Source organism: Falco cherrug, chromosome 3 (genome assembly GCF_023634085.1).
Source record: "Falco cherrug isolate bFalChe1 chromosome 3, bFalChe1.pri, whole genome shotgun sequence".
NCBI lineage: Eukaryota > Metazoa > Chordata > Aves > Falconiformes > Falconidae > Falco > Falco cherrug.
Genome location: NC_073699.1, coordinates 82,598,046 through 82,670,134, shown reverse-complemented (window position 1 = coordinate 82,670,134; position 72,089 = coordinate 82,598,046).

Genomic DNA, 72,089 nt, shown 5'->3' with positions numbered 1-72,089 from the left:
ACAGTCAACTAATCTGGAATTCTGTTGTCTGCTCAGCAGCCTGTGCTTTGAGTACAGGTTGTCCATACAACAGTGGCCTCAAAGCATTTTTTATTCCCCTCCCCCCCTTTACATATCTGAAGGCACAGGAATCTCTAGGTTCTAGCTATTTTTATGAACAGGGCTTATTCATAACATCACCACAGCCAAGTTTGTTAAAAATCTGTGCTTATACTTTAGATTTGAATGAAATAGCAGTGAAAGATCACTGACAGTATCAAAATTTGGGCAAACATTCTTAGGCGCCATAAAATAAAGCTCTTCTTACCACACTAAAGATGAAAGACGACTTCATCTCCTTTGAAAAGTCTGCTTTCCATCATGGACTATTATTTCAGTTTTGACACACTACGCTGCCCACTTTGTTACACTGAATTGCCACATTGTTCCACCTGGGGAAGCATTAAATTAATACCTGTGAATCAGATAAAACTCAAGCAACCGTCCTTTTGATAGAGCTGACAAGAAACAGTCTAGTTTCCTTACCTCATATTCATCAATATTGGAAGCTAGATCCATCAAGACTGGAAGCTTCATGAGATGGGGGGGGGGGGGGGGGGGGGGGGGTGTCAGGGTTGGGACAGGGGGGGAACAGTGCTAGAAAAAAACCACATTTTTTTCTGGAGTGGCGATGGAGCTGACTGATATTGCAAGAAGGGGCTCTGCCATCATTAAACTTCATGGAAATTGGACAGGAGGGAAAGGGAAAGTGCTTCCTGATGAACGGAAAAAGGCAAGTGTCATGTCCATCTTCAAGAAGTGCAAAGGTTCTCATATGCCACGTGCTGCAGTCCTCTAAGCATTTTGATTATCCTCCATAGCTATGTATTTCTTCTACTGGGAATCCCAAGACAGGCACAGCAGTCCAGCTGTGAACTTCCTAGTGTTAAACAGAGCGGAGGGCTAAACCTCCCTTGAATTGCTGGCTACACTTGTGCTACCACAGCCGTTGGCTGCCTTTGCTGCAGAGGCATACAGTTCACCCATGTTTACTAAAAGTCCTCTTGTTGTATGTCAGAATTTCCCACTCCTTTTCTGCAAAGCTGCTTTCTAGCCAGTTTGTGCCCAGCTAGTACTGCTGTAAGTTATTCCATCCCAGCTGTGAGACTTCTGGACCAGTACAGTGCTAAGCACTGACCTTCTTACAGAAATTCTAGGAAAACAGTCAGAAGGCTTTGCCATCTGCTGAAACATTACCAGGGACAAGCAGCTGATAAATATTCACCACAGAAGAGATCTGAAGTAGCTCAACACCTTTCAAGGTGGCCACTGGGTAGAGGATGCAGCAAGGAGCATGATGTCAGTTTTCTGAAGTGTAACATATCCACTCTGAGCTGAAGCCAAATTTTGAAGCCACTGATATGGCTAAGTTATGGTCCTTGTTGTGCTGTCTTTATTGTTTCATTGTTGAAATGTCTGGCTAGTTTACATATAAGAGAAATCCACTGAACAATACCAATAGTTTTGCCATTGGTTGGTTTGAAAATTCCAGAAAAGTTTTAATTATTGTTGATAGCAGAATAGCATGAAGCCTTATGTTGAGTCAGAGACAAGTTTACAATAGCAGAAGAGATATGAAAGAAATGTTACCTGCATAAGGATTCTCCATCTTACCAAATCAATCCCCTTCTTCTTCCACTTTTTTTAAAGAAACCTGTACATAATTACTAATTTTATCAAGAAAGACTTGATAACCTAATCAAGCATGCAGGGATATAACTCCAGCTATAGACACTCCAACAGACAATATACCCAGTTACAGATGAATCTAATTCAAAACATATGGGCTGGGAGCTACAAGGGGATGAATGGCTAAAGCATACAATGTTATAAAATGTGAATTACAATCCCATAAGAAAGGCTAAAACTACAATTAGCCTAAGAGACAGTACAAACACAACAAAAGAGCATGGAGTAAGGTTCTAATTAATAGGAGAAAGAGCAGTATAATCACAGACTAAGATCTGTCTGTCTCTGTTTCAGCCTCTGGTTTGCACTGGAGTCTTGTTAATTAAATATTCATAATCTACCTTTTTTTGCCAATTAAATAATAATCGTGTCTGTCCTAAGCTGAAAGGTCATTTATCTAAGGAATCTTGCTCCGGATTCACTTCTTTCATCTCATGTCTTTTATTTGAAACAGCTCTTTTTCCCATGACAGCAAGTATCAAAAGCCAAAACTGACTGAAATTGCAACTTGTCAAGCTATTCAAGAGTATACCAGACATTATATTATTATGTGGAAGGTGTTTCATGACTAAAGAAGCTCGGGGAAATGGATTTTTGTAGTTAACATATCTCTACGCTATTTCTTTAAACAAAACAAATGAATGCCTTTCCCATAATTCATGTTCTTGCTGCCTAATATGACATCAGTGTGGAACACTTTAAATTATATGAAGTTTTTGGTGTTTGCGCTGAGTTTCCACATCTCGACACACATTTAAATTTACAGAAAAAATAATCCTGCTTCCCAAAGGAAACAAACTTGTTCCTTTTTCTTTTTCTTTCATCTTTAGAGATGTTCTATGATGTTTCTACAATCTTTGAATATTTGATGACAAGGTCTTAAATAATTACCTTGTAGAAATCTAATTTGAATATGTCTGCTCAGTTTAATGACAAAATGTAGAATTTTGATTTTATATTGACAAATTGGCCTGATGCAGAAGCCCAGTGGAAAAATACTTAGTTGGTATACATAAATACCACACATTGCATGTTCAAAACAGACATAATATAGAAATATTCTTGCTCATATTCCCTAATGGACTTTGTGCAGATGGTATTGCAAGAAACCTTGCTATGAGATGGCGAATGAACTTGTCAAAAAGGATTATATGAAAGGGAGATTGTCTTTGTGACATGATATGGGGCTCTTCAAATACAGGATGGTCAAGTACAATGAGGAGTTACATACTTTTCTAAAAACTATTTAGATCCTTGTCCTGCCTCATTAATTCTTGACATTGTTTTTCATTTGAATGTAACAGTATTAAAAACTGGTAGTAAATATCTGTAAACATCTGTAAATGTGCCTCCTTCAAATATGGACTTTATTTTTCCAGTATCAGTGATTGCCTTCCCTTCCCTTCCCTTCCCTCTCCCCCCCCTCCCCTCCCCTCCCTTCTCCTCTCCTCTCCTCTCCTCTCCTCTCCTCTCCTCTCCTCTCCTCTCCTCTCCTCTCCTCTCCTCTCCTCTCCTCTCCTCTCCTCTCCTCTCCTCTCCTCTCCTCTCCTCTCCTCTCCTCTCCTCTCCTCTCCTCTCCTCTCCTCTCCTCTCCTCTCCTCTCCTCTCCTCTCCTCTCCTCTCCTCTCCTCTCCTCTCCTCTCCTCTCCGCTTTCCCCCTCTGAATTTCAGAATAGCTTTTAGGTGCATTTTTCCAGCTCCCTTAAACAGATACTTGAGGATAGTCTTTATGAACAGGTCCTAACACGCCTACATCTTTTCTTGAAACAGTTCAGGTGTGAAACAGCTTGTGCCTGGATGCTATACAGCCCCAACAGGATTGCCTGCGCTTGATGTAGTACCCCAGCGCAGAGCAATACCAACACAGAGTGCTCTTTGACAGCACTCAGAGCAAGCTCAGGGCTGCTTGCAGCCAGTCGGAAAGACACTCCTAAGCGGGCCAGTGGGACATCAGCAAGATGCTGCTGATGGCGTTGTCAGGAAGATGTGGATTCTTGGTCTGTAGCAGCAGTCAGTGCTGGAAACAGAATTCGATGCCCATAGAAGTATTGGTTCTTCATTAATTATTTAAAACTACCTTAAAAACGAAATCAACCACTTCCAAACTCAGAAATATTCCTTTCTAAAGCAAGCAAATTGTGTTCCTGCAAAAGGCAACTTGCCAGAAATTTACTGGCCATTACCACCAATCCCACTGAGGGAAGTAAAGGTGCTGTGTTTAAAAGCCTCAGGCCTTTCCTCATTATCTGATTGTTTCCTGAGCAGGAATAATTTCTCTGTCATCTCTGGCAAATTAAATTAAAAAAAAAAAAAAAAAAGAAGAAATACAAGCAAGCTACTCCCTGAGATTTATTTCCTTTGTATCAACCAGCAGTCTGTTTTCTTGCATGTCACACCAGTGCCCATGAACAACCTGACCTCATACAGTATGGTTTAGATAGATTTTTAAGTAACTTGAGAAAAAGGGATGGGCAATGTATCATTTCCTTTGCAAATGTATGAGATGTGGAAGTGGAAATGCCAAGGCATTTTAACATTAACTCTTGATCCGAACTGGTTTTCATGACTCATTCTGTTAGTGAGTGAGCAACAAGATTGTGCCAGAAAAGGAAAATATGAACAGCTTATTTAAATTAACGTACGCTTACTCAGGAAACTGTTTTCTGTTCTGATTGCAGGTAAGGGTGGACCAATTTTGTATTGCCATAAATAAGCTTAAAGAAGAAGAAACTGGAAGTGTGGACGAAGCAGTATCTGCCTGCTAATACTTGCCCAGAGCTTCTGCCAGGTAGTGCCACATCTGTGTGCCATGTCACATGCTGTGTTATGCACCATGCTGAGGTTAAACAACCCTGCCTTCTGTCACTAAAGCAGCTTTCACTACCCCAGTGAATTTTTTAACAAACTTCTTAATGTTGTTCTACTAAGCACTTGCTGGTTTTCTCTACAGTGCTAGAAAGGCCCGTGGTGCAGGGTTTCTTCTAGTTAAGTAGCCAAAAGGTAGAAGTGCTGCTGTAGATCTCTGAGGTGACAGGGCAGCAATGAGAGTTCCCTTCAACACATTCTGACTTATGCTCAACTGAAGTAGATGTGATAAAACCAGCCATGCTAAACATGGGTTTAACTTATTATTACTGTGGTCTCTTGACCTTGGCTGGCTGCCAGACCCCCACCCAGCTTCTCTCTCACTCCCCTTCTTCAGCAGCACATAGGAGAAAATAAGACAGAAAAGCTCATGGGCTGAGATAAAGACCGGGTGATCACTGACCAATTACCATCACGGGCAAAACAGACTTGACTTGGGCCTAAAGTAAATATAGTTTACTTCCAATAGAGTAGGATGGTGAGAAACAAAGACAAAACTAAACTACCTTGCCCCTACCCCCTGCCTTCTTCCCTGGCTCAGCTTCACCCCTTCACTCCTGAGTCCCTGGCTTCTTCCCCCGAGCTACGCAGGAGATGGGAATGGGGAGCTGCGGTCAGTCCATAACAGCTCCTCTCTGCTTGCTTCTTCCTCCTCACACTTTTCCCCGCTCCAGCATGAGCTCTCCACAGGCTGCAGGGGAATACCGGCCTTTCCACAGCCTTTCACAGCACTGATGTCTACATTCAAGTTTGAACTTTAAATACTGTATCAGCCAATACTTATGATACAAACACTTGATAAACTGAGTAAGGCAGCTATGAAGGTAAAGCAAACGAAGATACCTAATGAGGCTCAGTTCCTTTACAGAAGATGGCTTCTCATACCCAGCACAGTTTGTGTGCGTCAGTGACGTGGCTGCTGGCAGCTGCACGCACCACACTTCCATTGATGCATACTGCTTGGTCTGGTGTCAAGACTGGTCTGTGCAAAACTGGGGACACTGTTCCCGCAATGGGATTCAGGGTCTAAACCAACACAGAAGACTGGACTTTCTGAACCCTGCTTTCCTCCCTTCATGCTAGTTTAACAGCTGCTAAAATGAACAACTTCCTAGTCTTTCTCTGAGGACTGTGGTGCATACTTGGATGAGGCAGCTGTACTGAACTGACTTATGCTCAGTTTATATTTAATTTTCAGGTATTAATCCGACACTCTTAAACATGGTAGAATTTCTATGCTGTGCCCTACTGGGTTTCAGATTGGTGCTCCAATGCACATTTTCTCAACATTAGTCTGTTTAAGACTTCTTTTCTTGATTCCCCACATATACCATCACAACTCTTTTTGCTTGCATCCTTTTTTTTACTCAGTTTTTCTTACTTCTCTTCTTTACTCACTGGAGATTCATGCAGTTCTTCTGAAACAGTTTCCTTGCCACAGTATTTAATAAGGTTTTTTATACTTCTCTGGTTGCAAAGGGCTTTTATTGTCAGTTTCTTTTTAACCAGAATGACTAACGTGACATCACTACATAACATAGAAATGGCAGAGACTCTGGCTGATGAAATTTCCATCTGCAAATGTACCCAGTGGAACTGCGCTGCTACAGAATTTATATCAGGGTGATTTGTTTTTTTAATGAAAGGTTGTGTATATATAATACCTGAGGAAATTTTTTTTCAGGACAAAAAGGATTACAAGGCTTTGATCTCCAACCCCATGTTCAGGTTACCTGTTGCTTACATGTTCGGGTAGGCAAGCTCCAATTATGGATGGAAACTATAGCCGATTGCGGTCTTATGCTGTGAATGCACATAAACTAATCTATTGAAACCATTTTGAGCTGGACACTCAAATGTTTTTCAGTCATCGGTCATCTCCTAAGAGTGTCCTAAAATCAAGATAAGGATCATTCTTCTGAGTTCTCCTTGGCTTTCTGGAGAACTAAGTGATATGACTTGACCTCAGCAAGGCTTTTGGCACTGCCTCCCACAACAGCCTCATAGGTAAGCTGAGGAAGTGTGGGTTAGGTGAGTGGACATTGAGGTGGATTGAGACCTGGTTCAATGGCAGAGCTCAGAGGTTTGCGATCAATGGCTCAGTCTAGCTGGCAGTGTTTCCCGGGGGTCAGTACTGGGTCCAGTCCTGTTCAACTTACTCATCAATGACGTGGGTGAAGAGACAGAGTGTACCCTCTGCAAGTGTGCTGACGATGCAAAACTGGGAGGAGTGGCTGACACACCAGATACAGTGGCTGATAATTGGCATTCAGCAAGACCTGAACAGGCTGGAGAGCTGGGCAGAGAGGAACCTAATGAAGTTCCACAAAGGCAAGTGTAAGGTCCTACATGTAAGGAGCAATAAGTCCATGTACCAGTACATGCTGGGGGTTGACCTGCTGGAAGACAGCTCTACAGAGAAGGACCTGGGAGTTCTGGGGGACAGCAAGTTGCCCACAAGCCAGCAGTGTGCCCTTGTGGCCAAGAAGGCCAATGGATTCCTGGGGGGCGTTAGGAGATGCATGGCCAGTGGATTGAAGGACTTGATTCTTCCCCTCTGCTCTGCCCTGGTGAGGCCGCATCTGGAGTGCTGTGTCCAGTTCTGGGCTCCCCAGTTCAAGAGAGACAGGGAACTGCTGGAGAGGGTCCAGCTGAGGGCTACAAAGATGGTGAGGGGGCTGGAGCATCTCTGCTGTTATAAGGAAAGGCTGAGGGAGCTGGGCCTGTTTAGCCTGGAGAAGAGAAGACAGAGGGGATCTTACCAATGCATACCAATGTCTTAAGGACGAGTGTCAAGAGGATGGGGCCAGGGTCTTTTCAGTGGTGCCCAGCAACAGGACAAGGGGCAATTGGCATGAACTGCAACATAAAACGTTCCATCTGAATTTGAGGAAAAACTTTGCTCTGAGTGTGACAGAGCAGTGGAACAGGCTGCTCAAAGAGGTTGTGGAGTGTCCTTCTCTGGAGACATTCAAAACCCCTCTGGATGTGATCCTGTGCAACCTGCTCTAGAAGAACCTACTTTAGCAGGGAGTTGGACTAAGTGATCTCCAGGAGACCTTTCCAACCCTGACCATTCTGTGATTCAGTGGTATATTTTTATGTTACTTGTCACTGAAACTTACAATTCTTTCTCCTAGTATCAATCTGTGTTCTTTATTAGTGGACTGGTGAGGGAAGACTGTGAACTATAATGGTGTAAAGCTAAAGGGCAGAAAACAGAAACTTCAGGATGGTTGTAAACCATTGTAATGAGAAAACATGTCCTTGCTGGGCTACACAGAGCGCTGAGTTACATAGAAAAGTTACAGAAAAGTTAAATATAAAAAAGTTATTCTGGATTTGAGTACCATTGTATTTATCTGGTTGATACCATGTTACAAGAACTAATTTAAACATATACATGCATTAGAGTTGAAAACACTGTGTTTTATTCATATTCAGAGAGAGCTGATTCTTCCCAATGTGCTAATGCAGATTGCACTGCTAATATTTTGCTTCAACATCCATGCAGTACACATGCTAGCAGTACTTTTTCTCTTGTACCAGCTATGTTGTAGATAACATATAAGTGATCACTTTCACTCAAAAAACATATAAAGTTTGTTGAAGAATGGCTTAGAATCACCTCCAGCTTCACTACTGCCGCAGATGAAAATCCTAAAGAAGAACTACTTACCGTATTTACAACATTTCCAAGCCAAATAAGAACATGCTATGTTACAATATATACAAAAGAAAGTCCCTGACCTCAGCAGTATAAATACAGAGAGATGCAACCTTATAAGTACATAAGAAAAGACTGGGCAATTGACCTTTCCTTTGGCAGAATTTTAAGATCCTGCTTCTAAATTGAAAAGCGCTGTCAAAAAATTTAAGCTATTAACTGTTTTCTGAAAAAATGGATTCTTGCACCCTATTTAAGATGCAAAATAAGAAGCTCTTCTCAAATTATCAATCTTAATAGAAATTTATATCAAAGATGAATTTATTAAATATATTATTCCTTCCAGCTCCGCATAGTAAAAACAGTATGCATGTGAGGAATAGTAAGAGAGCAAGACAGTAAAAATTCTTTGTTATACTTTCTATGATAAGTGAAATGTAGAGTGCGGTAACGTCTTGTTACACAAACAAGACAGGAAGACAAAATTGGTGATGTTACTACTGTAGCATGTGCAAGAAACAAGCAAGCAATGTTTTGAAAATATTTCAGTGAAGAAGATAACATCCTTTTTGAGATTGGGAAGAGTCTTCTGAAGGAGTCAGTAATTTCTAAATGAGGGAGAAATTTTCCACTGGCTGAAAACAAGTATTTGTGCTTGGAAGTGGTAAAATTCTGTCACAGTTTAGGATTAAGCTGAGGGTAAATTGCCTGTTAGTGATTGTGGGGTCATTCCCAGTTTGGAGCTCCAGAGTACAAGGAAGACATTGCTGCATTGACACAAGTCTAGTGAAGGGCCACCACTTAGTTGTAGAGCTGGAGCTCATGATGTACACGGAGAGGCTAAGATCTGGATTTATTTGTCCCTGAGAAGATTAGGAGAATATCTTACTGGTGTTTAAACTGTGTAATGGGAAGGTACAGAGACAATGTACCCAGGCTTTTCTCAGAAGTGCAGGCCAGAAACACAAGGAGCAATGGACATATATTGCAAACAGAAAATTCAGACTAGATTACACGAAAGCATTTTTACTTTGAAAGCTGTTAAGAAACAAAACAAGTTGCCAGGAGAGGCTGTGGAATATCAGTCTTGGTGATATTCATATTTTAACTGGATGAGGTTCTGAGTATTTAAAGTAGCCATGATCTGAGCAGGAGGGTTAGACCAAAAAAGATCTAGAGGTCACTTCCAATATGAAAAACTATGGGCAGTACTATGCAAAATGACAGGTATATCTCACAGCACCAGTTGGTATCTTCTCTACCCTATGGTGCAAGGAAAGAAATGGCCAAACTGCTATGACTGAACCTCCCTTTATGGTAACCCAGTTATTTATTGAGATGCAAAAGACAGTACACACTGCCAGAGCAACATCATGGTACTGGTGTCCTTACATCCCTTCAATGCAAGAACACTACAGTGACATCATACTGCTTTTGATGCAGACCTTAGTAGTTCCTTTCCCCATCCACTGTCCTCCCAACAGTCTTTCAAACCTACATGAAAAAGGCATTTACCTAACTCCTCCATGCCCACTCCATAATGTGGGCACGTTTTGAAGTCTACAGTGGTGTGTGAGACTACTTTACTGTATGGCTTGAAAGACTTTGAAAACTTTTTCCTTAATTTGTCTCATAAGAAACAATCTTTTTTTGTTTGTTTGTTTTCTTTTAGACTGGATAAAAAAATATAAAGCTGTGTCCTTGAGATAGTGAGAGAAAGGTGTCATATGCACTCTTAATCTTCCTCCGTTGATACTACATTTACCTTTACAGCACAGTGCAAGATAATTTGTGTAAATCTATGTGACTAGATTAAGTATTATTTAATTAAAGATAATTATTTTAAATTGACTAATTTTAAATGTATCAGTGCATTGGATCATTTGTTTCAGTTATCTAAAGAGCTCATTCTAAATAACCCAAATTTTACTTTTACCTTCTCCCTCTTCTCTGCCTCTTTCTGTACATTATATTCATCACCGCTGCCTGAACAGCTTGATCTATTTTTATACTAGCTCCCCTCCGCTCCACACACACCCCCCCCACCCCACCCCCCGCCATGTTTCATGTTTCTGGCATCTGGTCTCTAATAATCTCCTCAAATGAGCTTCCCCCCCCCCCCCCCCCCCCTTTTAAATGCTCATTTGATCTCCCGCAGGGCATGGATGACTCAGCTGAAAAAGGTGGAAGATGGGAGTCTGCATTCCGCTCAAAGAATGGAAAATGGAGTTGTGATGACAGGGCTGGTGGTTCTCATCCTCGCCTCTCTACAGATACTCTCTTCTGTGTCCTCTGTGAATGGAGACAGCGGAAGGGATTAAGTGACAAACCTACTGAATCAGTTCAGGCCTCATTCTGTGCACTTATTTAGTCTGCCCAGTGAAGTACAGGAAGCAAAGATGAGGGGCCAAAAGCAAGTACTATCTCTCTAGTACAAAATAAGTGCTGATATAATTTTCCAGATTGCAGATACTCCAAATAGCGTGCACCCTGGATAGATTTGAGGTTATTGATGTGAAACTTTTTAAATGTCTTTAGTCAAGTATAATTATCTCTACAGTGTTACTTACTTTTAAAAATTAAACTGTTGGAAATATCCATCTTAAATCTAATGTTAAAACCCCAAATTTGTAGGCAAGAATTAGAAAAAAGTCCTCTGCATTCATCCTCCAGGTATTGCAGGACTGAAAGAAGCTGGGCAGAATCCTTTATGGGAAATGACACTTCCTATTTTCTCTCCAGAGATTCAAAACAGAAAGTCCTTGTTCTATAGACAGATCCTGACAGCACAAACGACTCCTTAGTGTCGACCGGGGGTGCTAAGAACATTAGAACAATTGTATCGGGTCAGAGCAGACATCCGTCTAGCCCTGCATCCTGTCTGGCGGGGCCTTGGCGGATGCTTAGGAGAGTGTCTGAGAACAGAGCAAGCATATAATGATGCTTTGAACATCTGGTGATTTGTAGCTTGGAGACTTTTATCATTGAAGAAAGTGTCCTGGAAGTAAGTTTTAGAACCTCCCCCTGCCGCCCCCTGTTTTTTCCATACCTTGTTTTCTTTTGAATACCTATAAGCTTTCAGACTCTACAGCCTATTGGCAAGTATTTCCACAATCCAGTGACATTGTTGTGTCATGATCCATGTCCTTCTATTTCTTTTGAATCTGTCAGCCCTACACTTATTTGAGGGTCTCTAGGTCATTTACAACTCAAAGTCTTGTTTTGTATCAGTCATCTCCTTTCCAGGCTGAAGAGACCCAGCGGTTTTAGTTGTTGCTTGTGTAGAAGCTACTTCACACCTTTGATCACCTGTATAATCCTTTGCCAGTTCTACTTTACTTTTTTTGAGGTGAGGAACAGAACCGATTTCACTGACTTTCATCTTCCAACAAGGAGAATTGTAGACTAAATGCAGAAAGGTATCAGTCCTAACACAACCCCCAGGCCTGACTTTGCAGATAAAACCATGTCCTCTCATTGGTGAGATGCAGCAGGAGCAGGGCTGCTCTGAAGGGGAAGGTGAGCCAGCAGCTGAGGGTGACAGCAGGGCAGGTAGGTGTAGTCACCTCACTTACAAGAGGTGCAGTCCCACACCAACGAAAACTGAGGAGTGCGTACAGAGGTGGTGACAAGGCTGGGCTGACAGACCCGTGGCTGCCATACAAGCCTGTTGCAACGAGACAGGCCCAAGGTCCAGCAGAAGGTCGTGTCACCAGCTCAGGGACAGCAAGGCGCATGGCCAGGCACAGGCAGAGCTGTGACATAGCTCAGGGCATGAGCTTACCTGCAGCTCCCAAACAAAGGGATGGAGGCTCCCAAGAAAGCTCCTTATAGCTCCTGCTCACGTGCCCCCTGCACAGCACTGTGATCTGCGGTGCTGTGGAGGCACCGCACTGGTGCCAGCTGTCGGCTCGGGCACTCAGACCCTGGCTAGGGTAGACAGGGTGTCAGGGTGTCTGCATCTTGTGCAGGGCCTGGGCAGTTGCTATGTAGAAATGAGAAGCTGTAAGAGAAATTGATTGTTTCCAAGAAAGAAGTAGAAGAAACCTCATGCTGCTGTTACAGATCCATTACGCTTGTTTTGAATGCTAATGCAGTTTCATCTTTCTATTGAAAGATAAATGTAGTAATTTTCATTTGTCAGTTCTTTTTTTTTTAAAATGTTTGAAATGTTCTGTATGTTCTCCAAATGAAGTGGAAAGATTTGGCTACATTTCTTTCATGGTTTTCCTTGTTTGTCTATTTTGAATTTTCTTTCTTTGTTGATTCCCAAATCAAAATTCATTTCCACTCCAGGCTGTGATTCATGCTACTCTGGTCTAAACATATACAGGGAAAGGTAATATAATATCTGGAACAGCAGAATGTAACAGATCACCTAACAGCTTCAAAACTGGGAAAACCTGTTTGAAGTAGATTGTGAGGAAAGCACGTCATATTTCTTAAAAATAAACAAGTGAAGTGATATGAATATTCTTTCCAGATATTTAGATCATTATTCCCTTTAATTGAGTGGCAAAATCCTGCTAACTTAATTAATAGTTAGAATTAAACCCAGACGAATACCACAGCTATATAAATCAAGCACGACAGCAGTCCTGGAGCCCCCTGGTATTTTGTGTAGGTTGTTTTAGGTGACCAAGACAGTGGATGCCTCTACATATGTGTGGGTATGCAAACATTTGTGGACTTGATCTATCAGGACTTTTAAAAAGGAAATTAGCCTTGTCTCAAATTCATATTCATACCACAGTGCTGCTGCCAGTCAGATCTCACAATTGCCTATACTTCTTTGTGGCTCTTCAGCTGTGAGCCTGTGAGTCACAGCTCATGTCACTTAGCATTAGTTGCCAAACCAAGAACTTTGTGAAAAGTTGTCCTCAGGTCATGAAAGACACCTTGTCATAGAAAAAGCTACAGAAAGTAATTTTTCTGTTTGCAACACTTTTGAGGTAACAGCGGTTGCAATAAATGGAAAAGGATGCCAAGCAATCAAAACTGCTGGACTGAAGGAATGTACAACAATGCAACTTACCAGCTACAGCCACGGCTTCAGGAAATGACTCACCACTGGGAGCAACAAAAATTCCAGGGAATGGCTAAGGCCAGGGTGCAAAACTGGACGTGTTTTGTTCTTTGTTACGTAGCATCTTCCTTCAAAAAAATTGAATGCATCAAAAATAAAATAAACTGAAAGATTGCACCATCCCTGTGTTACACAAAAAAACCATTAAGTTGATTGAATCTGACTGGTGCTATCAATTTTCATAGAACATCTTTCACAGACTGATAAACCAAAAATTTTCTTAGCTGCTGCTGCAAATTCACCACTGCTATTTATAATACAGATGGAAGACAAAAATTTTACACAAACAATTTTTCCATTTTCTCTTAGTCACCTTTGAACAAATCCTGTGCTGGGAGTGACCTGGAGATAGCCTGGCCCAAAGATAATTTCAGGCTTGTTCTTTTCTCTCAGTCCTGAGCACCCATGCTCATGATATTTCCAGAACTGTAAAATTTTGAATTGCAATTCTTCTTCCCAAATATACTTAAAATTATACATTTTTAAAGAACAACAATAAAAAATATCTTCTTGTGCACTTGCTAATATTTTTTACCAAGGTTTTAGTTACAGTAACATCCTCCAAAACCTGGGGAATAGAAATTCCAATTTAAAAAGTCACCTCCCTGCAAAAGTTGATATTCTGAGGTAATCATGTAACTCAGACATTAAGAAAAATACCAGATGTTATAAAGTTGGCAATAAACATGAAACTATTTTAAAACCTTCACTTCAGTGATGAAGCAAGGCAGCATCAATATACAAATTTGTATGGTAAATTAATTACAATATTTGCATTTTTAAAGCTAATACCATATGGAGCATAATACCCAAGGGACAAAAATCCTTGTGTATTCTTTTTTGGGGGGTTACTCTTTTTTCCAGTAAGAGGAAAACTTTGTCTGAAAACTACCTTGGCTATTCTTATTTTAAGGTGTGACTATTTCTGTGTTGGCTACATCTAAAGTGTAAAACAGTATTTACACACCAGGTGCAGGGGAGGGGGGAAAGAAACGCACAACAAAGTAAACTATTAAAATACATTTTTTCTGGTGGCATAAATACTTACATGCTGTAATAAAGAAGCTTATGACTGCCAGTGTGTTTACTGCTCTTGCTAGTCCATGATGCATTCGTTGTGTCAACAGTATGTATTTGCTCAGGAAACATTAGTTCCTGTCAGCATCTGCGTATTTTACTGGCAACAAAAGTGATGTAGTAAACAGCCATGTCTTGGAAAGCTTGGGTCTGCTGAAATGTCAGTCTCTCCTCTTTTCTAGCCAGTATTCTAACATTGAAAACAAATGCAACCAAAGCACTCGTTCCTGCTCTGTAAATGCTCAGCTTATTCTCTCTTCTGCCATTGCAAAGCCCCATGTTAGAAGCTGAGATGCATTGTGATTTTTACAGTGCAGGAGATGAAAGGTGCTTCTGCACAGCTTTCCCTTCCCCGCATCGTATTCCTCCCAGATCGCTGCTCCTGTGGTTTTAGAAAAACTGCATATTACTTTTGCTAAATTAAACCCTCTATAGCCTTTAATTAAACTTTCAGTGCTTTTGTTAATAGCCTTTCTTATTTGGGTGTAACTTAATGATAATAGCCACCCTGTAAAAATGTGCTGCTTTCAAGGATAAAATGTCACCATCTAATCTTTCCTCCTTCATTTATTTTTGTCTTTCATTTACTGGAATGTTTCTTCTTATCAGCTTGCCTTGTCAGAAGAAATAAACTCTTTCTAAAAACTAATTCTCCTCTTCAGAATACTAACGACCTGGCACTGGAGAGAGGCTCTACAGAGAGCCACATCTGTGCTTTGCTTCTGTTAGAGCTGAATAAGAATATGTACAGTTCAAATCTGATGTATTTTTTACTTGAAAAAGAGCAGAAGTGGTAAATATAGCCTCAGTTAGACACAAAAGAAGGCCTTGTGAAAGTGCTAAATTCTACATGATATATTTAGTTATTATTTCTGAAACTGTTTTATCTCAGTCCACTTAAAGTAGATGGGATACAATTGCTTTTGCTATATTCAGAACCATTCTCTAAAAAAAAAAATCCTACAAAATAAAGGGACAAATTTACAAACTCTTTCATTTTCTCTAGTTTTCATGCATAGAGTTGTGGTTGTGCTAATTGTGAATCCGAACAGTCTACCATGAAACTTGAACTCTTTTGCTTCTGGACATTACAAATATTTTTGTATCTGAAATTCTGATTATTGTACAGTTTAGCATATCTATTGGTAACATCCAGTTAATTCTCACCAGCTGTATTAGATCACCAAGACTGAACAAACTTTGTACTAAAAAAAGTAATTTGCTCATTAAAGTAAGAAGGTACCTTTTAAAAAAACCCTGCAACTTCTTATTTCTACCTTATTTTCAAGAATAGTTACGACAATGAAGCACGTAATACATGTTTAATAATTTTTATATTGTGTGTTATGACTCATTCTATCAATTATGGATATGTAACTTCATCTGGAATGGATGGTGGTAAACAATTGCTCACAGTGATGAGAAAAACAAAGTGGTTTTTTTAAGTGGGGACTCTTTGTGACCTACAGAAAAGAAAAAAAAAAAGCTAAAACAACATTTTAATGAAACCCACACCTGGGGCCTTAGTAAAAGCTACTTAATGCTCATCTAGCATATACAGAAAATTGGATTCTGCACTGATGTACCTAAATATAGACCAAACATAAATCTAAACATAGACCAAAAGGCTCAATATTTAGTCACCATTTGTTGACAATTTTTGCCATTACCAATGGCAGAAATGTTGCCACTGGTCTTCCAGTAAAAAACTTATGCAGAGTGCACACTCCATCTCCTTATTAACAGTTGAGCTTCTGTTTCAGGAAAACAGAAAATGTGTGTAACAGATGTGATTAGAGCCAGTTTAGCTTTTCTGCTGAAATTATTTACTAGTGCAACAAACTGTTTGTACCAAGTGTGGTTCAGCCTGGTAAGTTTTTGAAAGTCCTGGTTTTCCATCAGAAAGCTCACAGCAAAATACTTCATATCTGCCTGATTTGATCCTAACCAGAAAGTTTTCTGTGTTGCCTTATGAGTCTTGTACTACCTTCTGGCCTCTCTGGGATCAGGCTACAACTCCCACACAGGACTTGAGGAGTTCCAGAACGTTGCAGGATTGGTGGGATTCTTGGTGCATAGTGAGCACTGTTGTCTGACCATGATGTCTGACACATTGGGAATATCTATTTTAATCCAGTAATCACCTTCCTCTTTAAGGGTAAATTTCCACCAGGGAAGATACAGATTACCATTGAAATTAAGCACTTCAGGTCATTTCACCAAGTCAAGAGAAAGTAGTTCAATTTGAAGATTTTTTTTAAAGCTTTGAAATTAAGTTGCTGACATTACTTGCCTTATCCTTTTTCAGAACTTCCCATATTAGAAGGGGTCTGTGTGTGTGCGTAAATAAATATCAAGATCTTTACACTTTCCCCCAGAAATCTGTCATATTTGTAGAAGGAGAATACAATCTGAAAGGTTGTCTTCTAAACTTTTTTGCTTCCTAGAGCACTTTAGTAGTACTACTGTACGGAGCAGCACACTATCCCTTCAAGAATGCAGACATACCTGAGTGGTGGAAGGGAAGGTAGAGCTGACTGTCTCCTGTGAATAATGCTGTCATTCAATCCACCTCTGTAGCATCAAGTCTGGGAGGAGAAAGAGTGAGCAGAATCTTGGCAAATGCTGAGAAGCAGATATAAACACCCTTGAGAGTAATTAACTCGCACAAGGTGAGGACAACAGAAAATTATTTGCACAGAATTTGGGGAACCAGGAAAATTCAATAGCTGCCTGCGTAAACAGAACTCTTTCAATAGGATCAAAGTCATTTCATGCTTGAGGAACTTGCTTAAACTTTCCAAAAGAAAAATATTTTCCGCACATGAAAAGGATTAAGAGTCCATAGCCTCTTTGATTTTTGTTATTTTTTTTTCCTAATTTCACGAAAATCTTACAATTTCTGGATGATTGGTTGAGGATTTTTTTTTTCTGTTTTTAACTTTTGCTTTTACATTTTACACCTGATCTGTAGGGCTGAGCCATCCCATCTGGAGATAACACCTACAGATAAATCATGTCTAAATTGGCACAACAAAAAATGTGATCGAAAATTACGTAATATAGTCCCCTATTCTGCCAGAAAAGCAAATTTAGATATGCATTTAATAAACTGAGTGGACTAATAGATTGATCTAAGATCAGAATACAGCAGGCCAGCTGAGACCCCAGAGACAGTAAGACACCTTCCCTCACGTACTGACTTTTATGCCTTGTGTCCCAAGGGCCTAGCCAAAAAACAGAAAGTTGTAATTACAGCACAATCATTTGTAATCTACAACAGTGGCTATATTTCAGTATTTGAAGTTCTAGGAAATATTTTTCTGTAAGAAAATTTCTACCCAATAAGAGATAAAACAGAAATCAAGACTGTATTATTATGTGTCCACTTGCAACAGTCCTGACTACAATCTCCCTTTGTTCAAACATCAATGACTGGTTTAAATTAAAAGTCTGAAAATCATTAAAAGTGTCTCCATATATTAAAACCAGTATCTCCCCCCCCCCCCCCCCCCCCTATAATAAAGGCATTACTATTTGGGGAAAAAAAGATAGAAGAGAGGTTTTGTTTAAATTATTTGCATTATCTTTACAAAATGCATATCAGCTCCAATATTAGTGTATCCAAAAGACAAATACATGAAAACAAAACACCATTGTTACTGTAAAGATTGCATCTCTGTAAATCTGCCAGCACCATTACAGGTCATATTCCAGGGCTCTCGAATAATTTTCTTAAAGTTCGTAGGGGTCTTGGAGGAGGAAATCTTCTGGCTGGATAGCCCCTGCAGCACTGAATGTATATGCACTGGTCAAAGCTGTTTCTATGCCACAGATCTAGTTTAAGGGCTAAAGGCATACATTGTCAGCAGTATTCATTACTACTTGCCAATTTATTCCAGTCAGATGTCAGTGTTCCAAATTCAAAGGCCGGACCTAACCTTGCAAACTACTCAAGTCAGGAAGGCTCTTGACGGAGCTAAGTGGGTACAGAGAACTGTCTGTCAAGCTTTTTGCTCTGGTTTGGAGCTGTCAAGGGTGGGAGAAAAAAAAAAACAAACAACAAGATAGTTATGTAATATATCAAACCACAATCTTAATTCATCCAGAAACAAAAACTGACACATAATAGGGAAATTTGTGTCCTGGCTTCAAAATGAAAGAACTCTCTTTTTTCCTGAAGCAAAATAAAAATTCACATACAAATATGGTTTCTAAAGATTCAGGAAAAGGGCCAAGAATTCTGATCTGGCACCTTGTGCATTTGCCTCTGTGCAGCAACAGAAGCAACCTCCTATGGCTGTAGCGAGGAACTAGTGCCAGCAAGACTCCCAATCTCTTTGCTTTTTGCAGGAAAGGAACTGGCATCAATGCTCTATTACTGCTATGATGCACAAGTGACAGACACAGGCTGCCATACATCTTAACTCATATGCTGGCCTGCAGAATTTCTTTCTAACTGCTGTTTTTTCAAAAGTGATGCTTCTCTTGTGAATCCCAGCTGTGAAGGGGCAGTATGAACCAACAGAAGTCTCTGTGAGGGTGGTAACATTACATGGGATGCAAAACTGATGCTCCTTCTCACCACCTCCAAGTTCTCCAGAAGCCAAACAGAACAAATGCAGCATCCAGTCTCTCCACCAGATTTTCCCAGTTCCCAGAGCTCTCAGTTACTCCAAGTTATCTTCATCCTACATCTCCCAAGCAAGCCTAGCAAAGATTCCCTCCCACACACATATACATCCCACACCTGTAGCAGTTCATGATACAACCACCTACCGATCTACTCCCCATATGTCTGCTCAGTTTTTCAAGGAAGGCAGCTACCAGCTTTCCTGTCCCACACATATGGGCATGCTCGGAATCCTACCCTAACACCGCACCTGCAGGTTGAGTTAATTAAAGGCTGACACTTGGCATATATCAATCTGCAACATGCCTCAGTGACTTGGAGAAAGTATCCCATGTGGAGCCACACAAAATTTGGTAGCTCTGTTAACAACAGAAACCAGATGGTAACACTGCATTCCAAAGGATCTTAAAGAAAAGCTCATAGCATGGGAACAGGATTTCAGTTGCTACAAATGCTGTGGGCTAGAATTTCAGATAAATTGTTGAAAAGCATCCTAAAGTCTTCAGCTATATATATAAAAAAAAGCCTTCCCAGCTCGGATATCTGAGGTTCTGCTCACAGCTTTTCCTGGAGCTATCAATGCTTCTCTCTGCTTTCCATGGTTAGGTTGCTCTGCTGAGGAGCCTTACGTCTTTCCTTCTCCTTGCCCTTTGGCTTTTCTTCAGCTTCTATGAACACCTTGGGTAGAGAAAAGCTGGGTGCTTTGCCTCTTTTTCTCTGCTTCTGGCTTTGATCTTTAAAGATGCTTTGGGGCTATACAGACTGGGGAGTGGACTTAGAAGATGCCCTTTCCAAGTGTTACCTGGGGATGACTAGACCTCAAATGTGCCACCTCTTGGTGCTGTTGCTGCTGCTGCTGAAGCTACCGTACTTGTTAAGCTGGGAGAATCGTCTGCATATGGGGTGATGCAAGAAGGGAGAAAGGGAACAAGCTATTAACTGAGCAAGAAGATGGATTATTCATGGCTTTGACAGATTTTGGAGCTGGCCCAAAGTGCTGTCAATTGCCAGTGGTAAATAGCCAAAAAATGAAAACCAAGCTTTTTTTAGGCTGTGTCAGCAGTATCAATCAAAGCAGTATCCAAAAATTTTGAAATGAATAGAGCACATTTCTGGCTGGTGATGCTCAAGCAGAATATATTTAAAACGGATATAAAAATAAGGTCATAACACCTAAGGTTGTTTGCCTAACCACATTTGTTTCAGTGACCATGCAAAAAGGGAGTGGTTTTTTGAGCATGTATCTGTTTTTTCTTAATTGTTTCTTTCCCTACTTACAGATGCTTAGGTTGATTTTACTGTGAAGCTTTTTGGCATGCTTATATTTAAATTTCAGGAAGAACAAAGATTTGTTATGATATGCAACATACATTTGTTATGCTGCAGGGCACCAAGGAGAGGCATGGTGGGGTATTAACTGATACTAGCTTTGCCACAGACCAATGTCAAATTCACACTTCTTGTCTTCATTATTTTAGTTTAAAAAAAAAAACGTGCTGGAAAATCTCTGTATCTCTGTGGCACTTTAACAATTGCTGTTAAATTGTCTTTCTGAAAAACAGATCAAGATCCTTTATAAAGTAATGTGGAGATCCACATAAAACACATGAAGTAGACAGAAAATGATGGAGAGCTGTGAATATTTGGGCCATGGTTTTTTTTGACTGTTATGAAACCTACCCTTTTAACTTCTAAGCAAAACCAGCACATCGGTGATAATCCAGATTCAATTTTCTTGGGGTTACTGTTGTAAAAGGAACTAATAATAGTCACAATCATGAACATTTAAGGAAATGTTATTCCTCAGTTCTTTGTCCAGGTCTTGGAGAAGCATGAAGAATATAGTATAGATAGAATGGGGACTATGTTAATATGTAGTACTTGCTAAAAATCTCCTGTAAAGAATACAACTTTGAATATTCCTTTAATACATTTTGTGATAAATTTTCACAAATTTCAAATTGAACTCATTGGATTTCTTTAAGGTTTTTTTTCTTTATCTGCTTGGTAACCCATAGTACCAACAATATCAGTGTGTCTATTTTCATGCCTTCCAGTTTTAGCACTTGCCTTTAAGGTGAAAACATAATTCAAATATGTCATTATTTTTTTAATTTAAGCCCTATAACGAATCTCTTAATTGAACTTTAAAATTGTTTAACTGCGTTTCTTCAGTACTTATCTTCTGTCTGCCCTTCCAATAATCTTGGATTACTTTTTGCTTTTATTCATTGTAAAATAGTTAGTAACTTCTTGCTTCTTGCTTTGAGGATTACTTAGGCAAAATCCTATGGTCAGTAACAGAAGGCCTGATCCTTAAAAATGATTTTTCATGTATATTACTTACACAGTGAGTAAACTTCTTGCATGGCCACCTTTTTAGGAAGTTTTAGAAGCTCAAATAGAAGAACTGAACAACATTCAGTGAGGTGACTTGCTCCTCACTGTACACCATGTAGCTTCTTATAGTAATTTCTGCAGCCCTTAGTACAAATATGTACCAACATACAGTACCTAAATCTATAATTAGAATTCTCTCTCTTTTTACTTGCAGCTATATTAATAAGCATAATATTAAATTATTATAATAAAAAATAAGTTTTTACAAGTCCTACACTAATAGGAATTTTGAAACCTGTATGGCATTCCATATCTAAATGAATACATGCAATTGACTTCATAGTCTTGCTTCAGTTTAGCATTGAAATCCAATGGGCTTCAGAGGGAACCTTAGACATAGGACTGAAGTTGATCACAGTGCTTGACAAATTAGTCAATCATTAATTGTGCATAGACTGTGCCTGTGAAACACTGTTTTCATCCTAGGCCAAAGTTTGGTCCTTTTTATGGTTTGTGAGCTTGGTTACTCACAAGGTAACCAAGTGTATTAGTGGACATGCTGAGAATAGCATTTTGTTTAAGTCAGCTTGAGAATGAATTTGCTGTCCATTGCTGTTTGTTTTCATTTGAAACACCCCTAGTGAACTGATAGGGATCCAGCTGATGCAGTACGGTTGCTGCACCCCTGCAGGCTTACGCAGAGGTGATGCACAGGGCATGGCAGGGAGCAACACACCAGAGAGCAGCCTGCTCCAGCACCACCAAACGTCCCCCAGCCCTGGGTCCACCTCAGCTCCCTCCTCCACCCAGCTGTGAGACAAGGGCATCTTGATTACGAGGTCACACAGGCCCAGCTGGGTCCTTGATTTTCCTCTTGTCCCATCAGCTTCCCTCGTTCGCTCCCTCGCTCCTTAGCTGCAGTGGCTTCTTGCTCTTCCCTCTGCCCTTGCCCTCTGTGCTGGGGAGATTTGGGGTGCTCCTGTTTCTCTCCTGTCCCATCCAGCATCTTCCCTTTCCCCTCCCCACCTCGGTGCCAAGGCTGAGTTTGATTCAGTAGGTGCTTTTTTCTCTGTTCCTTGCCTCCTTTTATTTTTTTACTTCATGCCTGGGGGCAGTCATACAGAGCAACAGGGCACAGAGCTGAGGCTGTGGCTGAGCTAGAAGATGTCACGGGGTCCCTGGAAACAGGAATTGATCTACAAACAGTTGTGAAGAGTACTGAAGTTCTGGCTGTGCAAAACTCACAAGACAATTTATCATGTGATGTCCAGACACAAATTTAAACAGTAGAACAAAGAGGCTTTTGCAATCAGTAATTATGGCTTAGAAATCTCTTGTGGGTGTCACCTTCAATTCATGGCTGAGAAAATTTAAAGCATTTAGAAGAAAATAATATTTTTTTTATTTTCCTAATTTTAAAATGGAGTGAAAACAAAGTTTTCCTTTAAATGAGTGGCACAAAGATGTGTACCATGAGTGGACAAACACTATGGAAACCAAGGCTAATACTGTTTATCTGAGATGATACATTTTAAACATAACCTAATATGGATGATAAGCATAAAGAAGTCTAATAAAATGCTAGATAGTTGAATGCATGTTATTAAATACATAAACAAATAATTAACTACATTATTTTTATTAGAATATATCATTGCAGTAAGCCACGTGACATATAACTAAATAATTCAAAAAAATTTGAACTGCATGTGCTACATTGTCCCAAGATAAAATCAAAGCTCTGTCTTTTCCAAAGCAAATTACTGCAGAAAAGCGTTACACGGACTATCTTGGTTAGAGCAGTAACGTATGGTGACACTCCTCACTGCTGCAGAAAATCAGTACAATTTCATTACCGTGCCTTCCTGCAGGGCAGCTTGATGCACTTACATTAAAGTCTCCATCACTTACCTGTTTCTTAAAATGCTTGCTGTTTATGTCTTCAGGGTTCTACTCTAATTTTAGCAACAAAGAAACCTCTAGCTTTACAAAACAACTCATTTTAGAATCGGCTTACTGTACTTTTATCCTGTATTTAAAAAACAAGCTAACCCTGAAACAAAAATGTGGTTTGGTTTAGCAACTTACATAACGTCATACAAAGCCTATAACATCTTTGTTTACCAATTAGTTTTTGCTTTCAGTTTGTTACAACCTTAAATAAAAATCCTGTTTTGTTCTACTCTTTGTTTTACTGTTTTATTAAGGCCATCATGTGATGAGCATTTCGTGAAGGACAATAATGAAAACACAGCATTAGCCCTGAGTTGCAGCAATATAAACTGAGATAGGAAGCAAAAAAGAGAAGCAATGCGGAAGGCTGGAGGAAGGACAAGGGTCCCTAAAATGGCTCTACAGATTAGAGAAACAGTCTCAAACTAATCTTCTAAATCATTAGCATTGTGGTAGTTCATACCACACAAGACTAATGATTAAGAATAATCTTAATCCACAGGCAGTGAAGATGTGATAAGAGAAAAAAATACTTTTTTTCTGTATATAAAACCATATAATTCAGTAACCCATTTCTACAAGATCATCATTTTAGCTAGATCTTTTTCTGTATAAAAATAATGGTATATCATAATTTTCTGACTTCTGTTTGTGTGTGTCAGATTTATTGCTCACATGAATGTTAACTTGAAAACAGTAGGGACTAAACTTCTCTGTAGAAAGAGTATTTTATAGGACACAGCGGTGCAAAATTCCACACGCTGTTCTGCATTATAATTCAGTACTTAACAGGAAAGGCCATTTCTCAAAGCAAAATGTCATTCGGTTTTCACACTGTTTTCCCTCTTTGCACTACTGACAACTTCACCAGTTAGCAGAACCAAGAGCACTTATTTTAGTAAGAGTTGCCTGACGGCTCAAATTCATTCACCTTGCACAAAATATAATAATAGCAGTGATATCCATTCAGATTGTGATCAGATGAGGTTTTTTGACTATATTTTAGACGTTACAGAACTTGTGGTGTTTTAAAGGAGAAAGATGGGGAGCATAGCTGTGATATTTTTTATGTGCACTCACATTTTGGGACTTAATTTAAGGCTGCTTTTCAACTAACAAACAGCTGTCAAAGTCAGTAAGTGCTTCTTCATGGAGGACAAACTAGTAACATGAAGCCTAATTTTTTTCTAAGCATAACTTGTTCTGTTTACACACATAAGCCCAGTCTTAGTAAAGGCTTTTTCCAGCTATTCCCTATATCCCTTAGGAAAGGTGTATCCCATGTACTGCAGAGAAGCAGCGTACATGGAGATCTAATTATCTGACATGATAAATAATCAACAACAGCTGCATAAAGGTTACCCAGTAGGCAGACTGATGCTTGTGACCAGCTTTTGCTGTGTGAAGATTTTGCTTGAGATGAAGAGGATCGTGAGTCTCTTTCTTTATAGTTGTTCCAATCCAACCAGAACAGTAACTGCAGTGGCCACAGCAGTCAGCAGGATACCTATTAAATCCTTACTGCATGCAAAAGTCCCATTCCTGCTTATGCCGTGGCTGACTGGAGGTGTTGTGAAGCAGCATAGCAAATTGCTGCTCCACAGATGGGCTAGCCTGGAAACATAAATCTGCCTCATCATTGTTAATGCTGCACGTAAATCAGTGTCAGTCCTCTACCTGCCCAGTACCATTGCACACAGCCATAACAATACCACTGAAGAACAAGTACACAGTGTGGTATGAACAGGCCAGAAAACCTTTAATATTACTGAATATCAAAGAGAATCTGCTGTGATATCTATATGTCTCTTCTTATAGGAATAACATTTTAAAAGCAGTGATGAAGACCAAGTTTGTTAACAGTCATGATTTCTCTCTCTGGTCTCCTGACAGCTCATGCTACTGGTCCACATGCTTAAATGCATTCAGAAACTGGAAGATACACATAAACACTTCTTCCGTTTTCCCCAAAGGTATTCATTTGGATGATACTTGGTTTTCTTCTTGCCTGTTTTGTCTCTTTTGGATCCAGTGTGTCCCAGGAACCTGTGAACATTATTCTGCTTCAGGCTATACTTCTGGTAAAAGTCACATACCCTTAACTCAAAGAATTAATTTTGTTGCTCTTGTATAATATGATTTGCTTTGCCCTTGAATAGGAGCTGGGATGGAAGCAGACACTACAATAGCTACAAGCATTTTGATAATGGGAATCCTCTAGTTGTAACCAGAGAAGGGATGCTTTCAGTTATGCCCTTGATGTGTAGCACCAGTCTTACTTCCTTACATAAGCAGAACAGGCAGAAATGAGCTAAAATGCTGGGAAATAATGAAACGTGTGACGTAGGAAAAAAGAAGAGCAGTGAAATAAAAAACATTCTGTGCACCACAGTTAAAAAAACCTGGAATGGCAGGACTTTTAAGCTAGCAAAACCCCAAGAGCTTAATTTCCATTTTACACCTTAAGTGTCAATTTTGCAATCTTTTTACATAAGGAGATTTACTCTGTCATTGTTATATGGATTATCCTGAAGCTTCTAGCCAAGTGAGTAATCTTTGCTTGTTCATGTAAACATCGGCTTCACAGGAATCCATATGAAGTCAGTGACCCTCATGCTGCTTATAAATCAGTATTTAGCTGAAAAGAAAGATAATGGGAGAGGGAATTGTCATACCATGTAGCTATATATAAAAATTAAGTGCTACATGCATTATGTACATTATTCACAATGGTGTTACTGAGCCTATACTGAAGGCGTTATCAATGGAGGCTTATCCAAAGAAGAATGAAATACAAATACCTACAGATGACCACCAGTTACATGGAGCAGCCTTTTTTGATTGAGTGCAACATCCTAATTTTTAATTATTATTTTTCATGAAAAAATGTGTAAGTAGCTAAAAGGGATAGTTCATCTTCTTTCAGGGTTGATAAATTTTCAGGAATAAATAATCTGATTAAGTGTAGTGTATAGTAGTTCTGGGCTGTGATTCATCTAAAATACATCAAGCAAGATGTGATTCTTGGTTCTCTGACTGGTTCAGGACTGTGTGCCAAGTTGATGGCTTCTTTTATTGATTACCTTCTTGGCTTGTGCTGGGGACAAAAGTGGTGTGTCAGGCATACTGTCCTTAGCAGACTCTTTTTCAGGACAGTAAGTTATGGCCCTATTGTCCCACGAGTAGTCTTGTTACAGGGGTGTTTTCTAATTCAGCATCTTTTCCTGAAAACAAGGGGGGGGTTCTACAGCATTACAAATGCCATTTACAGCACAAAAGGGGTGTAGTGAGTTTACTTTGGATATGGTGATTTCTGCATGACTTGTAGGAAGTCAGCGAACTTAATCACTCTCAGTAAGCCCAGAATCCTTTAAAACCTCCTATGGTGTAAATAGGTGTCCTGGTTTCAGCTGGAATAGAGTTAGTTTTCTTCTTAGTAGCTAGTATAGTGCTGTGTTTTGGACACTGATGTTTTTACTTGTTGCTGGGTGATGTTTATGCTAAGTCAAAGACTTTTCAGTTCCTTGGGCCCTGCCAGCAAGAGGGCTGGAGGGGCATGGGAAACTGGGAAGGGGCACAGCCAGGACAGGTGACCCGAACAAGCCAAAGGGATATTCCATACCACATGATGTCAGGCTGAATATATAAATGGGGGGAAGAAGAAGGAAGGGGGAGACATCTGGCATTATGGCATCTGTCTTCCTGAGTAACTGTTGTGCATGAAGAAGCCCTGCTTCCCTGGGGATGGCCGAACACCTGCCCACCCATGGGAAGTGGTGAATTAATTCCTTGTTTTGCTTTGCTTGCATGCACAGCTTTTGCTTTACCTATTAAATTGTTCTTATCTCAACCCATGAGTTTTACACTCCTTTCTGATTCTCCTCCCCATCCCTCTGGGTGAGGGGGAGTGAGCAAGTGGCTGTGTGGGGCTTGGTTGCCACCCGGGGTTAAACCACAGCAACAGGGGAAGAAGATAACTGTACCAGAGGAGATGAATTGCAGCTACATGGAGGCAACTTCTGTGGGAAGTGTGGCGGATGACACTTAGAAGAATTACAGCTCATATAATATGAGTGCATGGTGGGACATGGAACCTCTTCTTTTCTCTTTACATATTTGTTTTATGGTTTCCTTTTATTCCTCCTTCTTTCATGGATTCAGAGCTTGGGAGTGTTTCTTTTGTATATGAAATATTTTTAAAACATTTCTCTAGCTCCCTAAACCAGATTTAATTTAGGAAGAATGTCCATTTTGATTACAAAAAGCTGTAGCTTTTTTTTTTCTTTACAATCATAAAAAGAAATTCCAAATGTAAATGAAATTGTATCAATATAGAGTTGTCTAATTGCTACTGAAAAAGAAAAGCATTGGAGAGATGAACTGTTCCTTTTCATCCCTGTCAGAACTTGTTAGTAAACCTGAGAATTAACAGTTCAGGCCAGCTTTTTAAGTAAATAAACATGCAGCTCATACTTCCACAATAACTGACATTATTACTTAATCCAAATACTGCTCTCAAATGGAATATAGTAAAGGAATCCCACTGATTTCCTGAAAGAGTATATAATCATTTATTCCAGCCTCTCCAGTTATTGATTAAGTGGTCTGCCAAATAGGTTACCTTTCACTGAAGTTTTGCACAGCCCTCCAGTTCTTACTGATCTGGGCTGAGGATATTAGCCTGCTGTACCAGGGTTTTAGGCTTGGCCCACGAGCTGTGATGAAGATGCAAGCTTTGTGCTAAAATGTTTTGCCATCTCTGCTACTAGACCTCTCCATAAGAGTTAATTAGGTGAAATTCTCTGAACTCAGCAGTGTCAACTGACAGGAGGAGGGAGATTGAGCTCCCGGGTTGCTTTTAGCATTTGTATGACACCATGGTAGGTTGTTTAGGTGAGGGCTATATACCTGCCAGCGTGTGTGATGTGGAGGACTTGCACAACTGTGCTGCATGTAGTAGAGTACTACATGGCTTGTGTTACTAAGTTCCTTGGGCCAACCATGGTATCCAAAGGCAGGCATGCTTAGAATTGCCCTTGTTACATTTATCATGCTGGTCTTCAGGTGTAGTTGATTATGTTAACGCTTAAAATCAATTTATATAACAAGGCTTAGTAAAGTCTTTGACACTGCTTCCCACAGCATTCTCCTGGAGAAATGGCTGCTCATGGCTTGGACAGGTGTACTTTATGCTGGGTAAAAAGCTGGCTGGCTGGCCGAGCCCAAAGAGTGGTGGTGAATGTGACATACAGCTGGCAGCCGGTCACAAGTGGTGTTCCCCACAATACCAAGGCCACTCTTGTTTAATATCTTTATTGATGGTCTGGATAAGGGGATTGAGTGCACCCTCAGTAACTTTGTGGATGACACCAAGCTGGGAGGGGGTGTTGATCTGCTTGAGTGCAGGAAGGCTCTGCAGAGGGATCTGGACAATTGTATGAGGTTCATCAAGGAGAAGTGCTGGGTCCTGCACTTGGGTCACAACAACCCCACACAACGCTACAGGCCTGGGGAAGAGCGGCTGGAAAGCTGCCTGGAGGAAAAGGCCCTGGGGGTGCTGGCTGACAGCCGGCTGAACATGAGCCAGCAGTGTGCCCAGGTGGCCAAGAAGGCCAACAGCACCCTGGCTGGTATCTGAAACTGTGTGGCCAGCAGGACAGGGGAAGTGACTATCCCCCTTACTGGGCACTGGTGAGGCTGCACCTCGAATGCTGTGTTTGGTTTTGGGCCCCTCACTGCAAGAAGGACGTAGAGGTGCTGGAGTGTGTCCAGGGAAGGGCAGTGAAGTTGGTGAAGGCTTTAAAGCACAAACCTTATTAGGAGCAGCTGAGGGAACTGGGGTTGTGCTGTCTGGAGAAAGGAACACTCAGGGGGAACCTTATTGCTCTCTACAGCTCCCTGAAAAGGGGTTGTGGGCAGGAGGGGGTAGGTCTCTTCTCCCAGGTAACAAGTGACAGGACAAGAGGAAATGGCCTCAGGTTACACCAGGGAGATTTAGATTGGATGTTAGGAAAAATTTCTTTATCGAAGGGGTGGTCAAGCATTGGAACAGGCTGCCCAGGGAGGTGGTGGTGAAGTCACTGTCTGTGGAGATGTTTAAAAAACCTGTAGATGTGGTGCTCAGGGAGCTGGTTTAGTGATGGACTTGGTAGTCCTGGGTTAGCAGTTGGACTTAATGATCTCAAAGGTCTTTTCCAACTTAAATGATTCTATGATTGGTCAAACTTAAAAAGAAACCATATGGTTTTTTTATTCTCCATGTAATGTCTAGGGCAATTTTGTTGCTGAGGGGGAAATATGTTCTGGTTTGTAATAAACTGAATAAGAAAGCCAGCTGTGATTGCTCAGTACCTCAATCAAATCCACCTTTTATTTCTTCTGTGCCAAAACATATCTGTGTAGGTTGGAAGTTGAGTTTTCTGGCATGTTAAAAAATTTTATCAAGGACACATCCCGTAACATATGGGTATGCTTTCACTGCCAGTGTAAGGACTAGATATGTTTCAAGTTCTAAGAGGGAAAATATTCACTGTATCATGTTACACCTTCTTAATTCATGTCAGCTGGAACAACAAAGCAGAATGTCTACATCTGAACTTTGTGCAAGTTTTGTATTACTCCTGCATACTCTACATGTTTTGGCAGGCCTGCCAACATATTCCAGTTCTGTCAGAAAAGAGCTTCTCTTTGGGTTTTGGATTTGAGCTACATTAAGGGGACTCGGTCTAGAATGGGTTATTTATTAAGATTATTTCTCCTATCATTTTAATGGTGATGTAGTTCCTGGAGAAGCTTGAAATTGAATGAAAAATGTGAAAAGCTACAGAGAGGTGTGAAAAATGCAATTATCTCACAAAAATAAATAAAAAAAAAGAACTTAAATCTAGTTACTATAGAAATCTCCCCAAGGGCCTTCTAATCACCTTTTAACAGGAAAGATATCACCATAATTGCAGAAGATTCACTGTTCAGATTTCTATACAGATGTTGTAAGTTGAACTAACAAAAATACTAAATAACATTTGGAACAAAACTGATGTCTCATGTGATGAAATTTCCTCTGTATTTTTTCAGAAAAGTGATGTGGGCTATTCTAGCTCACTAAGACAACGTTTATGCAGGTCATTTGCTTTCATAGACAGCAAGGAGTTTTAAACAGAAAATGAGTGGAAATACAGCAGGAAAAGGATATTTTTCACTTACAGCAGCATTTCGAAATGTTTCAGCTGCTTTTTCACTCAATTCAACTGCTGCTTAGGGTTAAAATACCATTCATCTACCGTACCAAACAGTCTCAATGCCTGTTCTTTTAATGTATGTGGTTTGGCACTTTTGCTCTCTCTTCCCAGTTTTCGTCATAAACCACCAATCTCAAAATCTGCTCTGAGATTTTTAAGGTTTTCAGTGGAAGTGGTTTTGCACTTTGAGGTATCAGGATGTCAGGTTTGAAAAAATGAGAGATAAAGCCTTGCTTATGGCTCTTAACAGTACTTCTATGACACCTCTTGTACATGAAGTATATTTCTTTACTTACACTCCTTTGGACTGGGGCAGCATAATACAGTTGTGCAGTAATTTCACTAGGTGCTAATTCCAGTACTTTGTTGACTCAAAACATGATTAGCTTTGGACATTTTATTAATCAAATTAGTTATTATGGTGTGATGGTGCCACAAACATTATACTACAATATGCACAGTAGGTGGTTTTTACTTGTAACGATTCATATGATGTGCAGCTATCTTGCATTTCCAAGATGTTAGTAAGCAGTAAAGTTGTGGAGCCTCCCATTCACTGCAGCTTAAACCATAATGAAACTCAAATTTGTGAAAAAAACAAAACTAAACAAAGCAGGTAAAAGAACAAATAGATCAAAAGTAGACCTACAAAGCAGTAGCAATGAAAATATTAACATCACTCTTTAAACAAGTCTTCAGTTTTTTGCTTTTTTAGGCTCACATTCCACTCCAATAATGTATGATTTTAGCCTGAATGAGCCAGACTTACCCATTCTTTTTCACTCCTGTCCTCCAGGAGCTCAGGTCTCTGTGTATGGGCCTGGGTTTTTTTGCAGTCACTGCAGAATTCATTTGGAAACATCAAATAGTTTAGAAACAATGTAAATAAAGAGAGCACTTTAAGAAAAAGAGGGGGTTTCTTGAAGTTGTGACACTTATACAAGTTAAAAAAAGACAAGATGAGCTGGTAAAGTCAAGAAGAAAAGGTAATACAATTGGGGGAAGAGTTTAAAATTTCAGTTTAATTTTAAGTTTAAAATTAAAGAGTTTCACAAGCTTAAACGTTCTTTGTCCTTTTGCTCCATTGTTTCAAATAGTAAGAGTATTATTATAAAATTGAGCATAGCAACTTGATGATGCCTGCTGTTTTGAAACATAATATATTACCTCAGTTTGCAAAGGGCCCGAATTTGTTCTGGATACTTCCTTTTCGATTTAAGACTACCATTTTTCTTGCATTATGGAGCAAGAGAAAAAGAGCAATATTCAATGAAGCAAACTTAGATTATTAGGTTATGCGGTAAAAGCTCATCTGCACTCCCATAAAGGAGCACAGAGAGACAACAGTGGAGGAGCCCAAGTAATTCCCAGTCCTGGGTACTCCCAGGCCCATCACAGGAGCTCTCAACCCATCAGAGACCCATTTCCACAAGCCCTGAGGAGCACATGTCCAGGTGGGAGTCAAAATTAAGGGCTCAGGGGAATGAAGACCCTGTCTGAGATCCTCCCAGGGATGTCGCAGAAAAGCCTCAGCCCCGGTTCCATGAGCCATGGGGAGCAGCTCTGCAGCACACCTTTTGGATTATGGGCAGTTGCTGCCCAAAGGTGTGGGAAACATTATGGGAAGCTGGGGAAGAACATTTTGGGATTGCACATGAACTATTATTGGATGTTTATGGGAGGAACAAAAGGTGGGAAAAGGGAGGTGTTTAGGTGATCTCGGAAAGAATATGTGTGGGAAAACGAAACGGTAAGGAGATTTAAAAGGGCTGGTCATGTATAAATAATTTGCTGGTCAGTATGCTTCTTTGGCCATGCCGTGCACTTGACCAGAACCATCTGTCCTGTCGTTCTAAATACCTTTCTAACTCTTCCCTGGGTGAGAGGTCTCTGTGATGTGCGCATGTGTGTACATGTGTAAGTGCAGCCATGAGGGTCAGACCATGGGTGGGAGGATGGGAGGGCCCGTGCATCCATGGTGCTGTGGCAAGTGCAGGTGTACATGTGAGTGAATGATGGTAGTGAAGGTCAACCCAGGCAAGCTGATGAGCAGGTGAAATGGTCTGGGAGCAAGAGGTGGGGGTGACTCTAAGGGCAGCTCTGGGTGTGAGAGCTGCAGGAAAACAGCCAAAGGGAGCCCTCATTCCTGCCTGGACCTGCAGATCATACTTTGTCTAAGGTGAGGCCAAGGTGGTTCTTATGAGTTCCTCTTCTTGCATTTGGTAGATTAACATTTTAAAAGGTCATAAAAATTCTAGAAGACAAGATACTACAATGAACAAAGTGTTACTCAAATTATAATGGTCTAAATCAATGGAACCTAAATAAACATAAGCACCAAATCACATTATTGCAGAGAAACATGGCAGATAAACCCAGTTCCCACACAGAATAAAGTTGCAGGAACTTGATCATTTTTTGAAATAACTTTTTCTCCCAACTCTAGGTACATCTAGGAGAGATTTGGCAAAAGTCTGGTTTTTTTGCTGCTACCTGACTTGTCTAACTCTGTTCTGTCACTTTGTATCCCACGCTCATCAGGAAATGACAGATTTTTTCACAGGCATACACAGGCCAAGAAAAACAACAACCGCTAAAACAGGGGAAGGGGAAAGATTTATAAGATAACTCCAAAAGAATTATTTAAAAGATTCTAAAGATGCATGAAACAAATTTGTTCAGGGATAATATGAACCCAGGCACAATGTCAATACCTGAACAATTATTCACATGTACAGGCCTGATATATCTCTGAATAGAATGATAATTTAATACCTTCTTTGTACAATACTGAAACATAAAATGCATCTAGTCTAACCGTTCTCCATATTTTTCCTCCCATTCTAAAATCATTCATAAGGACATGTCTGTTTCTGCAAGGCTGGATAAAACATGGTGGATTACTTAAATTTTAAATAAGAAATGTCATGAAAAAATTCCACTGATTTTACTAGCAAAAAAGCAAGGAAAAAAGGTAGCTGGTTCAGAGGCTTTTGAAGGAAAAACACATTTTAGTGCTACAAATATGAATGTGTACTGTTCTGTTTAGTTCCACCTGATCTCTGAGATAGACACAGTAAATATCCACAACTGTTAATGAAAGACATCGAATCCACTCTTTCCTTTTTTCATTTTTCCCATAAAAATTAGCAATATAGCAGTAATAAAACAAAATACTAATTACTAGAGCAACTTAGAGTAAACATAAGTAGACATTATCATAATGAGTAAAGACTACCTATTTCATTATTTAAGGATATTAAAGAAGTTATCAATGTCATCTTCACAAAGACAGCATGCCCTTCAGAATTTGAGGGGAAAAAATAAAAGATCCTTGACATCTTTTCTTTCCCACCTGCACCCTTGCTCCTGTTTACACTGTTTGGGATGTAGAACTCCTAAGGATTTTTCCAGCATGTTTTCTGAATGAATGGTTTCTTTTTTGCTTCTTTCCCCATAGAAACTGAAAAGTGATCTTTGATAGCTTCATGTCTAGCAACCTAATGCACTATACTCGCCTATGTATCCTGAAATTTTCTATCAGATATGGCTGGACAAAATAATGAGAATCTAAAACTATGAATGAATGTAGATATCTATTTGGAACCTTTCTACGGTGGTCAATGGACATTTATAATTGAAATAAAAGCATCGTGCCACATTTCCAGATTCAGTCTGCATTTTTGTGTCTTCCTTTGGTCTTTTCTTAATAAAAAAGAGCAGTCTTGCACTTTTCATCCTAGAAATTATTTCCCAGCCACTGCTTCTGAAGTTGTAATACTTCACAAATACAGTTTTAGTTTGTACTAGTTTGTCATGTATCTAGCTCCTAAGCAGAATTACAATTCATCAGAGAATAATCTTAAATCTGTAGAAGTTAATACAGTTTCATATCTTTTAGGGGCTTTCAAATAAAAGGATTTTGACAGTGACAGGTATTTTTTCAAAACCTGTGATCTCATGTTAAATGAGAGATAATCTTGGGTGCTGAATCATTTACATTTAAATTACTAATATACAGAAACATATCACAAACAAACTTTACTTTTTATTAGGTAAATATATACAGAATAAATATGAAGGCACTAGCACAGAAACCTTTGATGATTTTAAAAAATGTATCTGCCAGTACCATGCATCTAGTAAAGATATACAGAACATTCTGAGCTAGAAATGCAAAAATCCCAAGATGATGGAATTCATCCCTCTGGAAGTACAGCATATGCTATATTACACTTGAGTCAACAAATTGGCATTTCTGAAAAGAGAAATGAAGTTATGATTCCTAACATGTATCAACAAGGTTTGATACAGCTTTACAGCATGCAAGTATTTGTATAATCTGATTTTAAATGTTCAACTAGAACTAGTAAAATAAAAGTAGTATTTCAAATTTGATTTTCAGTAGTACTAAGTATGTGTTTGTGTGCAATTAACATGTACAACACAACTGACTGTTTCCTGACTGTACTGGCTCTATATGGCAAGGTTTTTGGGGGGCTGGGGGAAGTGGGGGGCTGGGGGGGCGGAGTATGGGTGCAGAGGTGGTTTAGTCTAGAGAAAAGGAGAATGAGGGGGAAACTTTATCACTTTCTACAACTACCTGAAAGGAGGTTGTAGTGAGGTGGGTGTCACTCTCCTTTCCCAGATAACAAGGGATAGGACAAGAGGAAACAACTTCATTGCACCAGGGGAGATTTAGATTGGGTATCAGGAAAAATGTCTGCACTGAAAGGGTTGTCAAGCATTGGAACAGGCTGCCCAGGGAAGCGATGGAGTCACCATCCCTGGACGTATTTACAAGTTGTGTAGATGTGGCACTTAGGGAACATGGTTTAGTGGTGGACAGGGCAGTGCTACTGGCATACACTTTTGAATATCGTAGAGTGTCCTTTGATATCAAGGATATATGCAAGGCAAAGGTATGTTAGCAATAGCAACATACTAGCTTATTTATCAATTGACAAGATGGAATGTTCATTAAAAGATGGGCATTTCACATGTATCTTAGAGTCATCTGTGTAACAGCTGCTCACGCCCTACCTCCCCCAGCCCTGAAACAGTGCCTAACTTATCTATGACCGTGATAATGTTAACTCTTACAAAATGGAACCTTCATGACTTGTAAAAATACTCTGAGTATTTTAGATCTTAATTTTTAACAGTAAGAAATATTTTCGGAACCCAGGTTAAAGAATAGCTTTATAGTTCCTGCAGTAACATTAAACATTGAGAACCTCAGTAGCTACTTGCTTGAAATATTTTTTCTGTTAAAAAAGTGTTAGTCCTTGTGCAAAAGCCCATATGTTTTCCTGATCACAGGATCTATAGTTTGTGAGCTCATTAGTATCTGGGTTGATTCAGCCAGAGTTCTTGTAGAGCTTTCAGATGTCACTGATAATGTTTCCCAGGGCAAACAGCTCCGCAACCTGGAGTCTTGGCCATTTCAAAAGGAAAATCCAGAAATCTGTAGTTTGGAGTGACCCAGGTGATGGGATTATTCCAGAGCTTCAGGATACAGGCCTCCATTTTGAGTGTTAAATGAATCAATTTCAGGGGGAGACTCGTGGGCCCACTAGTCTTATCTTCTTCTAGAGGAGGCTGACTGTGTCTATCTTACGTGGCATTTGTCTCTTTTGGCCTATCTGCTGTCCTATGGCATTGTGACATTGTTATTAGTAACCATGCAAAGGCTGTGCTGCAGCCCACCAGGACTCTTATTCTCTAACGTGAAACTGAGGACATATCATGCAATATGGCACACTGAGACACAAACTGTTCTGAGATAAGGCTGATGTATTGCATATGGAAGATAAGGCTAAGGTATTGCATACTGCAGCAAGAATCAAAGCTGCTCATTCTCACTGCAAGCTGTGAGGTGTCCCAGAACCATAACTGGGTTTTGTTTTGGAAGGAAGGAATTATTTTACTCCAAAAGACATCCTGAGGCGGAATTAAAATATGTGAACAAGCAGAAGAACATAATCACAGAGGGGACTGTGAACCTAAATTATTTGGCAACACAGGCTTATCACTTGAGACAACTAGGTTCTGGGATCTGAAGAAGGAAGGTCTTGGGAGTCCGTAGAATGCCCCAGCCTCAAATAGCATCTTGGGGAACCTACAACATATCCTCAGCTTGAATAGAGATTACCAGGCATCTAGCCACCCAAGTAAAGACTTGGGAATGTAGAATGTGGGAATCATGCCTAGAAGGCAGCCTCCCCACTTTCAGGATTGCTAATACCGAAACTCGATATGTATGTCTTCCTATAGAATTGCAGAGCCCTGTTTCCTTAGATGTCAGCTAGGAAACCACACCATGCAGGAAATCCAAGGAAACCTTCTCATAACTTAATGCATTTGTCAAATTTGCAGCATTTTCATGGTAACATTTTTTGAAGTGATGAACCAGTATTTTTCACTAGATAGATATTTTGCTTGATAAATACAATTTTACATAGCAGGGAACTCCTGATGGCATCCATGTGACTATGTCATCATTAAGAATGGACTAGGGTAGGAACCTGAATGCCAAAACTATAGTAACCTAGCAGCAGTGAAGCTCACCTGGAATTTCCTATCTCAGTGAACATCTTCAAAATGAAACTTGTTATCAGAATTAGAAAGTTGAACAAAATAATTCAAGGTCGGGTAGACTGAAAGTAAATTGAACATGAAAGGTACATAAACAGAGCTTTCGTATACCATTTACTCTAGAACTGCAGATACCAGTATATTCACACTTTTAAGTTCTGAACACCAAAAGAGGATGAAAGTGAGTCTTTATTAGTAGACGCATACAGGACTTTCTCCTGTCTCAATTTACCTGCTTATTAGTTTTGCAGCTACCACTGCATTCTTATTCCCTAAAAAGTACCTAGAACATAAAAGATGAGAGTCTAATATAGAAACCAGGGAAGCACACAAGGTAGTAAATAAACTCAATATATTTAGTATTTCTGTATAAAAATATCTTATTTGTGCTACTTAAAGCACAATGTTATTTATAATAACAATATATAGACATTGTACAGAAGTCTCCACATACATAGCAATCCACTTAGCTCCCAAACTACAGCCCTCTTGCTCTTTCAATTTGATTCTTAGCACATAAATTCCTGATAGAGGTACTCAAGAGCAAAGGGATTCATGTAGCTAGATGCAGGGAAGCTGCCCTGAGAGAGGTGGTGAATTCCCCCAAACATCCAGCAAACTCTAGTGTAAACATCCAGGGCCTCATTCCAAGTGAAAAAGACCCTTCAATCTGTTTTGAATGCTTAGGCATCTGTGCTGTAGTTCAAGGTCATACGTGATGCATTACACCATGACACTCTATTCAGCTGATCTCATATTTTGGAGTTTCTTAAAGACATTGCAAGCATTCCTACTCCCTGCTTCTGAAGATGGCATGTACCATGAGCTCCAGCAAACAGCAAATACAGCCAATGCAGATATTATTTACCCATTATTCAAAACGCTGAAAAGCTTCCTATCCCATTAAAGGTCCAACTGATCCCGTAATACCTGGAAGATTCCCATTTCAGAGCTGGCATTACAAGCGACAGGTCAGCACCACTACTGACGGCTCCAACACTAAACAAGGTAACCATGCTCAGCTAAACAGTGTGTTATGCAGTGTTAGCATATCACTGAAAGGGTATAGAACTGCACACAGGGCAGGAATGGTCAGAGGACAGGACTCAAGATGGTATTGACAGAAAAAAAGAGCAGAAATGTTGCCAGCCAATGTCATTGGACACCTCAAAAATTACCTAGGTGACTACCAAGAGCTGGCCATGTCTCTACACACTAGCACTATACGGGCCATTTGTAAATCCAACGAAGGTATAGATAGGGAAGAGGCAGCCTGTTTTCTAGGGCAGAGGACCATATTGCTCACCCAGTCAGTCCACTTAAGGATGGACTTTTTGGGAAATAGCTGGCATCCTAGTTGCGCACTAGAAAAGGTTAAAGCATTTCTACACAAATGTAAAAATTAGCAAAGGTAAAAGCTAAGCCTGATTTAGGTAACATCATTCAACTTAATTCTAGTCCTGCAGCAAAACAGTTTTAACCCCACTTCTAGCCCACCTCATGGAAAGCTGCATATAGATATTGCCCTCTTACACTTCATCCCCACATTCAGCCACTCTTGTTCCTCTCAGTGTGTATTTCTGGAATATCAATGTATATTTCTGGAATACAGAAGTGTTTTTATTCCTTTAAATTATTGATACAAGCCCTTGGACAATATGCTGTTCTCTACTGTAACTCGAGGCAGAGGAGGTTCTTCATCTGGCAGGATATCTCTCAGCATCCCAAGAATGCAAATCAATTCTCCAGCCAGTAAGAAATATACCATGTGAGAGTCATCACTCAGTTCTGACCACATTCTCTGGAATTTCTTGCCCTGCACTTGCAAATGTTTTTTCCCCATCTCTGGAATACACTGACAAGGAATCATGGTAATGACATGCTTGTGGTCCTCCTTCAGATCATCTGATGAGGAACTGCACGCAGGGCAGCTGTTGTGGATGGAGCAGCTCAGACTGGTCTTGAATACTGATGACCTTCCCAGAGCCATCTGCAGTGAAGAGCTTTGTGGCTGGGCCTTTCCTGCTGCTGGGTGTGGTAATGAATGAATGTCGTTTGTAATAAACAGAGAACACAACTGGTTTTTTCAACATATTTTTTGACCAGAATGGTAAAAAAAAAATCAATGTGAGATGATTTCTACTTCCCTAAAAAAACGTAGCAAATCCATGTGGCCTGAAACAGAAGAAACTGCCTGCTCCTCATTGAAGCTACATGCGGTATTGAGAATTCTAGTTTGCGTTTTGAGTAGCAATGCTCATCTCAGTGCTATTCTGCTCTGCTCAGCACTATTCTACACTACAGCACTCAGCTATACTACCAGGCTCCTTCCATATTCAGAAACATGTAAAGACTTGTTAATAGAGGCTTCTAAAACACAGTAGGAAAAGCACTATCCATTTTCCCTTTTTTCCTCCCAAGGTCTGCAGTGCTGTTTGTTGGAAGTGTAATGAAGGCGCTGCAGGCTTAATACTCAATTGCTAATATTTTGTAAGCCCTAAACCATTTTATAAAGTTCTGCCTGCTACAGAAGCTCATGGTTTCTCAGAACAAAAAACTTTATCTTCTGTTTTATTGGTATCTGCCTACATGGCCAAGACAGTGCAGCTGAGATCAAGAGGAGATAGAATGAGAAGGCCAAAGCAATGGGCACTTGTGGAAGCAGTACAAGAAAGATGAAGCAGGTACACTTCACTACCTGTTGAATTCATATTTTACTTTAAATTGACATGTGGTTTCAAGAACTTAAAATATCTCTTCTTCCCTTCTTTGTAATGAAATAGCTGTCTCTGTCCTTTATCTGTATGAGTCTGAGATAAAAATGCATATGTTTGCTTATATATTTAACTGAGTCTTAAGTATAGCAGTGGAGAGCTAAGGAAAGAAAAATAATATTGATAAATGCCCTGTTAAAAATCTTGATTCAGTGGAGGTCTTTAAATGATGCCAAAGAATTGTCTCAAACTTTCTGAAATGGGAACTAATGTGTTTACCAGTGTGGCACAGAACCAAAATCAATGACAATAGACAATATGTTAGACGCAACGCCTACATTTTGGAAGGAACATTATCTCAAATTGGCTTTAGCCAAGCTGCTAGAACAAATAAGGCCAGTACTTATAGAAGTTAAATGCATTTCCATCCATTTAAATGAGGATGTATTCAGCTGACACTACCAAACAAGCAGTTTACTTCAGTAGCCAGAACTCTGGGACATCTGTCTGATGACTTTGGGTACGATCATCTGTCAGCCACAAATACAATTCTTACTAATCCAACCAATGCTGCAGGCAGGTAAAATCACTTAAATAGAAGACTCAGTTGTTTAGTACCTCCTCTGTATACTAAAAAATGTTTACTTACTGAAACCAGTTAGAAAGCATTTCCAGATCCATTTTCATAACATGCAAATTTTTTCTTCTCTTGCTTGTTCCCTAAGGCAAAGATTATTGGATATATTGCAGTTCTGAGATGATGGTGAGATGTGCTGCCTCATGACACATTAAGGAACATATTCCCATTTCTCTGTGCACTCGCTTTCTTCCAGACATTTTTACAAATCCTGATACAGTTTTGAGATATTTTATCGTCTGCAGGTTATGTTAATTGCTTTAGAAATAGATTATCCACTAGAGAAAGAGGTGTGAGATAGCTGAGCATCCAAATCCCAGTTTCATTCATTGTTTAAAAGGTAATTTGAAAATTTAAAGCTGTCTAAAGAGTCTGTCAGAGACAGCTGGGAGGTAGAGAGGGCAGTCAGAAAAACCCTCAGGGGATTATTTCTATTTAGTTATGCAGCTCAGAGTGCTTGTCAAACATTAGTGGAGTAAGATACTTTGACTTTATGAAGTGACAATCAGAGTGAGGCTGAGATGAATTCATAGATATGTGCCAGACTTGGGATTCAACCAACCTCATCATCTCAGTAAAGGATATATTTTATTTTTTTTGGCAGCACAGATTCCACAGGTTGATTATGAACTCGACTGTGAAATATTTACTTTCATTAGTTTACACCCCTCTGAGGGGGGAAAAAAAAAAAAGTGTGAGCATCCCAAAATATTTCTCTTCTTTACATTTTAAGTCGACATAAGTAGCTCCTGTTTTAAAAGAACCACCAACTATGTGCAGGTTAAGAAGACTGTAATTCTGACCAATGAAAAAAACAAATTACAAATTAATTTTAAAAGAAATATTAACAATACTTGCGGTTAACACCTATCTTTTCTGTATGGCATTTATTTGTGAAGGACTTCTAGAATTATCTGTGAGTCTGGATAGAGAATTTTACAAAAGTGCAAGACAGTTTAGATGTGACATAAACATTCTGTTATATAAATGATCATGTAGAGAAAAGTTCTCATTATATACTGAATATGAAATAATTAGATTAAAAGATACCACAGTTAAAACTAAAAAGAAAAAAAAAAAAAAGAGTATCTTAAAATACCATGTAGAATTCAAGCTATGGAATTAATTCACTGTCAGAAAAAAATGTAAGCCGTCTAGACAGAAGTTAACAGGATTTCAAAGATTACTCATTTATACAACTGATTTCAACTTAATGGCTGGCAGACATCTGTCTACCTTTCATGTTCATTGGCATGCTATTCCCCTTCTTTTTTCAGAAGTACCAAATACAAGATGTATGTATGTCTCACCTGAGGGACTCTGTTTCAAATCTGAATGAGTAACAGAATTAGTACAGCAGCTGCAGGACAGGTAAGGTGCTTACCAAAAGGGAGAATACAACAGGTACTGCTGAAAAAATAAATATCATGCCAGCAGAAGGTGATTGGTAGGGTTTCTTAAGTACTGCCCCTGAAACTGATCTATTCCAATATTTTCATTAATGATGTTGGCATAAAAAAAAGTGCATGCCAATAAAGCATAGGGAATATGCTGGGCTGGGATGTATTACCATACAAGAGGACTGCAATAACTGAATGACCACAAGGACTGAAATAATGAAAATGAGAATAAAGTCAGTATTGTTATATGCAAGGTGATGCATTTGAAAAACATTGTAGATCTCAGTGTAAATTGGGAGTTTCTTTTTGGAAATAAGAGAAAACCCACAAGAACTGTAATCTCAACTAATTAGCTACAGATTCACTCCAGTCTGTAAAGATTAAGCACCAAGGAAGGCAAATGTAATTCTATTATATATGAGGAAAGTGTTTCAACAATTCAGTAATTCGGTTATTACAGATAGTGGTGGGACCCCATCAGGAATACAAGATAAACTCCTGAATATCAGTGCTGAAACATATGAGTGCAAAACAGATCAGGTACAAAGAACTATAAAACTGTGTCTATGTAGTTGATATGAGCAGCCCACAGAATTTTCTCCTTACATCTTGTTAATGCGGTAATCAGCTGGATACTATTGCTGCTCCATTTCATGTGTGTGCCTTGATTTTCTTCCTATGCAAATGGAGAAATTCAGAGTGGTGTACATCCAGATTTCACCCCAACACAGAATCATATTGGGTAACACACCTGAATCTGGGAAGTGTCCCTGACTTCCAGAGGACAGGCACATTCTTAACAGCCAAGTCAATAAAAACCTGTTCTTTCTATTTATACTGTAAAGGAGACTAGAAGAGCTTGTTTTTCCCTGATGTTGTGAAATTAAGTCCTCACTGGAACAATTTGTATCTATAAATAGGAAGGAGCGTTAATACTAGGAAGACAGAAGATCAAAATGATAAGACTAACATAAAAGCAAATGGATAAAAGCAGCCTATATGTAAGTATAGGTGGGTGAAAAAGAAGGTCCATAGCAAATATCTGAGCAGTGAAATCCTGGTCCACCTTTCCAGAAGGAAATCTGGCTGTTTGCAAGATTTTTTTGCATTTTTGCATTTACAAATGGAATTTCAAGTGCCTGGGAGGAGAGATATTGTGCTTGTGCAGGGAGAGGCCAGAACTCAACAAGCCCTAGTAAACCTACGTCTGCAAGATTTTACTAGTAGCATTGTTATCAAATGTCTGTTTCTCATTCACAACTATTTTTGCAGACCGTTATTTAACCACTTTTACTACATACGCTGTATACAGCATTGTTTTAGCAGAGCAAGAGGGGAGCCTACATTAAATGTCCTGCAGAAATTTAAGCATATTGTGCTAACACTTACACCTATATTGAACAAACTTTTGTTCCAACAAAGAAATATTTTTTCAATTTTATTTCCAATAAAGAAATGTTCCAATAAAGAAAGCTTGTTACACAGGATTTGCCATGCTATATTAGCCAACAATGATTATATGAGATCATACTAAATTCAGTGAGGTACACCTCATGTCATTGTTATGAAGTATGGAGATAAAGGTCAACCTTCAGACTTCTCTTTTCTAACTGCATAGAGAAGTTAGTATTCATTTTGAGTTGTGGAAGCTAGATATTAGGCTGCCTTGCTAGGGAAAAAAAAAAAAACAAACAACCAAGTCTAATGCTTAGACTTTTTAAGAACTCGATTTATCTGCTTTTGCTGCTTGCAAATTCAAGTCCACTGATAACTAAATTGTCACCACGGAAGTTCTCCAGGGTCTAAGACCACCAGAATCCCTTTGCTATTAAGATCAGCCACTGTATCTCTTTATTCTCTGTCATAACCTATAAATTATTTTTGTTCCATCTTGTTTTCAGACCTACAGAATAAATTCAAGAGACAGCCTGTGCCTATCCCAGAGCATGGGTAATAGACTGATCCCCTGACATGTGAACATTGTGGATCTCCTATTTATGGCCTCTGACTTGGTGTTAGGGAACTGACTTGGGGCTGTAGCTCCACTCCAAGGGCAACATAACTAAAACATTCAGCTATGTGGCATTGATATAATCACCTGTCTTCAGTACCATGTGATGATGCTGTGGCCTGTAGCCACTGACCCAAGCACAACCAGAAGTCGCAAGGCACATCCTGCCTATGCAGTTTTTTTCAGCAGAAAAGCAACAGAATGGAAGGCAACTGATATAAACAGTGCTATAATTTTCCAACAGGAGAGATGCTTCCATTATTTCAGCACCACAAAGCTCAGCACTGCCAGCTATGGCATCACCAGAAATGTGGTGATTCTTCATTGTTCATATCTGTAGCAATGTTTACTCCAGTGATGGATGTAGAGGTCTCTCCCAATATTAAGCTTTTGCCTGATTAATATGGCTAAATGGATACCAAAACACCCAAAACCTGTTGGTTTTTTTTCCCTGACAACTTGAAGCAGAGCCATGAGCAATGCAGTCAGCTTCTGGAAAATGCAGGGCTGATTGGCAAGGTACTGCTCACAGCTGGATGTAGTCAGAGGGCTAATTTTACAAATGTCCAGAACAATTTTCAGACCCCTTCTGTTCCCCAAAGAGTTACATTTCTATTCACCCCTCAGTTACCCTCTATTTTGTCTTGGTTTCTTTAAAAAGCATTCACGATGTCCTTGATAGTTTGTATTGCCAGTATGTGTCAAGGTGTGGGTAGTGTGGGGCTGCAGGAGTGGCAGGGAGGAGGAAGAGGAGCTCCAGAGTGGAGCAGATATCCACAGAGCAGCCAGTGGAGGACCCCATGCCAGAGCAGAGGAGAAGAGTGAGGAGGAAGAAGAGGCTAGGCCTCCTGTTACGTACTGACCATAACCCCCCATTCCCAACCCCCCTGTGCCACTGGGTCGGGTAGAGGAGTCTAAAGGAGTGAAGCTGAGCTTGGGAAAGGAGGGGAGGAAAGGAGTTGTTTCTCACTGACCATATCTATAAAACAGATTGGCAATAAATTAATTTTTAGCAAGTCTATTTTGCCTGTAACAGTAATCAATAAGCAATGTCCCTGTCTTTATCTTCACCCATGAGTTTTCTCATTCCTGTTTTTGCTTTTTTTCTCTCCCTCTCCCACTGTGGTGGTGGTGGTGGTGAAGTCACTGAGTAGCTGGGTAGGAGTTTAGTTGTCAGCCAAGGCCAATCCATCACATATTTACATCTGCAAGATGCATATAAAGATGAGAAAACATAGCTGGTCCCAAGGTTGTAGGAGGAAATAAAATCCTAGGAGAGAATGAAATTACCTCAGCTCAGTTTGGTCATGGCTTTGGCTGATTTCTGATTGACAGTCCTTCTTTTCTGTGTCAGTAAACCAATTGAGAGGACAAGTATGGGGATTTCACTCTTTAGAGTGTCATTCTCTTTAGGTATGCTTTTTTTCTCTACCATATCTATGCTGCAGGTTAATAGTTTTGGGGTTTTTAAACAAACTTGGAGATTCCTATTTCACATTTGTAACTCTCACTGCAGCACAACTCCTGACAAAAGCTCCCTTTCCACAATCCAGCAAGTCTAACAAATTCTTTTAGAATCAAGGAATACTAATTTGAATGCATCTCTTTGTTATAGTTCCCTAAACTTTTTCGAGGAGAGCACCTACACATGCTTGCCTCTGCAGAATTATACATTCATGATTAAACTGTTGACTTTTTACTTTTTACTGGACATTTTAAGATAGTCCAAAGCAATCCACTCAGTGGTAGCTCACTATATTGGCATGAAATTCAAAGCCTGATGTGTGCCCAGAGGGTGTTGTCTTCTGGAATGAAGCACAGTCAAGGATCACGTTGGACTTTCAAAGCAGGCCAAAGCTCACTTATAGTCAGCTATTCTGTGATACCTAGACTGCTGCATATTGTAAATTTGTGTATCAACCATACTGTCAGACCTCAGAGGAGTCTTCTTCAGAAGCTGAAGTGTATTTGAAATACTGTGATAAACAAAATGTTTTTAGCATGCACTCTGAGATCTGCTGTTATATATTCTATACTGAAATGATTGCTCAGAGGGTGCAGTCTTTGAATAGCTCTGACATTAGTGAGGTCCTCAGGGCTTTTTGACTGCTTCTGAGGAGCAAACAAGGAAAAAAGCTAGGTTTAATAATGTATCTTTGTAATGGAATGGTGATCTAATCTGTTTCTTTTTTCTTTCCACTTACTTGCACAGAGAACTGTGTTATTTGTCAAGTAATAATGCAAACACTATAATTTCACTAACAGGTATATTGGAGACAGGAGTCTGGAGAAAGAAAGAACAACTCTTGCATGGTCACTTTGTTTAGTACTGCTTAGCGTTAACTGATGTGGGCAACAGGTGCTTTTATGCACTTAAAAACTGTAGGGTGGTTCAAAGGTAAGGTACTTATTCAGTCAGAAAAGGGGGTAAATTCTGTCCTGCATGCAGAGCTGAACATGCTTCTCTGAGGATATGGGCAGGTCACGCAAAGATAGCATTCCCACTCATGCATTTGGTTACTCTCTTCACTTGTGGCAAAAGCGACACACTGAAATATCTCCACGCATATGACGGAATGCAATACAGCCAGGATTTCCCTGCTAGGGCACTACACAGCATCCAGATACCCAGAAGAACACAACTATGTTAGGGATTGACACTGTTTCTTACCTCCATGTGAAATGGCCAGACTTCTGTCATGGCTTTGCCTGCATTGTTTCCTTAATCTGAATACCTGAAATACTTGTGAATGCTAGGCTGGTACGACAGCAACTAGAGCAAAAGATCTTTTAAACAGAAAGGTCTGCAAACATACCTCCCTCTACCTACTGCCTCCTTTCACAGTCCCTTCCAGTCCTGCCCTCACAGTCTTCGTCAGATTTCCAGTTACAGCAAATACCATGTTAACCTTCTGAGTCTGTAAGAAAATATTTCTGTGCCAAGCTCTATTTTTCCCAGGAGTTTCTTAATGTACACTATGCTGAAGACTCCCAAATCCCCCCTGCCCCCATAACAATCCAGAGAAAGAAATCACACTTCTCTTTGCTGTCCTCCCACCGCCCTTTTTAGGGAAGATAATGTACAGCATTTGTAAACTCCAGATTAACAGCTACTACCCAATATGTGTTATACAATTAACATTCAAGTGGAAAAAAAATTGCTTGCTAATTATCAATGCCACTAAGCTAGGACTGAACCTGACTTAGTTGTTCCCGTGTTTATATAAAAGAAAAAAGAAAGTTCCACACACATTTGTCATGAATTATACAAGATCAAAATGTTAGGGTGATATTGCTGTCTTTGGGTGGATGATTTTTGCCTCACATACACTGAGTTCTAGTACCCTCCTATCATTCATCTCAGAATATTTTTAACTTTTTTTTTTATATATATAGCATCTGCTTTAGAGAAGCAATATGTTTCCTTGCATTAAACAACTGCTGTACATAGGGACTGGCTTCAAAGCTTAAACTCCTTTCTTTTGGTTACGTGCTTTTCATGGCTGCTGAAAATAATTTGAAAAAAAAGCATATTACTTACTTCAGTAATTATAAACTAATAAATATTTCTGAATGCCACAGCTGCAAAGATTTGTATTAGTCTCTTGCAGTATTCTAAGTACAAGCCTGCATATCCTTATGTCTATACTAGGAGCACAATAGTATCAGGAAAATTAACTTTAAATTGTATTTGGACACACTGAAAAAGAGAGGATTACACAATTGGTACAATTCCTATGCAGTTGTCAAAGCCTTTTAGCAGTTCTCCCCCTCCACATTGCTGTTTTGCATAATGTTGTTAATATTACATATACTCAGTGCCAGTCTTCCAGGTTAAAGTTGTACTGTAAGAATTATGGAAAAATTCAGGTGGAAAAGGAGCTCTGGAGGTCCTTTAGACTAAATTTACTCTAAATAGGACTAGCTTCATAGCTACACCAGGTTGCTCAGGGCTTCCTAGTAAGGGAATGAGTATGACTTACTGTTGAGGGAAGACAACTGCATGACTTTCTGGGTAGTGTGATGTGATTCAGCTGCCTGAAATTGATGACACTAACAATAATGTTTGCAATTATTGTAATACAGCAATTGTTATTACAGCAATAGTTGTCATCTAAACTCCAGAACTGTCCTGTAGGCTTAAGACAATTAGGTCTACATTTTAGACATCAGTGGGAAGAGCTGAGAAATCAGATTTGGGAAGTTTCTATGCAAGGAAAGCCACAAGGGGAGCTATCTGACATCACATCAAACATCACATTAAACACCTCGGCAGAAACAAGGAGAGAGGTGAAAGGGGGGATGAAGAAGACTACAAAGCCAGGAAAGGGAGTGTTTGTATTTGGCTGTGTGCTTACTGGAGGAACAGCTTTGTGATTTTTACTATCCTTCAACTTGTGCTAGTAATAACCATTTTATGAAATATTTTTTCTCAAGGTCTGCTTTATAGATGTATTGTGTAATACAAAGCAAGAACCTTTCAAACAGTTACATTAACAACCAGGCATGAACCTGGCTCTGTTCTGCCCCAGTTGTACCTTGTATACTTAGCAGCATATAAAAAACTAAATTTGTCTCAGTCAACAATTGACTCCTGTACAGAAGCAACGCCTTCAGATGCTGCATAGGAGGAAGGTGTTGGCTCTGTATCATAAGCTTTTGACCTCATTTTGCTCAATGAACACTTCAGAGAAGGTGTGGGTGTAAGGGGACAAGTTATGACCAACAAGCACTGTGCTTCAGTAGTCCTGACAGCAGGACAGTCCCTGTGAACCAGTACTGCCACTGGAAAACAGCAGCGTTCTACAGCTAGTTTAGCACATTTATTGTGTCAGACCAAAGCATGACTTCCCCAACGTGAAAGCATGAAAGGGTGGCTGAACAAAATCAAGCTACATGCACCTTATAACCGGACATTTGTCCTGATTCTGTAGAACCCTTGTTTGAAATTATTATATTACAGAAGGAAGGTTTTCATAGATTATTAGAATAAGAAAAAAAAAAATACCAGAGTTTGAGATCAAGTATTTGTCCTGAAAACTCTAGTTTTGATACATACACACACATGCACAAGTTTTCAGTTATGCACCATCCAAACAAGTTCATTTTAATCATTTGCATAAAAGATATATTTTATTATTCAGAGCCATCTCCTTTGTTTGATTTCACTGTGAATCAGGCTTTTTTTCCAAGGGAAAAAGATTTCAACCATATCGATATTTCCAGTTTATGTATTTCTTTCCTCCTTGCGAAGGGTTAGGATTTTAAGTGTACTAGTAAGACATGAATTGGAAATGAAAACTGCTATTTAAATTATGTGAAACGGAGTACTGCAGAACCTTCTCAGTCAGTTCCTTTTGATTTGTTTCTCATAATCTAATTGAAAAGTAATGGTAATAGTTGAAATGTGCATTTGTAAAATATGTCACGGAAAATGCAATCTCAACAGGTCTGATCGATGTTTTTTCACATCCTTCCTACTAACTTAGAGCACATGAAAAGAACATTTTGATTTTTAAGTGGACAGTATTTGAAACAGTATTTAAAAAGAGGAAAGGAAAAATGAGGTAGAAATTTGCTTCAGCACCGAATCAGTTTTGCAAAATATGCAATAACTTTCAAATGATTACAAAGTGAAATTATTTGAATTTTCTCCATATGGCACATGGTAAACAACCAGCTTGACACAAATCAGAGTGCCTGTTTGACATCTGGATTTCTGCCCAAATGGAGGTGGCTGGGACAGCATTCATGTCTTCTGAAATTATACAACTTGACTGTACTGTCAAAATAAACAGGAAAACTTCATGTAGTTTTCTAACCTGCATGATCTGCATCATCATGATCTAAATGTTGACAAGGTCTGAGAAAGGAAACACATCTCTCACAAGAATGGAGAATGTAGTGATAAATGGATGAGACAGAGATGCCATATGAAGATCAAGTGTCTGAAGATAAAGAATATGCATCAGTAGCAACCATAAATAGAACAATTTGTTCTTGATTCCAAGAAAAGAGAATGTAGTGACCTTAGTGAAAAAATATGTTTTTACATGGCTTATAGATAATAGATGACATAAAGCTACAGTCTTCAATGAATTAGCAATCCTTTTTGGAGTGAGATTAAACACAGTAAAAAATATTAACTTCAACAACGTGCATTTTCACATAGCTTTTTAATTAGTAATCTGATTTTTATAGGTATAAAATATTGTCACTTCTACTGACTTGATTTTCCCTGTTATCTAAGATGCCTGCAACTGCCAGCTCTGAGGCCCTTTTAATACCTCTCAACAGACAATATGCACCCCAGGTAGAACATGATATTTAGCACATGATGGCTGTTATAAAAAGTGCCTGGAATTTGCAGCCTAATGACCTGCAGGCTTCCAGTCTTGGGAGCCATCTTATACCCAATTATGTCTGGTAACTTCTAGGGTCAATTTACATTTCACTCTCTGTATCAGGATTGTTGAGTACTTTCAAATAACTAATAAAAAAAATCACAGTAGATAACACTGTGTGGTAACTCTGCAAAGAAAACCAGGTTGCTTATCTGTAACAGACAGGGTATGCCTAGCTGAGGCCTGATTATTTTTTTTAAGATGTGGAAATAGCCACATGCCATGCAAACCCTTCCTGCTCAAATCTTGGCACATCCAGGGCAGTGCACACCTGATAACCTTCCACCAGGTCCTTAGATAGATTCTGAAGAAGTGTTAGTCATTTCAGGCACCGCTTTTTCTGGCAGGAAGGAAAATTTCAGCTACTTGAAAGCTCCAGCTGCAAAGGATTTTCTGACAGGAGAAAAACCTGTCTTGATCCTCTAGCAAATTAAAGCTCTGTGCAAGTGTTGCATTTCAGTTCCTATAAATACACAAGTGAGAAGCTATCTATCTAGTATGTATGGTATCCCCTCTTCTGTGTGTTTGGCATTGACCAATATCATAACCATAAAACAAGTGCAGCAGATCAAGCAGTAGTGAAAAAGATATTACTGAAAAAAAAATATTTTTTTTATAATATCAAATCTTACTAGAGAACTGGGCAAATGTTTTATTTTTAGGCTGGGGTGGGAGGAACTGACTGGAGACTTTGCCTCTTGCCCAGAAAAAAAGAAAATTAGGAGGGCACACAAGGGCAAGTGATAACATATCAGGACCATCAGCAAGAAAAAGAGTCGGCTGCTTTGCTAATAAATCTGGAAAAGCCAGGATTGTTCAAAAAGTGCCTATCTGTCACTAGGACCTGTGCTGCTATGAGCAAACTTCTCTTCCAAGCAGAGCTGGACATTAGCAAAAGCTAAGGTACAGATATTCCTCTTTTTATTTAAAAGAGAAACAACTGTTTCTTCAGTCTCAGTCTTCTAAGTTTTTCATACGTCATCATAGTAGTATGCTTAGTTAAGTAAACAGTAAGAATCAGAAACTGGAAAAAAATGGAGGTGGCATTGGTGTGCAATTATTTACCCCACTTCATCTAAATAAAGGACTATTTCTGTATCTTCGTAAATGTCAGGTTTTCCAGAAATGTTTTGCAGTCATCATCTTCAGAAGTTTTCAGAAGTCACCTGAACAAGGCTTTAAGTAACCTCATATAGCTTTGGATTTGGCTCTGTTCAAAGGTGGGGTAGAGCTACAGACCCCCAGAGTGCCTTCCAAATGAAATCTTTCTATGACTCTGTGGCTCTATTTATGAATAACAGGAGAAAGAAAGAAACGAGAAAGATCTTGCAGTTCTGACCAAAAATTTTTTTGTCCTTGTGGGGAGGTTGAACCTTGTCTGTCAAAAGTTCCCATTTTTCCCTCGCTGGTCCTCTGATGCCAGATATTTACTCAACATGTCTCAGTCATTTGCTATCATCATATAAAAAAAGAAAAAAGGAAAAAAAAAGGAACCTGAAATATGCAAATGTCTTGTTGGTGTCTTTATCATTAATAAACCAGAAAAAGGATGATCTTGACTTTATAGAGAAGTAATTAGTTAAAGGAGAGACAATATTATTGTGGCATGAAATATTTAAACCTTGAATCCCTTCAGGTAGGAATATAATTATTAGTGGTTACTGCAGATTCTGCAGACGATTTTCTAATGTCCTGTCAGATCACAATTTACTGCAGATTCTGCAGATGATTTTCTAATGTCCTGTCAGATCACAATTTAATGCATTTTCTTAAAGGAAGAGGTATTGACATACACAGCTTACTTTCTTAGTTCATTTTGTGCTAGGTTTATTGCCCCATAATAATTCTGTAACAGCAAAAATAATACTGAGAATCATAATAATAATAATAATAAATACCTCTTTTTGCTGGCAGAAAATACAGCAAAACACATCTTTTGTTGTTTTGTACTGGGGAATATGCTTGCAAAGGTGTGTTTTTTAATTACTTTGCTTCAATTTTGATGAGCTATCACAGTGATTTGCTTTCTGACAGTCTCAAGGAACTTACCATTCAAGGACCACTTGTGCTGAACTCCATAAATGTGGGGGAGATTTTAAGTTGTCCTGCCCTCAAAGGAAAACTTAATTGGAACTGTCACCAATGGCAATGAGCAATAGCTCACTCTCCTCCAAGCATACAGGTATAACTATGCTGCTGTCACCCCTCCACTACTCACAAACCTTTTGACATGCCAGCAGGTATGAATGAGCATGGATACAAGGTTCTTCCTATTCATGAGTATGTACATGCACAAAATTTGCCCTTTCTTCCACAGCCCCATCTCCTCCTGCTGCATACCATTGCTGCCCTTCCTCCATCCTCTCCACTGGTACAATAGTTAATACTTTCTGACCTCATTTAGGCTGCCTTCTCCTCCTGCCATTCAGGGGAATGCAGCTCTTCAGAGGCAGAATTGTCTGTCATGATTTTCTGACAAACAAAATAAGAGGAAACTATTTTATTTTTTTAGAACAAATGCATTCAGATTTAATTTTGTATTCTGAATATAGCACTTCTGCACAAATATTCCCTTGGTGCTTACAGCTGGCCAGGCACAAAATGCCAGCATTACATCAAACCTCTCCAGCCCTGGCCTTATTGACATTTACAACATGCTCCGTTTTCTCATGCATTCAATCCTTTGACTTTGTTCATCTGACAAGTAAATGTTCCTATTATCGTACCATAAAGTGGATGCAGTTTCATGAGTATGCATGCCAGGAACAGAAAGTAAATTGGCCATGATGGTGAATCAATTTGAGGCAGAAGCCTTCCCATAAAGAAGCTACCTAAAAGTTAAATTCCTTTGAATTCTTAAGTGAGATTTCATTAGCAGACAAAAATAATAAACACTGCCCTGCTTTGTCATTTGGCACAGAACCCAGCTCCTTCTCTGGCAGTCCATGTGGGGTGAGACAGCCTTTCCTGTTGTGTTTTGCAGTCCAGCTTCTCTTTTTTTTCAGGAATGTCTCTTAGCAGTCAGCTCTAAAGCTTCCCCTGGGCCCATCCTGTGCAACAAGGCAACACCTCCTCCCCTCTCCACCTTCTCCAGCCTCCCAGCACCTCCCTGGTGTTGTAGGTCTTGCCCTTCCCAGCATGCCGGGAGCCTCCCCATGCTTTGTGTGCTGGGTAGCGCTAAAAGAAGCAGTGCTTCCTCCTCTCCAGAAGCCTCCACTCAGCCACTAAAAAGCAAAGAGGCACCCTCTCACATTGAAGCATAGCCACTCTTTTTATAGTAGGACATACCACACAGTGCACATAAATTAAACAATAAGCAAACCAGTAGAACTGTTCTAGCATCTTTCACATCAGTATAAACCATTGAACAGGCATTAGAAAACCTCATGAAACAAGAGAAGATCTGAAACTATGAAACAAGACTTTTTTGACACTAGTTTGGCCCTCAAGTGCCAAACTTCATTGCTACGCTTTAAATATTTCTTCCGTATTTTGTCAAATGGTTTAAAACATGTTTTCAAGATACATCCACTTACATCTTTTCTGATCCACTATATTATGACAGACTATTTCATTTTTTGGTGCTCTGACTGTTTAAATTCAGAATTAAATATTTTCTCTGTTGCTAGTTATGACATCTTGAATCACAGCTGACAGAGGTGAAACAGATGGGCCATGGGACTGTTTCCCTCAGTGCTGCTTATTGATAAATAAAAAATTCACTCTCTTGTTAACCTCTTCATGTTCAAATGAATATTTCAAACTTCTCCTCACAGAAGAGAAATAATGGGAAAAATGCAACATAAGTCAGCAGTGCTCCAGTAGAACACTCTAATTGTGAAAAAATAATGCAGTGGGCAGCAAAGAGATGTGCTGAATTTTGCTCCTGAACATAGGTATTAAAATAGATGTGCTGTGAAAAGCAGCATCTTAAAAAAGATTGTTGTCCCCATTTGTTATTTCTTTTCATAATTTATTGGTTTTCTCTTACTCCTTTCTTAGAGGAGTAAGAAGCAGGTTAGTTTTCAAAGCCTTTAGAGGCTGTAGGTGTGTTTAGGATTAACTCCTGCAGTTCAGTTTCTGGGCTGTCTACCACCCACAAGGAGTGGCAGCCTTCAGCCAGTAGCCAGCGGGATTCCTGTAGCAAGTACAACACTTCTGTCTCCGAAGAGTCAAAATATGCCTGCTTACAAGGCAAGAGGGCAGAAAACAGAGATGTTCAAGGGGCTGCAACTTTGTCCCTTCCTTACCCACGGAATAATGCTGGAATTATAAACCAACATGTACGAAGGACTGCATCCAGCTGCAGGAACTCCCCAACCATCAAGTATGCAGGATTTATTCTCAACCAGTATCACACTCTCAAAATAAACTGTTATGGTGGTGAAGGAAATACACAATGGCTGCTTTATATTCCAGAGTTATGCTGTTATTACTCCCAAGAGATTCTGGATGGCTGCATTACAGGGTGCAGCTCCGATCACCATGGCAGGAGGTCTGTAGCTCTGGAAATATCCGCATTATGCTGAAGAGGCCCACAGGTCCAAGACTGGTGAGAACGAAAGTCCAGTTTCTTTATATCCTCAGTCTGAATGTGATCTCATGCACAAAATGGGAATAACATCTAGTCAGCACCCAAGAATGGTTCATGTCACTGTTAAGGCTCCTGTGCTCTGGCTCCTCCCCGTGTAAATCTTCTCTGGAGAAATGGAAGATGTGAGAATCAGACATTGTCAACATACTTCTTTTCACAAGGACTAAACACACAGAAACCTTCAAATTTTAAAGGAGTCTTTGTGCATACAGTCTTTGTGCTGTTTACACTGATTTGTTGGTGTTTCTGGCTTTGATGCTAGATTGCATGAGATTACAATTACTAGAATTGTTTACTTCCTCCTGATCACCACACTTTCTATTTTAAAAATAGAGTGTAGATGAAGAAGAGAGTGTCATCCAGAAAAAAATGACAGTCATTGCTACTGGAAAGTTCAGTCTGCATCCATGATACCAAGTTAAATAAATCCCAGGAACAGGGAGTATCTGGAAATAAAAAATGATTAAAAAAATAATAATCTCATTGACCTATTGATTTAGGATGATTCAAACACTCTAGCCAATTTGCTTCCATAATTATTTTCTTTATGTCAAACAGGCAACAGTATTGTCATTGTTAAAAGATCTCATTTCAGCAGAGTTCACATTAAGAAAGAAGAAGACATGAAAATATGGAATACAAAGAAACACCTTGTTACCATTTTTAATGACAATCTAAAAATCAAGACAGAAAAGCATAAATTAAGTAAAATGCTGAAAAAACTTCATGTATTTTCAACATCAAATGAAGGATCTGTAGTCTCCTATAGAAGTCAGTCTTTTTTTTTTTCAGTGACTCTACAGGGAAAGATACATATATGAATTCCTGTTTGATCTCTTTCTTCCGGAAATAAGCTTTTGTGCCTCTGCAGCGAGACCTCAACCTTCATATTATTTTCTCTAGTCTGGCGAGTCTTCCCCAGTTTTGTTACCCTCATCTGCATATCATCTGTTCTTGATTTTATCTACTTTCTTGGGTTTAGTCACCATGTATGCCTAACAAGTCATATACATTTGTCAACTACAAGCATATCTCTTATACTTCAGCCTTTTCCCTGTCATTGCCTCTTTCTCACTCTACTCTTAAGGTTTGCTATGAACTCAGTCTGCACACATTTACAAACCTAAAACCATTTCTGCCTGTTCTGCTCCTCTATCCTCTATTTTGTCTTCTGCATTCCCTAGGCCTGCACAAGAGGAGAAAAGCACAAAAAGAGAAAATCTCAAAGTGCCCTTTCATTATCTCAAAGTACCCTTTCATTATCTCAAAGTACCCTTTCATTATATAATATAATTCACGCTCAGTCTTGTGATCTTACAGCACTGATCTGAGAAACTTGCTGGTTTTCTGGGGAATTTCCTTTGCTGTTTTATCCTTGACAGTCCTGTGCCCGTCATTTCATGTTTTAACAGAATTTATTGAAAAAGTTCTTTTCTAATCAAAACCATATTCAATGTACTTTTTCCAAAACCACATTCAATGTACTTTTTCCGAATTCTGTATTTTAAACTTCCGAGCCAATTGGCTCAAAAGAGTTTATTTTTCTCTGGAAAATCATCCTGTTTTCAAACTGAAATGGAAGTAACATACCAGCTGAATGAAAAGGATCTGTATTTTTTTGAGTTCATAATTAAACAGAAGAATCCTAAATTGCAGGGGAGTTTGGCTTTCCTTTAGGAATACTTGGATTTTATATTAAATGTATACTTGGGTAGATGGCTGGAGAAGAAGCAAATTGCAGGGATGAAAGAAAAAGGCTCATTTGGCAAAGTGGCAGGTAACACAGTACATCTGCTTACCCCACTTAAGACATTGATAGGATTTGCTGCACACTGAAAGAAAAGCTAGTTAAAAATACTGCAACGTGTCCTGCCTTTGTCCAAGTAACTCTTTGTCAATTAATTCTTATTTGTAGAAATAGATACGGGACAAAAGAAATAAAACTGTATTAAATCTCTCACTGTTTCAAACTTTGTGTTGGCATTCATTCCTAGTTGAAAGAGTTCCAGTCAGTTTTGTACAGATTCTGCCTTGATGACAATAATTATTAGCTCACAAGAAAATTCCTATTTGTGTAATGCAGGCTATCATACATAATCTTTTTTTCCCAGACAGCTGCTCTTTTTCTTTCCTCTGAATACATCCAGGCAGATTTTTGATAGCTGCAGCCTGGAGCCAGCTTTTTTTTTTTTTTTTCTGTGGGGAAGTCAGGAAAGGAGGTGGAATCAATGACAAATGAATGCTGGAGAGTAATCTGAGTCCAGAGGTGGGGGAGGAAGGAAGAATTATCAGCAATTTTAAAATAGAAAGAAAGGGAGTTGCAGAGCAACTGCAGACAGTAGACATGTGGGCTGAGCATGGGGGCTGAGAGCAAAGGGGCGGAGGGAGGTCTAGGCAGAAGCAGAAGCTGAGGGGTGGGAGGAGATTACAGGACAAATGTGGTGACTGTAAATGAGGAAGAAGGTGTAGTCCTATGGTCAGAAGGGCATGCACTAGTACACGCTGGGGGATGTCCAGCTGAAAAGTAACTTTGCAGAAAAGGACCTGGGGGCCCTGTTGGACACCAAGTTGAACAAGAGCCAGCAATGCTTCCTGGAGGAAAAGGTGGCTAATTATCCTGGGTTGCATTAGGAGGAGGAATGTTGCCAGCAGGTCAAGGAAGCTGATCCTTCCTCTCTCCTCAGCGCTGCTGAGGCCACACCTGGCATGCTGGGTTCAGTTCTGGGCTCCCCAGTACAAAATTACTGAACTACTGGAGAGAGTCAAATGAAGGACCACAAAGACGATTAAGTGACAGGAGGGTTGCTTATATGAGTAGAGGCTGAGAGCTGGGACTGTTCAGGCTAGAGAAGAGAAAGGTCAGGGAGATCCATCAATATATATTAATATCTGAAAGGAGGGTGCAAAGAAGATGGTTCTAGGCTCTTTTCAGTGGTGCCCAGCAACAGAAGCAGAGGCAATGGGCACAGAGTGAAACACAGGAGGTGCCCTCTGAACATCAGGAAATAGTTTTTCACTGGGAGGGTGACCAAGCACTGGCATAGGTTGCCCAGGAAGGCTGTGGAGTTTCCAGCTTTGGAGATATTGAAAAGGTATCTGGACACAGTCCCAGGGTACCTGCTCTGGGTGGCCCTGCTTGAGTAGAGAGGTTGGACCAAATGACCTCCAGAGGTCCCTTCCAATGTCAACCCTTCTGTGACTGTGAATCCTGTGGGGGAAGGGGTGCTAGGAGCAGAGCTTTTGTACAGTTATGGTATGGGAGTTCGAATTTGAGGGTTTGTGCTGTAAGCAGCAACCTGGAGCTCAGGAAGTGGAAACTTAACAAGGTGTTCTGGCAGAGAAAGGTGAGAATTAAATGATGTTTTTCCCATTCTTGTGTTGGGGACAGGTGAACTCAGACAACTGTCTGCTTCCATTGCACAACACTGAAAGGCATAGGAGCTTATTTGCCACCTCTCTTTTACAATTAAGACCATGGCAGCTTTGTTAGTCAGTCTTGGTTAGAGCAGTCATTTGGGCCTGCTGCACTCCTGGCAGCACGTTTACCTGCTGTCATACACACACACACACACACACACACATGCAATCCCTGCTCCTGTAATCACATGCTGCAGAGTTAAAAACATTGTGCACCAAAAGGAAGCTTAAAATAATGCTTATGACACTGACTGCAACAGAGCAGTTGTAACAGCAAAACAAAACATAGATTGCTGTTGTCACCAGTAGCGGTATATTTCTGAAAGTTTGCGTGAAGTAAATCTGACAGGAAAACCCCAAATCCACAATTTCTTTTCCATTTCATTACTTTTTACCATGATGCATGTTGGGCCTTCCAATGCTGATTTGCTATTCTTACTGGCATTTTAAGAGTTTTGCCTCAGCTTAATTTCCTTTTTTAACCTCCTGTTGCTTTAACTCACTTTAAGTATCATTTGCATGACACATATATCTTACCTTCTTTGGGAGGCAGTGATTTATTACCACAGCAATTCCTTGTGATGGACAGTTGTGTAAATGGAACAAATGAATTCTTTGCAAAAACAATGTGGGAGGGAGATCACAGAAAAAAAGTCAGTCACCATGTTTCTTTTACTAGGAAACTTGTACCCATTTCATCTGTGCCCTATTTCTCTCCAGTCTTCAAGTATTAGTAATACTTGATTACTAAATTATTACAGCTTCTAAATTTTTGCAGAAAATATCAGCCTCCAATGGGGTCAATACTGCATACATGTAAAAGGAAAGGCCTAAAAAAAAAAAAAAAAAACAAAAAAACAAAAAAAAAAGAGTACAAATCTAAAGAAGGAGTTCTTCCCACTTGTTTACCTCTTTTCTCTCAAATTCTCACAGCCTTACAAATAACTTTCTCATCTGATCAGGATAGGACATGGCAAGCTGCATGGCATCCCAAAAGCCAGGTATCTTAAGCCTCTGCAGTGCTGCTTTTCACTTTTCTGAAATGCCCTTTAGCAGGCTGTGCCTAATGCAGGAAGTCAACCCAGCCCTGAAGCATAAAATGCTGAGATTGAGACAATATCTTAAGGACTCAGAGAACAGTGACAGGTGGAACTTGCATGGGATGCAACCATGATGAGGTAAAAGTATTGACTCATTCCCTTACATTGGGCCTTAACTCCTGAGCTGAGACAGTGGCAGGAGAATCCTGGTATTTTTAATAGAAACCAGTACAGCTCTTCCCTTAAAGTGGTGAAGAAATATCCATGGAAGGTCTGAAGTCATTAAGGGCAACTAACTAGGAAGAATGGCCTGCCCTGCTTAAAGGAACCTCCTAGAGAGCTCAGTGACCTTCATGGAAAATAGTGAGGAAAGCACATATTGCAAGAGGAAAGAGGCACCAAGAAATGCATAAAAAAATACGGGGTTTTCTCAGGGGACATAACTGCTGCAGTTGCAGCACAATTATGAGAGCTTTTCTTAAGAAGCCAGCCTGGTTTTAGAAGCATGGAGTTCTTTCAAGTTGTCATCCATTAATTCATGGAATAAGCTTCAGACCTTACCGCTCTTTGTAGTCGTGCCAGACACACTTCAGACAACTACTTAAGAGCCACAAATAGCATGATATATTTACTGGACTACTTGGCGAATTCTTGACTCACTGAGGTAAGGAAGCGAGGCCCAGTGGGGATGACATACAGGTCATGGCACTGCTCCTGCAACTCAGAGGGCTACTTTTCATACACCTGTGGCACGCTGGTGCTGTTGACTGTTGCCTTAGGGGACACTGCTCCTAATATTGAGGGAAGATGATGAAATACCCTTTTATTTGGGGAAAGGAATGTGTTTGCAAGTGGTACCTTTGTACTATTTAAAGGGATTTGTCTGCAAAATAAAATTAAGCAGAGGGTTGAAGGAAGAATGAAAATGTCATTGTGAAGGGTAAATATTCTCAACTGTGGCTCTTTCACACTGAATGTCAGATAGCAGCCCAACCAGGACAGCCTGATTTATTCTTAGCTGTTGAGGTAATACAGGCAGTAAGTTAACAAAGTCTTACTTCAGGGAAAGCGCAGAAATTCTCTGGAGCAAAACCACAAAATATGAGACAATGCTCCATCAAGGTGGCAATCTGCTCCCACAGCTCTGCGTAGCGTTTTTCAGACAGGGTTTACACCCTTGGCTGCAGGATTGCAGCAGAGTACAGATGCAGAACTGCATTTCACCCTTGTTGGTTCAAGCCCAATGGGGCAGATGGGGTTGGAATACTTTATGCAAAAGTTTAGGAGGACACATGCATAGTAAAATCCACACCTGGATTACAGAGCATGCAAAATTAGTGAGTCCTGTAGACTCCTGAATATTTCTTGGTAAAAGTATACCTAAGGTGGATGCCGAATGTTTAGCTGCAGTGTGCTTACCCTGTTGTGTATGAGAAAGAAACAGTAAGAGGAGGTTTCAGCACCCTGAGTTCACACTGAGGAGTGTTTCACTAACACCAAGGATGGAGCAGATCCAGCTTTCAAAGCTTTAAAGCATGACTAGTCTCAAATCTAGGGTGTGGATCCGAATAGAAAGGCTCTGTAATTCACACTAACAGTCAAGCTACAGACCTGCACTTCATAGCTCTGAAAGAGCTCAGATCCATGATTTTTGGTCAAATACTGCATAAAAGCACCTGAAATAAAGGCAGTCTAAGGGGTGGAAGCAATACCAGTGATCAAGCAGGTCCCAGGCCCTAGTGGGACAGGATTATTATCATTGTGCTTGTACTGCTCCTTTGGGGCATTCCTGCAAGCTTCATAAATGATAGTGATTCAGGAGTGGCTTAAGGCCTGCTGGTCAAACTTGTCCAAAATCACTAGCTTTACGCTAGAGTTTTTTCAGCTGATCCAGTTAATTGACTTTTTGTGTCCCTGCGTTAGCCTTTGTCTCTTCTTTGCAGAGGACTCTGTCTTCCTTTTTGGAGCTACAGCATTCTGACAGCTACTTGATGCTGAACTTACTTTAATTTATCCACTGGATATCTTTTGGGATCTTTTCCCCGTGTAGCTGATACAACTACAGCTGATACAGCTAATTTCTCCATAGGTGCCCTGTATCTTGACTATCTGCCCTGAATCCTGCTCCATTCCTTGTCAGCCTCTAACCAGTGGCACAGTTAGATCTCCAGCCTGGTCCACGTGCTGTTTGAAACCCCTAAGCAAACAGTCATTTAAAATAGCATATTGTATAATCTGATGTCTTTCTTTGTCCCCTTTTCCAGCTATCCAGCTTTTTCACTATCTTAATTTTTCCCTGAATGCTCTTTCCTTCTTGGTGTAAGTATTAACTAAAAACTTCTCATACCTCAAAGAAGTGAAGATTTGACCATATCCAAGCTCATTTCTACTAGTTAGAACAGGTACTGATGTTTAGAAGGGTAGACTAGAAAATACTGTATATGGACTCTAGCAAACACTTTCAAGAAAATTCTCTGCCACAAGATGAACAACAGCTCTCCTTTCCTACACTGATGCGGCTTGTAGTCATGCTTTCCACTATGATATGTGTCAAATATTCAGTGACAAGTGAATCCATGGTACAGGACATACTTCTGAAGGTATTCACAGAAACCAGTTGAGTGTATTGGTGAACTCCACAGTCTGCCTCTAAAAAGGTCAGACCAAGGATCTGATTTTCTTGAATACATTCCCTTGATGTGCGTCACTGGAGAAAGGAGCTTACTGTTTGTCTTTTGCCATGTTTCTACTGAGAAATGTTTCTACTGATGAAAAAAGAAAGACAGCTTACTAGAAATCCTGGAGAAAATTTCTCTCCCTTACTCAGGAAAAAAAAAAAAAAAAAAAAAGAAAAGAAAAAGTATCAAATATAAAACAAGAATGGAATTAAAAATAGATAAATGTTTTGGTCAGGCCTACTAGTTAAGATGCTAGAGAGCACATGCCCTTGTTTCTTAATGCCACAAAACCTAAAATCTAACTATGAAAAACAATACTTTTTTTGTTCAAGACCATGAAAAATAAGTACTGACATCAGTTTCTATAGCTGAGTTAATGGTTCACATGCTTAAAAGCAATAGTACACTGGGGGAAATGAGTGACTTGCAGCAACAAAGAACTGACATTCAAAAGCTTACCTATTCCTTGCATCCGCAGTTGTTAGGAGAAGCAGAGCAATAAATCTGCTCTGGGAGATTCAAAAGTATGGAACAAGCACAGGGTTAGTGATTCCAGGTTTGAACTATGCATGCTGAGGTTTCTGGAGATGGCTTTCAAGGAGGAGGAAATGTACTGTAGTGTGGTGAGAAAGCACAGCACATTGTGAAGTGGGAACAATAGCCAAAGTATGCATTCAAATAACATGATGATTTGGTAACCCAGAAATTGCAAAGGAGGTCAGGATACAGAAACTTCAAGGTCAAATTAGCAGATCAGCCATGGTTAAGAAGATGTAATAATTAACAATAGGTGATATGAACTACTATTAATAATTATTGAGTGCTTAATTGAACAGAGTTGATGAGCCTGGTTTTGGTCATATGAGTTCCACTGTCTTTGCACAGAAAATTGATTTAGCATTATTCATGTTATGTGCAGATATGTAGTCTAACAGAAGCTTGTTTTCACTGTTTTAACTGTTTTATTTAAGACATGAAGAAAGCATACTTAACATTCTGTATGTGAGTCACTTTGTGGTCCTGGTAGCATGCCATACATGGTTAAAGAACATGTCTTTGCATGTTAAAAAATGCATTTCCTAGAAGAGTATATTAAGATTCACTAGATATTTAACTTAGATCTCTTCTTGCTGCCATTGGGATAAGACACTGCTGAAGATTACTTCATCTTAAGAAAGTGAATTTTGGAAACTGTAACTTGGTAGCAGGGTTGCCAGAAAACAATTCCTTGATTTTACACAAAAAATACTTATTGACATCTGTTTCAAAAAAACCTACAACAGTAGGTTTTCATGAAAAAGCTGTGGGTGGAGAAAGAAACCAAAGTAATGATGTTCTTTAAGGTTGTACACCATTGATCTTTTGATTTTTCTTTCTGGCTGTTATTCCTTGTATTTGAATAAAACACTTACTTAACTAGAGAGAGACTAAGCCACTAATTAAGTGTCTTTGTTTGGGATCTAGGAAGCCACTGAGGCAGATAATGACAGAAAATACCTCATTAAAAATATACTAATTTTTCCAATTAATAGCTTAACACCAACTCCAGTCAAAGAGAAACCTAAAGTTAGCAACTGTGATAACTGAAAAATTACGTAAGTATCAATAATAGAAAGTCTGAGCAGAAAACTTTAAGTCGAAATTGAAAATCATTGTTAGTAACAATGTTGTGAATAACAGCCACAAAATATTTATTATGCTTAATATTGTACCATTCCTAATGCTGTATACACACACGGACATCTGGTTATCTATTTAAGTAAACTTCTAATTATTTAAATTGCATATAGCTTATTATATTCATGGAGTCTAACATTCAAGGAGTCTAACAATTCAGGCATGCAAATGTAATCAAAATCTCCATTCTGTTTTTAAGGGAGACAGAGGGAGTTCTGTTAAGCATTTTACACTGGCAAAACCTGTCTATCACATTATAATTGGCTTTAATTAATACTGCCAGAAGCTACAGCTATAAAAATCTTTACCAAACACTGAGTCACACTTAAACTGGTGAAAAATCTTTCTTTTGCCCAAGCAAACATTAGAGAAAATAATTTCCAATGTGTTCCTTAAAACTGAGAGCTGATTGATGGCTGCAAATGAAGACAAATATATGAGCGTAGAAGAAGCCATTTTGTTGAAATGTAGGATATGAAATATTTTCCTACATGATCAAGATAGATGTGAAAATCAGTAAATTATATTGCATACATAATGTATGGATGTATGTTTAGCCAGAATAGAAGAGTTAAGCATCATCCTTTTAAAGATGGAAAATTGGGATGTGAGGAAGTGCACCTATGTAACGAGCCTGTGATATAGGCTGTAAGATAATTCAGCCAACCCCGGGGCACATGAAAACAACAGTGAAAAATAAACATCATGTAAAAAACCTTAGCCATCACACACAGAAACTTTATTCAATCAGAGAAGTACATGGTGCCCCTGCCCACAGTTCAAAGGAAACTGGCAGCTACTGGATGCTGGAGGCACATTCTTTGTTGAGGGGGGTCTTTACAAAAAACAGGGGCACCTACACCTCTTGGGACTGTGGCACTTGGAGAAGTGTCTGACTGTAGAGGGAGAAAGCTTTTGTTTGAATAGATGAGATCGGTACCCTCTATCTACTGCCACTAGCCCTGATGTCCTTGCCATCGCTGGGATTTACTCTCTTGACCACTGCAGAGGGACTTACAGGGCAGGAAGGCTTTGGGTGTTTGAAGTAGGTGGTATAGTTCCTGCCTACATATACTCATGTAGACCCAGTTGTCATTACTGAGACCAAATAATTTGTCCAACACAGTATCTAACCAATTGAGAGTCTGGCAATGAAATTTAAAAATCAGCTGATTCTCTCAGAAAACATTGGGTTGTGTCCAAAATGTATGTGCCTTACAACAGTCCTGTTTGCCCAGTCCAGAAGAACACCGCAGAGTGGTGGTTAGCAGTTTGCTTTGAATTAGGTCATACCCATTAGGCGCTGTAGTTCTGGACATGGTACAACCATTGTTGGAGCTAAAGACTAAAGAATATACTTGGTAAGCTACAAATGTTGTTGAAAATGTCTTTTTTAATTTTTTCTAAATCTGTGGCTGGCGAAGCAAGATTCCCATTTGCCTTCTCCCAGAACAGTGTGCAATACACTGGGAATCAGCTACCCCATGAGGGAAAGAGTCCTACCATCTGCCATGGCATTATCCATAAAACCTTAGCAAGACACTTCTGGACAACTTTTTCACTATGCTGATGAGGGTGCCTACTGAAGGAAAACAAACAAACAAACAAAAAAAAAAAACCAGAAGGAAAACTAAGCTAAGGACAACAGGTGATCATTGCCTTCTTCAGGTAAAACTCCCTAACTTTAGACTGTTTTGCTTGTGATAACCCAAAATCATATGTTAGGTGATTCAAGACTAAAAATGGCCAATATTCCACTAAACTTGGAATATTTGGTAGTATTACTCTTGCCAACCATTTCTGTCTTTCTCACTTTACTCAATATATGATATTCATCTTCCCTGACAGACTGAAAAGAAACTTTGATACAAAACCAAAAACTGGATCTCCTGTTCACTTCTGTTGCATGTATTGATTCTCTGTCAGCAGTTGTGTGGTAGTGGCTTTTCATGCCCTTCAAAGGCGCTGGTAATAATGACTGAGTTCCTTCTACCACAGCCATTTCCAATCACCAAAAAAAGGAAACAGTGGCATCCCTTATCTCGGGAGTAACAATAGAGTGATCAAAAATATCATCTAGCTGTACAGACAATGGGTAGGCATTACACACCCAATATATCATACACAGAAAACGATAAGTGAGTGTCAAGTGTATTCTACGGGGCATGGTATATGTTCTGTGGAGCAAGCCAGATTATTTCTGCATTGTTAACTCTTTGGTAAGATCAACTTTTCCTCAAAGTCACAGGGAAAAAAATGTATACTTTTACAACCTGAAAGCAAGTTTGCTGTTTGCAGTCACACGATTCTGGGGTCTAGATGGTAAGCAATGTCTGTAATATTTCAGTTTTAACTTGTACTTGTTCTAGCCAAGGCAGGTCTTCTGCCTTTTTTCAGATTTTTCTTTCGTTCCTTTCTCAGAAACCGATGCATGACTAGAAATATTCATTATAATTACATTATTTGCTGGTTAAGTCTAATTTTTAGATACTAACTCTTCTTTGCTTACAGCCTATTTGTGCTATGACATGGGGGGTTGTGGTTGAAGTCTTTTTCTCGGGTAAGCCTGGCGATTTCTAATAGTTCAGGGCAGCTGCTTTTATCTCTAGCGTATATGTACATGTGAGCAACTCTGATAGTCACAGCGTGCTAGATGGTTGCACTCAAAATCTTGTCCAGAGCAGAGAGAAACAAAAACTAGGGCAGAGCTAGGAATTTATTGTTTGACCAATTAACGTGTAATTGTCTATTTTTGTATGTTTCCTTATCACAGCCTACATCCTTGTCACTTCTTCCAGACTAAACATTGAAAATTACATGCAGCTCTCCCCCAGCCCCGTTACCCCAGGAGGGCTGTTTGTCCCACAGTGACCAGGTAGGGGTGCCAGCCCCTGCCCCAGGCACTGCTAGAGCAAGGCCAACAAAGAGGAGGCAACAGTCATGTGGACACCAGGTAACTGGTGCCATGGCTAATACCAACTAAAACCAACAAAGGCCTGAACAGACAAATCCAGAGACTGTGCTCTGAGGTCGGTAAAAAGCCTGTGGCCTTTTACAAATAAGGGAGAAATAGTATTTATGGGCTACATATGCATAGTGCCAGCATGTTCATGGTAGGTGAAATAGAGAAGCAAGGATGGTGGTGTACATCCCTACAGAATTTGTCTTGCTGTAAGTTGCATCCAGTCCTACACAGCAGCAAGCTGCTCAGAACTGTGAAATAACACAAATGTTACTTCTCAAACAATGCAATATTGGACTGCTTTTTGTAATGTCTAGTTGAGACTGTGGCTCTTACTGTGATCTTTGTAGTGAAAGCAAACGCAAGAGCAGGAGATAATGGCAATGAAATTGAAACCAAAATCTTCCTGTTGAAAAACGATTATTTGTTGCAAATTGTGAAGAGTCCATTTGTAGTGCTTCTGAAGTCCTTTTTTCCCTATGAGTATTTTAGCCAATGAGTGAGAAGACATTAATTTGAAATGGGCAGGCCTAGCCCACATACCTTTCTTAAATACTACGCATATCTGAACCTGTTAGATAAACGCTGGACTAATCTGATCCTGCTTTAGCATAGATCCACTGGAAGGAAAGGAAGAGATGGGACTTGTACTGTGGTAACTGCTCTTCTTTCTGTGTTCAGAAAATGGGTCAAAGTGCTCTTATGAAGATGCTCAAACAGTAATGGGAACGTATGTGTCATGAGGACATAGGTTTGAATGAAGATAAAAGGAAAATTAAGAAGGAACTGAAGTAAAAACTGCAATTCAAAGAAATTCTAACCACAGCATATGCAAATCTTAGAAAATTTGTAGCAAAATGTTTGTTTTGTTGATTAGACTTTGAGTAAATGCCTTTGAGTAAGAAAAACATGATACTGGCCTATGAACCCTGGGAGAAGAAGAAAATACTTTAAAAAATGTTCATCTCCAAATCTGTAGCTGAAATGGACTTCAGAAGGTTTGCAGACAGGCAACTATCTCCAGGCTTCAATACACCAAGGGCAAAAACCACTGACTAAGCAAAACAAGCCATTTAGCATACTGCATTATCGATAGCTCCATGTACAGTGTCAGAAAGTTAGCCAGGGTCATTGGAGCATGCAGTTAGAATTACAAGATCAAACTTGATTGCAGCAGGATGCTCGGTGCAGTGAAAAACAATGCCATTTTTGTAGCGGATTTAATATTCCAATATATTTAACTAAACTTCCCTGGGAGGGGAGAGAAAATGCAAACATGCAGGCAATTTTAAATGAGGTTTAGTTAGAGACTAAATATTCTGATTCCATTTCTTGAGTATTTAAATGGTAAACATATTAGTATAGGTGAAGGAATTTAAAAAATAACTATGAGACTTGATGCTGGAAAAAAAGGTTTGATAAGGAGCAGTATGCATTTGTGTATGTAATTATATTTGTGTGTGTATATGTGTGCACATACTTATAGGCCATCAGCCTTGGAGATTAATTAAATTTAATGGAAAATTTGGGGTATGAAAATAATTAGTATAGCATGAATTAATTCACAGGCTCTGTAGCTCCCCTGAAGCTTAAAAACTAGAGCAGCCTGATGTCAGCAACCCCACTGGCAAGGTAAAAGTTATATATAAATTACAGAGATGCAATAAGAAGCCCATGCAGATACTAATGGTTCATTATCATTCAACAGAGGACATGATGCTCAATGCAACAGAGGACATGATGCTCAATGCAACAGAGGACATGATGCTCAATGAAAGAGACCTAACTAGTGGCACAAATGTCTAATAGAAGTTGGCATCACTGAAAACTTCCCCAGCCTAACTTGCTGGTAGACCTGCACAGACTCCAATACAGAATCCTTTTGTTCCCTGACCTTACTGTAAGGACAGCTGGTTTCTCAATGGCATGCCACCTATTCATTAAGCACAGGAATGAGGTCATTGGTCCTAAACAAGTGCTCAAAACTGGAAGCTCTTATGATGAGGACATGTGGCATCTTCTCAAGGTGTTAGTTTTATTTACTGCTGATGCAGTTCCAGTTGTGAGGCTTGAGTTTCTGCTGAGAGACCCCTAAACATCTTCTGACCTGGGAACTTAGGATAAACAGCACTCTATCTGTCTTCTGGGTTCCTGTAGGCCCACAGCAGGAACAAGATGCACAGTATTCAGCCTCCTGAGATTGCTGTACTTCCTTCTGCATTTCTGACTTAGAACTCCACGTTCCCAGTGAGACTGTCCAGACTTCTCCCCCTTCCCTCTGGAGGCTGGGAAGAAGCCAGGATGATACTCAGAGTTTTCACTTGCCCCATGGGACAGCAGTGGCCCCAGATACAATAACATAATTCATCAACAACAGTATTCTTGGGTCTGCAAAATATTTGGAATGTTTGCCATTGGAAACACAATCATGCATAAAGATATGTAGCTTATTAATAACAAGAAGGAAAATAAAGTAAAATAGGCAATATACTTTGCCGAGTTTTAAAGAATATACATCATTTCATCCTATGCCACAGTGTAAATGTTTTGTTGAAATATGTTACTGAAATGTCTAACATGCAGATTTTTGCTAAAGAACATTAGGTTTTCTAAGGGATTGTTTAACATTTATTCATAGTACTCAAATTCCATTTTTATGTTTTATACAATGTATAAAGCATTCCCATCTGTCAATACTATTTACAATATTTAACTAAGAAAACCTATGGCAAGCCCTCTCTGAATTTGACTGAGAGCTATTAACACCTACTTATAATTGTATTTTACATGCAATTTCCTTGAGGTTTATCTTTCAGTGTAATGCTAAATAAAATTAGACACTCAGACTTGCTTCAAAGAATTAATCTGAGAGTAAGTAAAAAAAGTTTAGTAAAACAGTGCTTTAGTATTCCCTAATTCTCTTTCATACATAGAGACTTCTTAAATTAGACTAATTAGGCAAAGCTGCTAATATAAACACATTTCAGCACCTTTTTTCACTCACTAGCTCTGGGAAACAGGAGGTAAGTCATCAGTAAGCAAAGTCCGTGTGTGTTAGGTTTTACAAGCCTGCATTTTCATACTGTAGCCAGCTGGAAGCCTTGCAAATACTTGTGTGCAACACTAGTAGATATCTTATCTATTTTGAAATTTGATCCCGTAAGAAAGGGAAAGAGCAAGTGGCACAGAATGGGATACATGATCTCACTTATATCAAGAATCATTACTGAGAGTCCTTGGATACAGTTAGCACCTGTCACATCGTGGGTCTGTAAAAGTGGTTCTGCTTTCTGTTAGAAGTATTAATCATTATAAACTGCTTTAAACACAGTCACTAAAATAGAAATGCTAAGGTCTAGCCATTAAACTGATATGGAGACTCAACAGTTTCATACTCAACAAATATTCTTGCAAGATCACAGACTTCATAGCAGTGAGTTATGGATCTCAGTTGTATGGTAACTCTCCTAAGTAGAAAGCAGGAATTGTCTGCTTGGGGGCTTGGGGTTCTGAGTTATGGCCTCAGACTCTTGTGTGCCAGCACAAGCAAATTGGCCTCATATTATTACTAGAGGTCACAAAACAACGTTCTGCAAAACCAACAAAACTATTGTCTGATTAATTGGTCTGCACGGGACTCTCCATCAGGCTCTACACAGCGTTACCGTCTTTTTGCCTGCCTCTGCAATAAGGTTATTGTGTTGCTTCCTTTTCCTACCTGTTTAGTAACTTGGTCACATAGTCACATTAAGAACCCATCATTTCACAAGTGATTCCTCTGGCAAAGAAATTAATGTTAATAGTATATGTCACTAATCACCTAAATTAAATCTAGCAAGATGAAATTCCAGGGTAGCTTAAAGTTGTCAAAATCCATGTTGCTATAGCACTGTACTGCTCCCGCCCCTACTCTACTGGTAGCTACACATTTCTGTGTGCTCCATGGCAGCACCTTGGTGCTCATATAAGTGAGTGGGGAGTGGTCAGGAAACCTGAGTTATTAACTGAGTGTTAATTCTCTTTGGGTTTGTTTTGTATTTTTAAACTATGAAATTTCTATGACATATTTTTGTGATCAGATTGTTTGTCTGACAGATGGCCAAGTCAGCTCAGTCAATCTCTCCAACTCTCAAAAAAACTTTCGCGTGAAGGATACCATTTCACATGGAGGCTATTTAATGGAAAATTAAATACCTGCTGCAACAAGCTTGATTAAGCTCCATAGAGAAAGTCACGGCTGCAGCACTGATTGCTGACATTGGTTGTGTTTGAGCTCAGCAGTAATACTTCTTTAAAGCCATGATAGCCTGGATATTAGCAATAACTAAGGACTGTTAATGACGTTGACAGCTGTTTCGGAGCAGAAATACCTTTTAGGTGGTAGAGGGGCATAGATGGTGCTGCTTGTCAGGTGTATACAAATAAAGTTTAGAAGAATACTGATAGGTAGATATGTGAGGAATCTGTAGCAGGTCGGTGTTGGAAAACAGGTTGCTAGCTTTGAAACAGACTACTGTTTTTCTTCAAAAGGTTAAAAGATGACAAACATTTCAGGCTGTGAGTAACTTTACTTAAAGGTTATTCAAAACTAACAGAAAATTTAATCTCTGTTCTTCTGATTTTACTTTAACAATAAAAGCTAAGAAGATCTGTTTTCCATGAGTCAAGAAATGACATACGTGTAACTTATTTCTGTTATCAGTTTCTTGCCCAGATTTGGTCTGAGAGAGGTAACACACATCCTTTAGGACTATATTTGTAGAGTCACTTTGTTTTGAAAGTTCTCAGTCAAACAACTACTGCAGTAGCAGAGTAAGTCCACATCTACCATTGTGCCACCAGGAAGCTGTGCTTGACCTCTGAGTGTTCCTGCTTCAGCATCACTGCCTGAAAAAATAAACACATATTAGGTTTTGAATGTTTTGGACCAAAGACCTCTGACAGACATGAAGAAAGAAGGGATGTTACACAGTCCTGTGTTAATTGTATGTCATTAGGCTCGTGGAGTTCAGTCTTAATGATACTATGGCTGCCTGATTGCTTACACACTGTGTTGTTTGGCAACAGCACACAAAGCAGCTTACAGGGTAGAAGAATGTATTTATGTGAGTGTTTACATTCCTGCTGTCTCAGGTTGGAAAACAGACAGGGTTAGTCAATCAATGGCTTTGCAGAAATGAAACAGACTTGTAGTTTGACTGGCATGGAATCCTGGAAAATAGCTCTGATGATGGTCAGAGAGCATTTACAACATTTGCCTTACTGGTGCAATACATAAAAAGATAGAATAATAAAAGCTGCAAAAATTATACACACACACAAAAACCCAAAGTTAAATAGTTACCGCTAAAAGAGTTTCATTTAACCTGTC